Raw genomic sequence first — 70,777 nt, forward strand, 5'->3', positions numbered from 1 at the left:
GCCTCTACATTGCCCCAGGGGTTACATCTTCTCGCCCCCATAAACACTGAGGACTTTTCACTGGTGCCTCTACATTGCCCCAGGGGTTACATCTTCTCGCCCCCAGAAACACTGAGGACTTTTCACTCTTCCTCGCCTGCGCTCGCTCGACGGCGAGGAGGTCTTTATCTTGCCTCAGAACGCGCGAGGGCGTTGAGGTCTTTTAACTGGTGCCTCCGATCGCCGAAAGACGATGAGGACTTTAAACTTTAACTGATGCCTCCGATCGCCGAAAGACGATGAGGACTTAAAACTTTTTTAGAAAGCATGCAATATATCTTTAACTTGCCTTAAGTCACATATAAGTGACAAGGTCTTTCTTCGAAACTTTCTGAAAACAACAGGCACGCAATCTAAAACAACTTGTACTTTGAAAACTTCTCTTTATTGGCTGGCCTCATTAAAAACCCTCCTTAGGGAAAAAAGAGTGCCCCCTTCAAACTGTTTTAACAGAGACATTGTAATGTAACTTCGTGTTTATCTTTACTTACAAAGTTCTCAACTGTAATAGAACTTCAGGTGCGTAGCGTTCCAAGTGCGAGGAATCGCCCCTCCTTCCAATGTCTCTAAGCGGTAGGTGCCGTTACCGAGCGCCTCGGTTATTCTGAACGGTCCAGTCCACTTGGGCGACAGTTTATTCTCCATTTCGTACTGGTGGGCTTTCCTCATCACCAGGTCGCCTTCTCTAAACTGTCTCGGCATCACCCTCGAGTTATATCTTCGTTCAATCCTTCTCTTCACCGCTTCAGCCTTCAATCTCGCCTCTTCCCTGACCTCATCCAGTAGATCCAGGTTCAGCCTTCTCTCTTCATTCGAGTCTTCCTCTACAAAGTTCTGGATCTCTACTGGAATCATTGCATCACACCCATAGACCAAGCTGAACGGGGTCTCATGGGTTCCTGACTGCTCGGTGGTGTGGTACGCCCAGACTATACGGGGTACCTCCTCAGCCCAGCTTCATTTGGCTTTCTCTAGCCTTCTCTTCAAACCCCTCAGCAACACCCGATTAGCTGACTCCACCTGGCCATTTGTCTGAAGGTGCTCGACGGATGCAAACACTTGTTGAATTCCCACCCCTTCGCAATGTTTCTTCAACAGGAGGCTTGCGAACTGAGTCCCATTGTCCGACACCAGGCGCTTGGGCACTCCGAACCGGCACACAATGTTCTTCCACACGAAACCTTCGATCTTGTGTGCGGTGATCTGGGCCACTGGTTCTGCTTCGATCCACTTGGTGAAATACTCAATCGCCACCACCAAGTACTTCATCTGCCTGATCGCCAGCGGGAAGGGTCCCAGGATGTCGATTCCTCAAGTATGAAACGACCAAGGGCTGTAGATCGACTTCAACTCCTTAGGAGGTGCCTTGTGCCAATCGGCGTGCTGTTGGCATTGTTTGCAACATTGGGCATACTTCTTGCAGTCTTCTCTCATCGATGGCCAGTAGTACCCTGCACGGAGAGTCCTTGCGGCCAGAGCTCGACCCCCGACGTGGCTTCCGCATATACCTTCGTTGAGCTCTGCCATGATTCTCGTGCACTTCTCGCCATGTACGCATTCCAGGAGTGGGTGAGTGAACCCAAACCTGTACAGATCGCCATCAATCAATGTGTACTTGCTAAAATTTTTCTTTACCTTCCTAGCCTCTGTCGGATCCAGTGGGAGAAGGCCATCTGCCAGGCACCGCTTGTACTGTGTTATCCAGGTGTCCGGCTCATGGATAGTGATGGAAACCAAGTAGAGGATGCTCTAGGCCATGAAGCCCAAGCCCAACAAGGGGCCCAAGCCCACCAAGGGGTCCAAGCCCAACAAGGGGCCCAAGCCCAACGAATTACTAGGAGCATGGCAAGAGCTTTGGGACAAGAGTATAATAAAATGGCTCTTCTTATTTCTTTTGTAGAATAGGGGTGTGAGTGTAATAAAAAGGTGTAAGTAGTAAGGGAGTCTAGGGGGGAGTGTAGATAGGAGCCTAGGGGGTGCCAAACCGAATTTCATTGCATTTGTGTGCCATTTAGCTTGCATTTTCAGCACCTCTAGGCTATAAATAAAGGTGCTTAGCTTGTACAATTCAGATTGGAATTTTATAGTAGAGAGACTATACTCAATTTGGGAGAGAATTTGTGAGTTTTTTGAGTCTTCCTCTTCTTTGCCTTATCTTGTGAGCTATGGTGAGCTTCAAGTGGTGGCACTCCATCACTTATCTTGGTTCAAGGTTCCAAGTGGCGTGAATGGCTTCTTCCAATCCTCAAAATCCAGCAAGCATTTTCATATAAGTGTCTTCTTTCCTTTCTTCAATTTCCCATTCGGTAGTTTCATTTCCTAATGTGCTTCCTTCATTTTCTACCGTTTACATTCTGTTTTCCAGCTTTGTTCTTTGTTTCTTTTTCGGTTCAGTAGCTAGTTTCTTAATTCTGTTCAGTTTTAATTCTTGTTCTTCTTTCCTTTTGTTTTGATTCAATTTGACAATACATGGACTTCAATATGAGTCTTGGTTGGTGCTTAGTTTTGGTGAGTTCTTGAATTTAGAACATTGATCCAATTCTAAAGTAAAGTGCCTTTCAAATCCAGCTCAAGTTGTTCCTAAGAATGTCAAGAATCATGTGTTCTTGTAGTTACTTTCACATCAGATAGCGCAGACCTGCGTCATGTTCACCTTCTCTCCTCGACATGCTCTAATTCTCGGCGATCTCAAAGTTTCTTGCATCAGGGACTTGTGACTTCTCGCTGCTTTCTCCGTCGACTTGCTTATCTGAAGGACCAGGTGATCTGCTACAAATGCTCTCGGCGTCTTCAGAGTTTCTTGAATCACTGTCCTCTGCCTACCCCCCTTGCCTGAACTGGCGAGCTTAGCTAGCAAGTCAGCTCGGGCATTCTGCTCTCTGGGCACATGCACCACTTCAAAGGAGGCAAAGGAACTCTTCAATTCCTGCACATACTCCAGGTAAGCCGCCATTTGTGGATCTTTAGCCTGGAACTCGCCTGTTACTTGTCCTGTGACTAGCAGCGAGTCACTCTTAGCCATTAACACCATCGCTCCCATCTCTTTGGCCAGCAAAATCCCGGCGATCAGCGCCTCATACTCTGCTTGATTGTTACTGGCTTTGAAGGCAAATCTCAAAGATTGTTCGATCAGCACGCCGTTGGGTCCTTCCAAAATGACTCCAGCACCGCTACCCTGCTGGTTCGACGATCCATCCACCGAGAGTACCCAACGGAAATCGTCCCCTTCAACTCGTGTCGCCTCAGATGAGAGCTCGACCACGAAATCCACAAAGATTTGCCCCTTGATCGGGCCTCGGGGCTCATATTTAATATCAAACTCTGACAACTCTACTGCCCAGTTCACCATCCTTCCCGGAACGTCAGGCTTCTTCAAGACCTTCTGGATGGGCAGGTCAGTCATCACCAGTATGGTGAAGCTATGGAAATAGTGGCGCAACCTCCTCGCCGAAAATACCACAGCCAGCGTAGCCTTTTCCAGGGCCTGATATCTCGTTTCGGGGCCCTGCAACACCTTACTAACAAAATAAATAGGCTTCTGAGCCTGATCTTGATCCTGGGCGAGCACCGCACTCACTGCCCTCTCAGTTACAGCAAAATACAACCTGAGAGGGGTTCCCACCAGCGGTTTGCACAAAACCGGCGGGCTCGCCAGATACTCCTTCAGCTTGACGAAGGCTTCCTCGCACTCCTTCGTCCAAGCAAACTTGTTATTGCGCCTCAAACACTGAAAATAGGGATGGCCCCTTTCTTCGCTAGCTGACACGAAGCGAGACAGGGCTGCCATCCGACCTGTCAGCTGCTGAACTTCCTTCACCGTAGTTGGGCTCCTCATCGCCAAAATGGCGGCACACTTATCAGGGTTGGCCTCTATGCCTCTTTCAGTCAAGAGGAAACCCAAAAACTTTCCAGCCTCCACGCCGAAAATGCATTTCTCTGGATTCAGCTTCAGTCTGAATTTGGCGATCGTCGTGAATAATTCTTCCAAGTCTGCAACGTGCTTGCTCTTTTCCGGCGAGGTCACGACCATGTCATCGACGTACGCTTGCACGTTCCTTCCCAGCATCGGTGCAAGTACTCGATCCATCAGCCTCTGGTACGTGGCCCCTGCGTTCTTCAGCCCAAACGGCATCACCTTGTAGCAGTAGCACGATCTCTCTGTCATGCAGGCTGTCTTCTCTTCATCCATGGAATGCATCTTGATCTGATTATACCCCGAGAAGGCATCCAGGAAGCTCAACAACTTACACCCTGCAGCACTATCTACCAGGGCGTCTATGCTTGGTAAAGGATATGAATCCTTTGGGCAAGCCTTGTTGAGATCAGTGAAATCGACGCACATGCGCCATTTCCCATTGCTCTTCTTCACCAGCACGACATTTGCCAGCCATTCGGGGTACTGGACCTCCCTGATGTGGCCTGCAGCGAGGATTTTCTGTGTTTCGTCCCTGATCGCCTACCTCCTCTCCTCGTTGAACTTCCTTCTTCTTTGTCGCACTGGTCTCACCAAGTTGTCCATCGCCAGATGATGGCACAAGAAGTCGGGATCGATCCCGGGCATGTCCGAAGCGGACCATGCAAACGCGTCCAGATGCCGCTCAATCACCTTGGCGATCTGGTCCTGGAGCTCAACCTCCAGGGATCTCCCCAGCTTGAAGATCTTTCCCCCGATTTCTCTCTCGAGCCACTGCTCGACGGGTTTTGGTCTGGTTTCTCTGGCGATCACCGCCCTGGCGATTCCCAGTTCTCTCGCTTCCTCAGGGCGATTCCTTTCCTCTTCCTCCTCCACACCGACATTCCCCTCCCCTAGCTCAGCATCCACCATTTCCACGTCCCTTCCGGCGGTCTCTTCTGTTACCGTCGATCTGGGCTTCACACCAGGAGGCGGGGTGGTTGTTACGTAACTCACCGATCTCTTGTTTTTCAGGCTATTCTCATAGCACTTCTTCGCTTCCTTCTGATCGGATTTGATGGTGATAACCACCCCCTCCATAGACGACAACTTCACCTTCATGTGCCGGGTCGACGGTATGGCACCTATCCTGTTGAGCGTGGGTCTTCCCAACAGGATGTTGTATGCTGAAGGAGCGTTTACAACAAAATATTTGATTTTTTCCGTTCTTGAACCCGCCACATCTGTAAACGTTGTCCTCAATTCTATGTACCCCCTGACCTCCACCTGGTCACCAGCGAAACCATACAAACACCCTCCATAGGGCCTCAGCTGGTCAAGGGGCAGCTCCAACTGCGTGAAAGTCGGCCAAAACATTACGTCTGCCGAGCTTCCTTGCTCCACCAGCACCCTGTGGACCTTTCTTCCTGCTGTTATCAGCGAAATTACTATGGGATCGTTGTCATGAGGCACAACATCCCGGAGATCTTGCTTGGTGAATGTAATATCCACTTCCGGCGAGTGGTCTTCAAACATATCCACCGTCATCACAGACCTCGCGTACCTCTTCCTCTGTGATGCGGTGCATCCACCTCTTGAGAAACCCCCTGCAATGGTGTGGATTTCTCCGTGCGTAGGCATCTCGTGCTGCAAAGCTTCAGCACCTGCTGGTTGGGAGCTCGACGCGCCCCCCGTCCTTCTGTCCAGCAAATAGTCATTTAGGAACCCGCTCTTTACCAGATCGTCGAGCTGGTATCCTAATGCTAAGCATGAGTCCACTGTATGGCCAAAGCCTTGGTGAAACTCACACCAGGCGTCTGGCTTTGGTCCCAGCACCTTGTCGCCCACCTTTTCTGGCGCCTTCAACCTAGCGGATATATTGGGAATGGCGATCAGATCCGCCAATCCCATGACAAACTTGTGCTTAGGCGGGCGATTGTATTCCCGGCGTGCTGGTTGCTGGCGTCCTTGGCCCCTGCCCTTGTTCTTCCTTGGGTCATAAGGATGGCGAGTCCTCTGATCCCTTCTGGCCGCCGCTGTCTCCAGCACCCTCTGTGGCTGGATCCTGGTCTGGGCGCGTGGCCTAGTGGGGGCCACGCTTCCTCTATTCTCGGCGACTTCGCTCTCGTCGGCGATGTGGGCCACCGCAAGTCGCCTAACCTCAGCAAACGTGGCGGGGTGTGCCCTGATCAACGCCTCGCAGAATGGTCCCGGCAGCACACCTTTCTTAAATGCATAGACCAGCATTTCTTCATCTTTGGCCGGCGATCTGACCATCTGCGCCCCAAAACGATTCAGGTAGTCCTTGAGGGACTCTCCCTGATACTGCCTTATATCAAACAGGTCGTAAGACACCCTGGGCGGTGCCTTATTCACGATGTACTGCTCAACGAAAATCTTCGAGAACTGCTGGAAATTGGTAATGTGACCGTTAGGCAGGCTCACAAACCATTCCAGCGTCGTTCCCTGGAGCGTGCTCACGAACATCTTGCAATACACGACGTCTGATCCCGCTGACAGCATCATCTGCGTATGGAACGTGGTGAGATGAGCTTCAGGATCCTCCACGCCGGTGAAAACAGCCTTAATAGGAACCACACTCGCAGGAAGAGGCGTGTCAGTAATCGCCTGATCGAAAGGCATAGGAAAAACACGAGGTGGCGACGACGGCGCGACCTCTTCAGCAACAGGACGCCCTTGCTGCTCCTGAAGAGCTTGACGCAGCTCCTCAGTCACCTTGCTAAGCTCATCATTCCTGGCCCGAGAGGCGGCCAGGTCCTCGTGCATTCTCGCCTGTTCTATGCGCGAGGCTTCCACAGTTGCCTGCAACGAGCGCATAATCTCTACCATCTGCGCCATGGTCATGGCGGCGGCGCCTTCAGCAGCGACGGGCGCAACTGGACTTGAGCGATTGTTTCTCATTTTTCTCATGAAACTTGGCGAATCACCGAATGCAGCGAACAATACTTACTTCAGCTACGATCGATTCAGCGATCAATCGGGAAAAACTGCGCGAAACTCCGCAAGAAAACTCAAGAACACCGCGAACCTCCAAAGAGACCTGCAACTCCACCAGAAACCACCGCTTCTCCCAAGGATAACCAAACGAGCGAAAGATGGTTGCACCAGCACACAACCACGCAGAAAACTACGAAAACCTCCAAGAACTCACGCTGCGGATGGGAACAGGTTTTACACGGCCCCACGGTGGGCGCCTGATGATCCTGCCTGTTGACCAGAACGTTGGAACCTGCCTCGTCAAAGGATCGACGTGTGCACCGCTTCAAACTTCCGTCCTTCTTCAAGATCCACCTCAAGAACCTGCAAAAGAACAGAGCGGCGCCGCTGCGGCCGATCGCACTCCAACGCCCAAGTCAGTGACCGAACCACAAAATACTAAGAGCAAGAACACTCAAGAACTCTCAAGGAACCGTGCAATGTGTTGAAGATGGTTGCTGCCCCTTCAAAATTGTGTTTGATGAAGACCTATATGTAGTGTTTGATGAAGACTTTTATGTACATTTCATGTATTTTTGCTTTGCTTTAAGTATGTCTTAGTTAGTGCTTAGAGGTTGTCTAAGAGTGGGCTTTTTGCTGAGTAACTCACCTCATAACCACTGGCCATGTGTTAAGAACAAGCATAAGTTTTCCTAAACTGTTTTTCACATGTTTTACACAAAAACACGTTTACTGCATAAAAATAAATTTGTTCTTTTCTAAATAAACAGATTCATTTTCTTCACTGATGCCTTGGCTAAAGTCTTGAAAAAAATTAGATTTTGTGCATCAGGTATTTTGACTAAGTCTTCTTCTTTTCAAAACGACTGAGTTTTAAATAGTTAAACTTTCTTTGTTTTCGTTTTGAAAAATAAATTTGTTCATCTGTAAATGAATAGATTCTTTTTCTCTCTGGTGCCATGACAAGCTTAAACGTTTTCAGTTTTATCTCTGCACCAGAATGGTTGACTAAGTCTCCTCACTTAACAGATTCTCTAACTGCTTTTTGAAAATAAATCTGTTCATTTTATTTTCAATCTGTTCATTTTATAACAGCTTTAACTGTTTTTCAAATATCTATTATAAGTTGGTTCTCTATAAAATGCAAACTTGTTTTCTGAGTTAACTATCAATTCAACAGTTCATACATTTGCAAAAACGAGTTTTACAGCAGAGAATCAAAGGTTTACAGAGGATTAGCATTTGTTCTTCAAAGATTTCGAAAATCACAAAGTGCTTGTTCTTGGTTTGGTTCCAAAAGCTTGGTGTGAGGTGCAGCTACTGTTCTAGCAATCTTGCCTACTGGTTTAAGGCTGATCTTTGTTACCTCAATCAAGTGTAGTCGTTTCACTTCTTATTACTTGTAATAGTTTGGTTGATCCCTCTTCTTGATAGGTGTTCTTGGAGAGTGGGTGTGTGTGAGTGCTGAAATAGGTGTTTTCAGCAAGAGTACCTAAGTTCTTGTAGGTTTCAAGAACAGTGGGAAGTGTACTTGATTGTACTGTGTTTTAGTGATTTCCACCTGTTGTTGGTGAAGACTGGATGTAGCTCAGGTTGAGTGAACCAGTATAACTGCTTGTGTTCATTCTCTCTCACTCTCTGCAATTTCGTTTCTGCATAATTGGTAAAACAGCAAAGAAATAAATTTGTTCAATTGAAAATAAATCTGTTCTTTCTGGGCACTGTGCATACTGTTCTTGATTTCTGAAAAAAGCTGTTCGAATCTGATAAGAACATATAAAATCTGCTAAAAGCCATTGGAACATGATCCGATCGGTCATCGGTAGTCGATGACATCAGCATCAGAGAACCACGTGGACCACTCGCAGGGTGACACGTGGACCAGGTGGCAGAGAGGTAGGGGGACGATCGCCAAGAGAGGTGATCGGTGGTCAGTAACCAAGTTACCACCGACAGATCAGGCGGCAGAGAGGTCGGGGGACAGATCACCCAAAATGGTGATCGGTGGTCAGTAGCCAAGTGACCACCAGCAGACCAGTTCCCAGACTCGCGCCTGGAGGCAGAGCGCGAGTAGCGAATAAACACTGATCAGTCATCGGGTGTATTGTCATCGGGGTCTCGTGTTACACGCAGTTAAACTGGGACTAAGGTTCCCAGCGAGAGCGTTACGCATGGACCTCGCATGGGCACACCTCAAGGAATCATGCACGAGAGTGGCCTGAGGGAACTAGTAAGCCAGTCGCTGATTGGTGATTCCCTCAACCCATTACGTGCGTGTCATCCTGAAGGGTAAGTCGCCTACGCAGAGAGTAACGTTTGGTGAGTGCGCCTAGACCAGCCACACCCGACGTTCTCCTAAGAGTATGCAATTTGCCCAGATAAGAGAAGCATCCTAAGTTACTCCGCAAGGGTGTAGCTTAGGCAGACAAAGAGAGGCGCTAGAGCCCTTCCAGTAAGTGACACGTGTGTGGTTAGATGTGAGTTGCAGGCCTCCACGTGTCACCATCTGAGAGGGGTGCGGTCCAGACAAAAGAGCACTCCGTACCGCTAAAGGTACAGACAGGCGCAGCCAAGCGCAGACATGCGCAGACTCTCACGCTCCCCATTGCTGATTCTGAAGGTACGCTTTCTCTGAAAAGCACGACAGGGTTCTGACACATGCCAGAAAAGCATAACAGAATTCTGTTATGCCCAGAAGCAGGGAAAGAGAGATAAAAGGCAGAATCAGAGTGAGAGTAGAAAAAAAAGGAGAAAAAAAGAGATAGACAGGAAAAAACAGAGCGCAAGTTTGACACACACATTTTTACTAAGTTTCCAGTTTTCTGGTGGTTCTGTTGAACTAACTTGATCGTCGGAGTGCAAACGGCCGCTAGAGGCGCCGTCTGTGTATTTTGCAGGTCACATTTTGAAGACATCTGAGAGAGAGTTCAGAAGGTGATTCTTCAGGAGACACAGTCGCGAAGACAGGGCAGAGAGTGTTACGAAGCGATTCACCCACGTTCAAGTTGCCGGCAGGATCAGAACACATTGACTGTAATAGGCTGCTCAAGAAACTGTTAAAGCTATTAATTGAACCTTAAACAATTGCTGAAAGTTGAAGCTTGCTGTTCTGTGATTCATTGTTCTTAATCTCTGAAAATTGCTTGACATCAAGAAGAACACTCATAGTCTGTTAAAAGCCACTGGAACAGGTTGTTTGCAAAGGTCACTCAATTAATTAGCATGCTATCAATTGAACCTTAATCATTTGCTTGAAATTAAAGTTTGTTGTTTTGTGTTTCACTGTTTTTCATTCTGATATCTATGTGTGTGCATCTGAAAATCTATCTACATAATCTTGTGATTAACCTTGCTGTATTAAAAGCTTTTCAAACAAAAACAGTGCTGAAATAAATCTGTTCATTTTCACATAAATCGATTTATTTTCTGTAAAACTGTGTTAAACACTGTTTCTGCGAGAAAGTTTTAAAAGGTCAATTCAACCCCTCTCTTGAACTTTGGCACTATTAAACCGAACAATTGGTATCAAGAGTTAGGACTTGTAGTTTAATCAAGTTTGTTTGTAAAAATGTCTGAGTTTAATGTGCTTTTTGCTGAGGGTTCTGCTGTAAATAGACCACCTATGTTTAATGGATTGAATTATGCATTTTGGAAAGTTAGAATGAGAATTTTTATGGAATCCATTGATGCATTAATTTGGGAAGCTGTGGTCAATGGACCTTATGTGCCAATGCAGATTGTCAAGGATGAACAAGTTGAAAAGCCAAGATCAGAATGGAATGAGACTGAAAGTTGGAAGGCTCAACATGATCTTGTGGCCAAGAACATCATAACCTCTGCATTGACAATGGACGAATTCTTCAGGATATCTCAATGTAAGTCAGCTAAGGAGATGTGGGAAATCTTAGAAGTGACTCATGAGGGGACTGAGGATGTAAAAAGGTCAAGGAAACATGCACTCATCCAAGAATATGAGCTGTTCAGAATGCAACCCGAAGAGAACATTGCTGATGTGCAAAAAAGATTCACCCACATTGTGAATCACCTCACTGGCTTGGGAAAAGAATTTGATAGAGAGGAGCTCAACATAAAGATATTGAAGTGCCTCGACAGAAGCTGGCAACCAAAGGTGACAGCTATCTCTGAAAGCCGTGATCTGTCAAAATTGGGAACTGCTGCACTGTTTGGAAAGCTGATGGAGCATGAGCTAGAGCTTAAAAGACTTAAAAAGCAGGAAACAACAGAGAGAAAACCCAAAGGTCTTGCACTGAAAGCAACTGAATTGGATGAGATCAAGGAAGAAAAGGAAGATGCTGAAGATGATGATACAATCAACCTTCTTACAAAAAGATTCAGCAAATTCCTGAGGAAGAAAAGCAAGAATAGGAGCCAGCAGAAAAGAAGGTATCCTAAACCCAATGATTCAAATTCCTCTAAATATACTTGCTTTGGATGTGGCAAAACAGGGCATATCAAAACAGATTGTCCTGACAATCAAACTAAGGACAAATCAGCCAGCAAGAAATTTGAAAGGAACAAAGGAAGAAGAGCCTACATCTCATGGGAGGAAAATGAAGTATCCTCAACCAGCAGTTCTTCAACAGAAGATGAGGAGAACAATTTGTGTTTCATGATGAAGGATGAGGAGTCAAGCTCTGAATCAGTAAGTAATTTTTCTGCTGATTCTGATAACTATGATGATTTGCTTGCTGCCTTCAAGGAAACACATGATGAAGCCAATAGGCTAGCTGTAATATGTAATAAGCTGCAAAAGTTCAATAATGTGCTTGCACCTAAAGTAAAAACACTTGAGGAAGAATTGCATAAGGCCAAAACAGATTTGGTAAGCCTTGAACTGACTTGCTTGCATGCCTCTATTAAAAACTGTGAAAACTGCAAAAGATTGGAAAAACAAGTGGAATATTTGCTGAAAACCCTTTCCAATTTCACCAAGGGAAGAGAAAACCTTGAGTCTCTCCTTGGATCACAGAATGCTGTTTTCAATAAGAATGGACTTGGTTATACCCCTGGAAATACAACCAATGTCAAAAAGCTTTCAAGTTTTTTTGTTTCGCCCAAAATCAGTTTTTTCAGCTTTTAACAGTGGCAAAAAGGCATCTCATGTAACCTGTTTTTACTGCATGAAATCTGGTCATACATCTAGGTCTTGCATTGCTAGAAAACATCTTGTGCCTAAGAACTTAGCAAAATGGCTACCAAAGAGAAGGTGTTAATCTGTGCTGGACCATATACTGAAAAGGGTACCATTTGTATATTTTTTATTTTGCTTTACAGATTGGAAGCAAGAAAAACCAGTGGTACTTGGACAGTGGCTGTTCCAAGCATATGACTGGAGATCTTACTAAGTTCACCAGCCTAAAGCTCAAAGCAGAAGGACATGTAACCTATGGTGATAATAACCGAGGGAGGATTTTGGGCAGAGGAACTGTTGGAACAGGGAGCTCAACAACCATTGAGAATGTGCTGTATGTAGAAGGACTTAAGCATAGTCTTCTCAGCATAAGTCAGCTTTGTGACAAAGGATACAAAGTGAATTTTGAGTCAAATGGCTGCACAATCTCAAGTAATTCATCTAGTAAGGTATTGTTTACTGGTAAGAGAGTGAATAACATTTATCTGTTGAATATCATGGAAACTAACCCTTCAAATGAGTGTTTGCTGTCCAGAAGTGATGAGTCTTGGTTGTGGCACAGGAGGTTAGCTCACATACACACAAATCACTTGAATAAATTGAAATCTAAAGATTTAGTTTCTGGTTTGCCTAACATTAAATTTCAGGACAACAGGCTTTGTGATGCTTGTGTGAAAGGTAAACAAATCAAATCCTCTTTCAAGTTAAAGGATATTGTCTCTACCAAAAATCCATTGGATGTGTTACATATGGACTTATTTGGTCCATCTAGAGTTGCTAGCTTGGCTGGAAATTTGTATGCTTTAGTTGTTGTGGATGATTACTCTAGATTTACATGGACTTTATTTCTTGCACATAAACATGATGCTTACACTGCCTTTAAGAGATTAGCAAAAATTCTGGAAAATGAAAATGGTTGCTGCATTAAATCAATTCGAAGTGATCATGGGGGAGAGTTTCAAAATGCTAAGTTTGAGAGGTTCTGTGAGAAGCATGGGATAGCTCATACCTTTTCAGCCCCTAGGACACCCCAACAAAATGGTGTAGTTGAAAGGAAAAATAGATCACTAGAGGAACTTGCTAGAACTATGTTAAATGAATTTAAGCTTCCTAAGTATTTTTGGGCTGATGCTGTTTATACTGCAGGTTATGTCTTAAATAGGACCTTAATAAGACCAATTCTTAAGAAAACCCCATATGGATTGTATAAGGGCAGAAAACCTAGTGTGAGTCACCTTAGAGTATTTGGGTGTAAATGTTTTGTATTGAATAATGGCAAAGAAAATCTTGGTAAGTTTGATGCTAAATCTGATGAAGGTGTGCACATTGGTTATGCTTTGAATGGTCATGCATATAGAGTCTTCAATAAAAGGTTGCTCATAGTAGAAGAGTCAATGCATGTTGTTTTTGATGAAACTGATCATAGTGTATCTAAAACTGCTGCTGATGAACCTGACAGTAATGAATTTAAATCTGTTTTAAATCAAAATGAATCGATTCATTTTGATACTGCTGATACACATGCTATACAAGAATCTACTACAGCTGCAGGTTTGCCAAAAGAGTGGAAAACCCCAAGAGATTTAACACTTGATAATGTCATTGGGAACATTGAGAAAGGAGTGTCAACTAGAAAATCCTTGAACAATTTCTGTGAAGCAATGGCCTTTGTATCTCAAGTTGAACCCAAGAATTTGAAAGAAGCTCTTAAGGACAGCAACTGGATTTTAGCTATGCAAGAGGAACTAAATCAGTTTGCTCTTAATGAGGTCTGGACTCTTGTTCCTAGAATACCTGAGATGAATGTAATTGGAACAAAGTGGGTATTTAGAAACAAGATGGATGAGCATGGAGTGATCACCAGAAACAAGGCTAGGCTTGTAGCTAAAGGGTACAATCAAGAAGAAGGAATAGACTATGATGAGACATATGCACCAGTGGCTCGGTTAGAAGCTGTTAGACTGCTCCTTGCCTTCTCCTGCATCAAAGGGTTCAAGCTATTTCAAATGGACGTGAAGAGTGCCTTTCTAAATGGCTATATAAATGAAGAGGTATTTGTCTCACAACCACCAGGTTTTGAAGACCATCAACATCCAGAATATGTGTTCAAACTCCAAAAGGCTCTCTATGGACTCAAGCAAGCTCCTAGGCAATGGTATGAGAGGCTAAGTGATTTTCTCACCTCACAAGGCTATGACAGAGGCACATCAGATAAGACCTTGTTCATTAAGAAGAAAGGATATGACTCAATTCTAGTCCAAGTATATGTGGATGACATCATTTTTGGATCAAACAATGGAGAATTGTGTGAAGCTTTCGTGAAAGTCATGAAGAGTGAGTTTGAAATGTCAATGATGGGTGAGTTGAACTATTTTCTAGGCTTGTAGGTCAAACAACTCAAGGATGGCATCTTCTTGAGTCAAGCAAAGTATTGCAAGGATTTGTTGAAGAAATTTGAAATGGACAAGTGTAAACCAATCAGCACACCCTTCTCAACAAGCTGTCATTTGGATCATGATGAAGCTGGAATTTCTGTTGATGAAACCAAATACAGAGGACTCATAGGATCACTACTGTATCACACTGCCAGCAGGCCAGATATAATGTTTGCAGTGTGCATGTGTGCAAGGTTTCAATCTGCTCCTAAAGAATCACACTACAATGCTGTCAAAAGGATTTTGAAGTATTTGCAAGGAACTAAAGAAGTTGGCTTGTGGTATCCAGGTAATATTTCATTAAGCTTAACTGGTTATTCTGATTCAGATTTTGCAGGTTGCAAAATTGATAGGAAGAGCACAAGTGGAACCTGTCATTTGCTTGGATCAAGCTTGATCTCATGGCAATGCAAAAAGCAGGCTTGTGTAGCTCTTTCCACTGCTGAAGCAGAATACATTGCAGCAGGGAGTTGCTGTGCTCAAACTATATGGCTAAGACAACAATTGAATTATTTTGGTATCTTACTTAACCATATACCTCTGTTGTGTGATAATACAAGTGCAATCAACTTAACTAAAAATCCTGTCATGCATTCAAGAACCAAACACATTGAAATTAGGCATCATTTTCTAAGGGAACACATATCTAATGGAACATGTGATATTAAGTTCATTGGTACTGATTTACAACTTGCTGATTTGTTCACGAAACCATTAGCCAAAGATAGGTTTAATTTTCTGCTTAATGAATTGGGTATTATAAATGTCAATTGTACCTAGCAGTGAAAAATTAAATCTGTTTATTCGCAATTAAATGTGTTTATTTTCTGCACTGATATGCATTGATGACTAGGAAAGAGAATTTCTGATCTTTGACTGCTTGACTGACTTAGTGGGCATTAACCTCTGTACCTTTGACAGTTTTGGTCATGGTTATGTAACCGATTTGATGGTTTGGGTGCTCAATAAGAATTTGAGTGTATGCATCGTGACCCTAAATATTTGGTGCATATTTTCAAAGATTCTCTGCACAAATTCAGAGCATAATATTTTCATGCATATCCACTCATAACTGCCATATCAATCCATTTATTCTGCTATAAATCTGTGTGAATACTTGCTACCCACATTGGCCATTCTCTTTCTATTCTCACCATTTGAAATCAAGAAAAGAATTTAGGTTCAAACATGGCTTCGTCTTCAACACAAAAACAGAAAAGCAAGGGAAAGCAAACCACTTCTCAAGGTGTGTTAGAAGGATGGTTCGCTGGAAATGAAGAAGGCATCAATGCCTACATTCATGAAACAAGCAGGAAGCAGATCAACATACCCAAGGTGCTAGATTTCAACTGGCTGAAATCTGAAAAATTGGTAGAAACAAGGGCTGTGTTGAAGCACCAGAAACTGAAAAAGCTGCTAGAATTAACAGGTAATGTATATCCTGACTTGGTTAAGGTGTTTTACACTAACCTCACATTGGATGGGAAGAATGTTGTCTCTTATGTGAAAGGAATCAAGATGAAGATCACAAGTGAGGTGTGGAATTTTGTGGCTGGAATAAAATATACTGGACTAAAAGTAGGGAAAGGAAATACCAGTGGAATTTCAGAATTCAACAAGCTGCAATATTATAAGAGTTGCATGAGGAATCCTACAGAGAGTATAAACAGGTTCCATGCAGGGCATTTGAACCTCACTCCACGTCTAATTGCATACATCATAGCATGGCAACTGATTCCAAGAGGGACAAACCATGCTGTCTTACATGAAGAGGATCTCATTCTCCTATATTGCATCATGAACCAGATTAAGGTAAACTGGGTGTTCATTGTCAATGAACACATGCTCAAGTCAAAAAGGTTGGCTGATTACAGATTTCCCTATGCTATTCTTGTTTCGAAATTAATTGATTACTTTGGTGCTGATGTTACAAATGAGAGAAATGACCCTATCAAAGCTGTAAGTGAGATTGATACTTCAACTCTCACCAAAATGGGTTTTCACAAAATTGAAAACAAGTGGGTGGTTCTCAAGGAGAAGGACCCTCAAGCAGAACATGAGGATGAGGATGAAGTTGTTGCTATGGATGATGACTCACCTGCTGCCCAATCTGAACATGAGGAAGTTGCTGCAAATGCCATAGTTGCCTATCAAAGTCCAGAATACCGTGGAGAACCAATGTCTATGTTTGAGAGGCAAGTGCTGTATCGTCTTGATGTCATGTCTGCAGAACAAAGGGCACACTTTGAGACTACTGATGCAAGGTTCCAACACCTTGATGATCAGATTGAAGGGGTTCAGGCACAGCTTGCAGAGCTTTACTACAAGAATCAGTAGTTTTCTGTTTTTAATGCTTTCCTTATCAGTTTTAAAGTTTCTGTAATGTTGAACTATTTGGTCTTTTGTTTCTGAACTATTATGATTGTGGTTTCTGCTTTATATCCCTTTATTCCCTATGCTTATATGCTGTTTGATGAATCCAAAGGGGGAGAAGAATAGCTCACCATGCTAGGTGAAGCTAGCTGAAACAGGGAGTTAATCCTGCATTTTTAAACCGATTCTGCATGTTATGCAATGTTGCTATTTGCTGTTTTTTTTCTGGTTTAAAATCTGGTGCAGGTACTTAAAGCAACAATGCTATGAGGTTAGCTATGGGGATTTGTCTCCATCAAACAGGGGGAGATTGTTGAAGATGGTTGCTGCCCCTTCAAAATTGTGTTTGATGAAGACCTATATGTAGTGTTTGATGAAGACTTTTATGTACATTTCATGTATTTTTGCTTTGCTTTAAGTATGTCTTAGTTAGTGCTTAGAGGTTGTCTAAGAGTGGGCTTTTTGCTGAGTAACTCACCTCATAACCACTGGTCATGTGTTAAGAACAAGCATAAGTTTTCCTAAATTGTTTTTCACATGTTTTACACAAAAACACGTTTACTGCATAAAAATAAATCTGTTCTTTTCTAAATAAACAAATTCATTTTCTTCACTGATGCCTTGGCTAAAGTCTTGAAAAAAATTAGATTTTGTGCATCAGGTATTTTGACTAAGTCTTCTTCTTTTCAAAACGACTGAGTTTTAAATAGTTAAACTTTCTCTGTTTTCGTTTTGAAAAATAAATCTGTTCATCTGTAAATGAATAGATTCTTTTTCTCTCTGGTGCCATGACAAGCTTAAACGTTTTCAGTTTTATCTCTGCACCAGAATGGTTGACTAAGTCTCCTCACTTAACAGATTCTCTAACTGCTTTTTGAAAATAAATCTGTTCATTTTATTTTCAATATGTTCATTTTATAACAGCTTTAACTGTTTTTCAAATATCTGTTATAAGTTGGTTCTCTATAAAATGCAAACTTGTTTTCTGAGTTAACTATCAATTCAACAGTTCATACATTTGCAAAAACGAGTTTTACAGCAGAGAATCAAAGGTTTACAAAGGATTAGCATTTGTTCTTCAAAGATTTCGAAAATCACAAAGTGTTTGTTCTTGGTTTGGTTCCAAAAGCTTGGTGTGAGGTGCAGCTACTGTTCTAGCAATCTTGCCTACTGGTTTAAGGCTGATCTTTGTTACCTCAATCAGGTGTAGTCGTTTCACTTCTTATTACTTGTAATAGTTTGGTTGATCCCTCTTCTTGATAGGTGTTCTTGGAGAGTGGGTGTGTGTGAGTGCTGAAATAGGTGTTTTCAGCAAGAGTACCTAAGTTCTTGTAGGTTTCAAGAACAGTGGGAAGTGTACTTGATTGTACTGTGTTTTAGTGATTTCCACCTGTTGTTGGTGAAGACTGGATGTAGCTCAGGTTGAGTGAACCAGTATAACTGCTTGTGTTCATTCTCTCTCACTCTCTGCAATTTCGTTTCTGCATAATTGGTAAAACAGCAAAGAAATAAATTTGTTCAATTGAAAATAAATCTGTTCTTTCTGGGCACTGTGCATACTGTTCTTGATTTCTGAAAAAAGCTGTTCGAATCTGATAAGAACATATAAAATCTGCTAAAAGCCATTGGAACACATTGACTGTAATAGGCTGCTCAAGAAACTGTTAAAGCTATTAATTGAACCTTAAACAATTGCTGAAAGTTGAAGCTTGCTGTTCTGTGATTCATTGTTCTTAATCTCTGAAAATTGCTTGACATCAAGAAGAACACTCATAGTCTGTTAAAAGCCACTGGAACAGGTTGTTTGCAAAGGTCACTCAATTAATTAGCATGCTATCAATTGAACCTTAATCATTTGCTTGAAATTAAAGTTTGTTGTTTTGTGTTTCACTGTTTTTCATTCTGATATCTATGTGTGTGCATCTGAAAATCTATCTGCATAATCTTGTGATTAACCTTGCTGTATTAAAAGCTTTTCAAACAAAAACAGTGCTGAAATAAATCTGTTCATTTTCACATAAATCGATTTATTTTATGTAAAACTGTGTTAAACACTGTTTCTGCGAGAAAGTTTTAAAAGGTCAATTCACCCCCCCTCTTGAACTTTGGCACTATTAAACCCAACACAATGTTCTCTCTCACAGTAAGCTCTAGAACTCGCAAGCGTAAAGAGTATAATCTGAACGTGCGTACCTCAGAAGTTCGTTGAGAACTCTTATATACCTGGTCACTTTCTCTCTCCTGGCAGTTACAGACCTGGACACGTGGTTCGCATCCAGTCGTACACGTGCCATCATCTGGAGCCTCCTTGAGTTGGGCGCTGCTTCTGACTCTCTTTTTGGCTAAGTCACTTATGCATGGTACTGCCCAGTGCATAGCTAACTTGGGAGCGCGATCTCTACTAGAATTGGCGAGTTAGGGTGCCTCCGTACACCTTCCCTGTGGTCTCGCCGGCCGCTTTCATGATCTGCACCACCTTCATCTTCGGCGATGTGCTTGCTCTGGCGATCTCCAATCACTTGGTCGCCTGAATCTACATCTGGCGACTTCATCTTCAACTGGGCGATCGCCGGTCCTGGTATGCTGGAGGTCGGAACACGCCAACTTAATAACTGGCGACTACACGAACCCCCCGACTTCCTTCCCTTCTGCAAATCTGGCGCCTTGTCAACACGCCTACACTGTAGCTTGATGCCACGTCATCACTTCCGACTACCAGGGCGGTACAATCTCCATCACGACCGGTGAGTTGTTGCACCTCCTTCACTGACGCTGGGCTCCTCATTAACATGATCGCCGCACACTTCTCGGGGTTCACCTCAATCCCTCGCTCTGTTAAGAGGAATCCTAGAAACTTCCCCGCTTCCACGCCAAAAATACATTTCTCCGGGTTGAGCTTCCATCCGTACTTGGCGATTGTTGTGAAAAGTTCCTCCAGGTCAGCGACGTGTTGCTCCTTCCCTCGCGAGGTGACCACCATGTCATCAACATACGCCTGTACGTTCCTTCCCAGCATCGGCGAGAGTATTCTATCCATTGCGAGGCGATGGCAGAGGAAGTCCGGGTCGATGCCCGGCATGTCCGAGGCCGACCACGCAAATGCGCCCATGTTCTTCTCAATTACCCCGGAGATCTGTCGTCGCATGTCCTCGTCGAGCTGTCCTCCCAGCTTGAACCCTCTTCCCCCGATCTCCGCCTCCACCCACCCCTCAGTCGGGTGGGGTCTTCTTTCCCTGGCGATGACCGCCCTTGCTATCCCAGACTCGCGAGGCGCGGTCCCTCTCGCCCCCTCAGCTTCATCCTAGGCACTTCTTGTGCCCCCAAGCATCGCCTCTTCCATCCCCACGTCGTCGTGCGTGCCTCTTACTAACGTCGCAACTTCCGCCCTTTCCTCGCCCAACCTTAGTGGCGGCGTCGTGGTAACATGTCACACGCTTCTCCGCTGCTTGAGACTGTTTTCGTAGTAGCGGCGGGCTTCCTTTTGGTCTGATTTAATGGTAACCACTACCCCCTCCATCGAAGGCATCTTTACCTTCATGTGCCTTGTCGATGGTACTGCTCCTAACCTGTTGAGCGTCGGTCTTCCCAACAGTATTTTGTAAGCAGACGGAGCATTGACCACCAAGTACTTAATTTTCTCAGTGCGGGCTGTGGCACCATCCGTGAATGTGGTCCTCAGCTCCACATAGCCCCGCACCTCTACCTGGTCCCTCGCGAAACCATAAAAACACCCTGGGTATGGCTTCAAATGATCAAGGGACAGCTGCAGTTTGCTGAACGTCGGCCAGAACATCACGTCTGCCGAGCTTCCCTGGTCCACGAGGACCCTGTGCACCTTCCTCCCTGCTGTGACAAGGGAGATAACTACCGGGTCATTGTCGTGAGGCACAACGTCCCGGAGATCAGCTTTGGTGAAGACAATGTCAACGTCGGGGGAGTGATCCTCCTCCGCCGAGTCGACTGCCAACACCGATCGCGCGTACTTCTTTCTCTGAGAGGCTGTACATCCTCCCCTAGAGAATCCTCCCGCGATCGTGTGCACCTCCCCGTGCACTGGTACCTTGTGCTACGGATCCCCTGCTGGGGTCCCCCGATACCTGATCGCCTTGCGGCTCTCGCAAGTAATCACTCAGGAAACCGTTTTTTACCAACTCCGCGAGTTGGTGTCCCAACGCCAAGCACGCGCGGAGTGGGTGGCCATAGGCCTGGTGGAACTCACACCATACGTCTTTCTTTCGCCCCAACACCCTGTCGGTCTTCTCCGGTGCTCGCAGCCTTGCTGCTATGGCTGGAATGGCGATCATCTCCGCCAACTCCACCACAAAGTCAAACCTGGGGGGTGCGTTACTCTCACTTGTGCGCCCCCCATTCTGATCCCTTCGAGGCTTGTAAGGGCGAGGTTTTCCCTGAGCCCTCTTTCCCTCTTTGGCCTCGTGCACCCTCATCGGTTGTTGAGTCCTGCTTGGTCCTGCGCGCGTCTTGTTAGGGATCACGCTTTCCCTTTTCTCAGAAACTGCTATTTCTGCGGTGATGTGCGCCACGACACGACACCTATTCTCCACAAACGTGCTGGGGCGGTGCCTGATCAAAGACTCACTAAAGGGGCCTGCAAGAACCCCTTTCTTGAACGCGTGCACCAGCATATCTTCATCTTTGCTGGGCAGCCTAACTACCTGCGCCCCAAAACGGCTTAGGTAATCCCGGAGGGACTCACCTTGGTTCTAGCGCACATCGAAGAGATCGTATGACACCACTGGGGGTGCCCTGTTCACAATATACTGCTCCCTGAACAGCTTTGAGAATTGTTGAAACGAAGTGATGTGGCCGTCTGGCAGGCTTACGAACCATTCTAGCGCAATCCCGCTCAGGGTGCTCATGAATAGCTTGCAGTATACGGCATCGGAGCCTCCAGAAAGCATCATCTAGGTGTGGAACGCCGTCAGGTGCGTTTCTGTAACCTCTACCCCTGTGAACGAGGCCTTCACCCCCACTAGGCTTGTTGGTACCACTGCACCCATTATTTCAGAGGAGAATGGCATGGGGAAGGTCCTGGGAGGAGGTGGTGGTGGCACCACAACTTCCTCCACCACCCTCTCTTTCTGTGCCTCTAAAGACTGGCGCACCTCTTCGTTAACTCGGTTCAAATCTTCGTTCCTGCCTTGCGATGCAGCCAAGTCCGCCTGCATCTTTTCTTGCGCCATTCTTGACGCCGCCTCATCGTCTTGCAGCGCGCGCATTATCTCCAAGACTTGCGCCATCGTTACAGCTCCTTCTTCGACGGATGGTGCGGGTGTAGTTTGCCTTGTCTTCCTCATTCTTGCAGCAAAGAATTTTAAGAACACACGAAATCTGGCAGCACAGTGGATGGGATCACAATTTCACACGGGCCCCACGGTGGGCGCCAAATGATCTTGTCGGTGACTTGTCTGTTGAAGGCCCCGCTACGTCTAACTCCGCCTTCCGTAAGTCAGTGAACAAAACCACCAAAGAGTCGTTTACTTTGAGTCTCTGTGAGGACCGTGCACTCTGTGAATGCTCTCTCTTCTCTCTGTGCGAAAACTAGATCTTTGCCAGTATCAAAACGTACCCCTGAAATGAGCATGGAAGGCCTATATATACCCTGCCCTGCGCCCAAGTTACTTGCGTACGAAGTAACTTAGCGTGTTTCATGTGTCGGGTGTCTCGGGCAACCTTAGCCTGAGTACCAGGTGCGACTTGGACAAGCGCACATACCAGGTATCCCCTGTCGCGTGAACGATCACCCCCTCCTGCCCGCGTACGTTAAGTGGGAAGGAGCACCGACCGACTGCCAGCGCCCTTAGACCACTCTCATGCATGGTACTGAAAGGTGCATTACCTCTCTGATCTCTGACCCTCTGCCACATAAGGCTCATATGCGACGCCCTTACCAGGAATCCCTCTCGTTCCCAGTTTAACCGCTTGTAACACTGCGACCGATCAGCCTCGCAGCTCATATCGGTAATGATCACCGATCACCCCCCCAAGTGACCTTCTTCAAGACACATCAGCTTCCCTGGCCCACATGGCCCACTAAGAACAGCCCACGTGGCCATCAGTCGCTGACGTCACTTGAAACCGATGACCGACCGGATCACATCCTGTCCATCGCAGATCTCAATAATGATAGGATCTTGAGTTAATGAAGCAGTCTTGAAAGCCTGATTGTGTTCTGGAGGAAGTTACAACATGTCATAAAGGAATGTATTCCATATCTTGGAAATTCAAGAGCCTTTATATGTAGTCAAAGATCACATGTGATGACCATGTAGTTTTCTGCTCTTTTCTAACGTTTTCTGTGCTGGTCTTGGTCTAGTCTTTTCTTCTTGAAGATTGAAATCCACTAATACTAATTGATCAATGTAGGGTTCTGTTCTGCTATAAAATCTGGTGCAGCAGTTCTCATTTACAAAACCAACCAATTGAGCCATCTCTTGCAACATCTCTTTCTCTCTTTGTGTGTGAGCCTTTGCCTCTTTTTTTTTGCTGTCATGGAGTCCACTCCACATACATCAAAGAGGATCAAAACAAGGGTTGTAAGGTCAGGAGGGAGGCTTGAGGGTTAGTTTTCAGGGGATAATGAGCTTATTGAGAGGTATCGCTTTGAGACAAGCACAAAAGTGATCAACAAACCAAAAGTTGTCTTTTTTTATTGGTTGAAAAGCCAAAAGCTGGACAATGTTAGAAAGCTTCTCAAGGATCAGTTGCTAAGAAGATTCTTGGAGATGAAGGGAAACATATATCCAGATTTGATTTGGGTATTCTACACAAACCTAAAGTTTGAAGGAAACAACCTTGTTTCACATGTTAAAGGTGTAGACATGGAGATTACCCATGATGTATGGGTTGTTGTAACTGGATTGAATATGTTGGTCTTAGAGTTGTGGAAGATTTCAACAAAGTCCACTACTACAAAAGATGCTTGAGGAATCAACAAGCACAAGTGAGAACTTGTTCTGTTGGAGGGTTAAAGTTAGATGAAAGAGTGTTAGCTCTCATTGTCACTTGGATCCTAACTCCAAGGGGGAGCAACCATTCTGTTTTAACAGAAGAAGATCTTGTTTATATCTACTGCATCATGAAGAAGATCAAGATCAATTAGATTCATATCATCAAAGAACATATGCAAAAATCCATGAGGTTAAGTGACTACCACTATCCCTTTGCTGTTTTAATCTCTAAATTCTTGCTCTATTTTGAAGTGAATCTTAAAGATGAGACCTGTGAGTTGGTTAAATCAACACAAGAAATGAACAATGGTTGACTAAGCAAGATGGGATTCACTAAGATAAATGGAAGATGGGTGAGCAAAGATGGTGATCATGGTGGTTCATCAAATGTTGCAGCTGCTGATTTTGATGAAGATGATCAAGCTGTTGATATGGATATCCACAATGAAGAACAACCTGCAACTAACTTTGATGCTGGAACAAGTGCAGGACATCAAGGGGATGAGATTGCTTCTATGTCTTCTTTTGAAAGATACATGGTGGATAGGCTTGATGGCTTTGCTGAAAATCAAAGAAATCTCCATGATCTTTGTGTGACCAATTTCCAGAGCATTGACAACAGATTCCAGAGCATGGGCACTCGCTTTCTGACCCTGGATGAATAGATTGAAGTTGTTCAGAACCAGATCTTTGAGCTGCAATATGGCAAGAATGACTGAAGAAAAACAATCGGTTGAATGCTCAAAACAACCGATTGTTTTTGCTCTGTACCAGTTTAAGTGCTATTTCTTTTAAATTTTGTTTTATCTGGAACAATTTCCGTTTTATCTCTTCTTATAGTCTATTTGTGAAGACAAATAGGGGGAGATTTTATGATGTGTTGTCTTAAAATCTGCAAACTCTATCTGTTTAAGTGATAAATGTTTCTACTATTGCTAATGCTTTATGGTGTGCTGGTTTTTCTGTTGTTTTGGTTAAGCAAAACATAAGCTATATGTGCTATTCTAACCTGTTGCCATAGATGTTGTATATTGCTTAAACTTTGTTTTGCAAGAACTACTTCAGATTCAAACAAGTCCAACACAAGCAACCACGCATTTGTCTTCATAAAATACGGGGAGATTGTTGAATCAAGTGTGATCAAAAGCTTTGAAGAATCCAAAACCTAGCATTTGATGGAAGACTGAAGTTGTTGTTGTGTTTTAGAGTAGGATCTGGGCAGTTTATCTTTGTAATCCACTCTTTGTTGAATCTAAAGCTTAAGTGTTTTCAAATCTTTTAAGTTTAAAGTGTTTTTCAAACTAAGTGAAAAACAACCTGTTGTTTTGTCGAAACAACCGATTGTTTTACACTTAGGTGTTTTTGTAAAGGTTGAAAACTGTTTTGGTTGGTTATCTTGCTGTCAAACCAAAACAACCGATTGATTCGCTCTTTCAATCGATTGTTTGTTTGAAAATCCTAACTGATATTGTTTTATTAGTTAAGTGAGCTTTAAATGATTTTATAACCGAATACGCTCCTGCTTTAAATGCTTTGACCATTTTTTGAAAGCTATAAATAGTTTCGTTAAGTTTTATAACAAACAATTAAGATAGAAAAACAGATTTGAGCTTTTCAGAGATTGCTTTCAAGATTTGAGTTTTCATCTTTTAGCTTTGGTTTATCAAGAGATAGTGGAATAGGAATACATTTGTATTGATTTCAGTTCATTCTGTAACAAGTGTAATTCATTATGAATACTTTGTACATTCTGGTGTTGTAAAGCCAAGAAGGGTTGTGTGCTCTTGAGGTTGTAAAGATCAACATTCTTGGTGCGTGATGAGCCAAAGGAAATGTGTTTCTTGAGGGGATCAAGGTCACTTCTTTGGTGGTGTGTATATGTAATCTGGTTTGATTACTTAGTGGATTCCCCAGTGGTTTCTGGGAAACTGGATGTAGCTCTTTGTTTAAGAGTGAACTAGTATAAATTGTTTGTGCATATCTCTCTTCCTTAAACTCTTTAAATTCAGTTACTATTGTTGTTAGAATATATGGCCTTCAACGAGAGGGGGGGTGAATTGTTTAAGAAAGATTTTAGAAAACTTTTAAGCTTAGAATGAAATATACTTCAAGAAAACCTTGATTAAGAATTCAGTTTTTCAAAACATAAAGCAAAAGCACAATACTGGAAAAACAATCGGTTGTTTTGCCGAAACAATCGGTTGTTTATACCAGTTATTAATTGACAAAACTGAATTTAAAGAGATAGGGATAGAGAAATTGTACACAGTTGTTTATACTGGTTCACTCCAAATCCAGAGCTACATCCAGTCTTCTCAGAACCCTGAGGAAATTCACTAAGCAATCACCACTTGATCACTTACAGCACAACCAAGAGAATGACCTTGAACACCTCAAGAAACACACTCTCCTTGAACAACACTAAGATTGCTGATCTTGAACACCTCAAGAACACACAGCCAATCTCAGCAAACACATAAACGAATTGTTCAACAGAGTACAAGGATTACACTTGTTACAGAAGATAATCTGAAATCAATACAAGCAGAATCCTATTCCAACACTTTGATTAATCACAAACTCTTAGCAATCTCAGCACTTTGAAAAACTCTTTGGAAAAACTTTGTCAAAGATTCTTAATTATCAAAACTGTTTTTCTGAATTTATTCAAAGATGTAGTTTGTTATCAAATCTTAACAAACTGTTAAATTGCATTAAAAGATTGGTCAAAGCATTTAATGACTGGAGCGTAAGCAGTTAAAATATTTAAAGCTCAGTCAAAGAGAAAACAGTTTTTCTGTTATGGTCCCAAAACAAACAATCGGTTGTTTCCTCGAATCAATCGGTTGTTTTGGTACTTTAACAGTTCAACCATTCAAAACAGTTTTCAATCTTTTTCTCAAAGCACCTAAGTATAAATAATCGGTTGTTTCGACAAAACAATCGGTTGTTTTAACTTAGTTTGAAAACATTTTACTTTCACTAAGATTGAGAATGCTAATGCTTTAGATTTAATCACAGGGTGGATTACAACATACAAACTACCCCAGAACAAAGCTTAAACCAGCACACCAACATAAAGCATAGCAAGGCTTCAACATCCTTCAAAGGATTTGGATTCTTGAAAACATGAACACCACTTGGTTCAACAATCTCCCCCTATTTGATGAAGACAAATCCCTGGTGCTTGTGTTTGATCTGATTAAATCTGAAGCAGTTCCTGCAGAAAAATCATTTACACTATCTGTACCGACCAGGTCATCGGGCATGATGACATGTCTAGCACGTGACTATGTGGGGCGTGCTCAGCAGAACACGTGGACAAGAGGAAGATGAATAATTCAGAAGTGAGCATAGTCGTCGATTCGTAGAACTGGCGTTCTATAGTGAACATGGTCGGTTGTCGCCGAATTTGTGTGTGATCGACGTACTACGTAATGGAAGATCAGGTGGTCTGACATCGCCACAAGGAGCACATCGCCGAATCTACCAGTAAGCTTAGTTGAAGCTGCTGGAGGCTCAGAAGAGTAAGTTCAAGCGTATAAGTTCAGTAAGATGATTGTTGCGGCGGCATAGGCCGTGAAGTACGTGTGGGTTGAAGGGAACATCATGCCCATCAGTGACAGGATTCTCAGAGTTGACATTCGTTGGTGGCAAGGTTTCCTCAGCTAGAACATACATGGCATAGCAATAAGGAAGGTACCATTTGCGACAAGCGATATCACGGAGATGGTGCACTTGGCTGCATCCGATACTCGCCTTGTCAGGTGGTGTTCCAGAGCATATTACGTGCTAGATTACTCCTTGAGTAGGAGACTTAGCCGCGCGACTGGTCATTACACAGAAATAACGCTCAAGTTACCCCAACCCAGATGACGACACGTGTAGGGTTGGATGCAACATGGAAATGATGCTCGAGTTATCCTAGCTCAGATGATGATACGTGTAGGGTTGGGTGCTACCTGCTACCCCAGCCCAAATGGTGACACGTGCAGGGTTGGATGCGAGCCATGCGTCCAAAGCGTAACTGCCTGGAGAGAGAGAAAACCTAGCTATAAAGGTAAACTTAACAGAATTTGCAGAGGTACGTTTTCATTACGGCTCATTGCTTTGGGGTTGAGTGCACTTTAGTACGGTTCTACAGAGTATATTTTTTCTCTTAGTTTTTGGATGTTCTTGTCACTGACTTGAGCGTCGGAGCGGCACGGGCCGCAGAGGCGCCACCTTGTGTTTTTCAGGTTCTCAGAGAGGCTATCTGTGGTTTGGACTTGAAGGGCACGTGGTGTCAAGCTGGTCAGGGAGAATGTGACGAGGCAACGCTCTTGCGCTAGGTCAACTGGCAGGAACATCTGGCGCCCACCGTGGGACCGTATAAAAGGTGATTCCCAACCACAGTTCGAGTTTGTTGAAGTTTTGGTGTCTTCTGTTCGGCTGCTTGTTGTTGCAATCGGTTTTCGAAGTTTTACTGTTCGTTAAGAGTTTCTTTGAGTTGCTGAGCTTGCTGAGAAAGGATGAGGACAACACGGTCCAGTTCAGTCGCGCCGTCAACAGATGAGGATGTTGTGTCTATGACGCAGGTGATGGATATGATGAGGACGCTGCAGGAGAACATAGCCGCTTCACATTCTGAGCAAAAGAGAATGCACAAGGCACTAGAGGCTTCACAAGCTAGGAATGAAGAGCTCAACAGGATCAACGAAGAGCTGCGTAAAGCTCTTCAAGAACGGGAGGAGCGCGTGGTTGGGGACAGATCTGCACCCCCATCCCCATCGCGTAGCTTCCCCATGCCATTTTCTCAGGAGATCATGGACTCTGTGGTCCCTGCAAATACGGTGGTGGTGAAGGCGTCTTTCACCGGAGTGGATGACCCTGAGGCTCATCTCACGGCATTTCACACTAAGATGATGCTCTCGGGGGGGTCGGACGCGGTCTACTGTAAGGTGTTCATGAGCACACTCAGTGGAACAGCGCTGGACTGGTTCGTCAGTTTGCCTACTGGCCATATTACCACGTTTCAGCAGTTTTCTAAGATGTTCGTTGAGCAGTACATAGTGAACAAGGCACCGCCGTTAGTGTCTTATGATTTGTTCGACGTGAGGCAGTACCAGCGGGTGTCCCTGAAGGATTTCTTGAACAGGTTCGGAGCTCAAATAGTCCGCTTGCCAGGTAAAGATGAAGAGATGTTTGTACATGCCTTCAAAAAGGGCATTTTGCCTGGGCCCTTTAGCGAGTCGCTTATCAGGTGTCACCCTGCCACGTTCGCTAAAATTCGGCGACGTGTCGTGGCTCACATCGCCGCTGAGAGCGAAGTCTCCGAGAAAAGGGGAAATGTGGGCCCAGCTAAGCCCCACGCTCAGACAAGGATCCAACCGCAGAGGGTGATGGAGGCGACGGCAGGGAAGAGGGATCAGAGGATGTGCCATCCTTATGACCCAATTTAAGGTAAGGGGAAGGGGCCGGGGAAGCCCAGAGAGCCTAATCGCCCGCCAAGGTATGAATTCGTGATGGGGTTGGCGGACCTGATCGCCATCCCAAATATCGCTGCCAAGCTCAAAGTGCCTGAGAAAACAACAGACAAGGTGTTGGGACCGAAGACAGACGCATGGTGTGAGTTCCACAAGAGCTTTGGCCACTCTCTCAACTCGTGTTTGGCTTTGGGGTACCAACTCGCCGAGTTGGTCAAATGTGGGTTCTTGAAGGATTACGTGCTGGAGAAGCAAGCGGGCCAACCATCGGGCTCCCAACCGGCGGGTGGCGAGGGACAGCAGCACGAGGTACCCATCCACGGCGAGATCCACACCATTGCTGGTGGGTTCTCGGGTGGCGGGTGCACCGCATCACAACGAAAGAAGTACGCAAGATCTGTGATGTCAGTAGAGGTTTTTGAAGACCACTCGCCCGACGTGGACATCACGTTCACCAAGGACGACCTTAGGGATGTCGTGCCCCACGACAATGACCCTATCGTAATCTCGCTCATCACAGCAGGAAGGACTGTTCATCGAGTGCTAGTCGATCAAGGAAGTTCGACAGATGTGATGTTTTGGCCGACTTTTGAGAAGTTACAATTATCCCCCGACCAGCTCAGGCCATACGGGGGCTGCCTGTACGGTTTCGCCGGGGACCAGGTGGAGGTTAGGGGGTATATTGAGTTAAGGACGACGTTCACAGACAGTCTGGTCTCATGCACAGAGAAGATAAGGTATCTCGTCGTAAATGCTCCGTCGGCATACAACATCCTGTTGGGTAGGCCAACACTCAACAGGAAAGGAGTTGTGCCTTCAACAAGGCACATGAAGGTCAATCTACCATCAATGGAAGGGATGATCATCACCATCCGTTCTGACCAAAATGAGGCGAAGAAATGCTATGAAAATAGCTCAAGAACAAGAGATCTGTATGCCACGTATCTACAATGCCGCCCCCTGGCGTGGAACATGACCGGGAAAGCCGGCGAGATATGGATATGGCGTTGGAGGTGGCCGTCGAGGGCGATGTGCTCGATATGCCAATGGAGGATATTGAGGCGAGGTCCGAGAGCGCTGCCCGGAGATCGCCAGGGAGTCAGGTATCGCGAGGGCGCTGATCGCCAGCGAGAAGAGGCCTCAGCCGGTGGAGGAATGGCTTGAGAAGAAGATCAACGGCAAGACGTTTAAACTGGGGAAAACCTTAGACAGCGAGACACAAGACCAAATCGCCCGGGTTATAAGTAGACATCTAGATGCATTCGCATGGTCTGCTTCTGACATGCCGGGAATTGACCCCGATTTCTTGTGCTATCGTTTAGCTATGGATCCCCAAGTCAGGCCAATCCACCAGAGAAGGAGAAAGTTCAATGAAGAGAAGAGGCAGACGATCAAGGACGAGACGCAGAAACACCTGGCAACAGGCCATATCAGGGAGATCCAATATCCAGAATGGCTCGCTAACGTCGTTCTGGTCAAGAAGAGCAGCGGGAAATGGCGGATGTGTGTTGACTTCACGGATCTGAATAAAGCCTGCCCAAAGGATTCTTATCCTTTGCCAAGTATGGATGCCCCGGTAGACAGTGCGTCAAGGTGTAAGTTGCTCAGTTTCTTGGATGCCTTCTTAGAATACAACCAGATTAAGATGCATCCCATGGATGAGGAAAAGACTGCTTTCATGACAGAAAGGTCATGCTACTGCTACAAAGTGATGCCCTTCGGGCTGAAGAATGCGGGGGCCACGTACCAGAGGCTAATGGACAAGGTACTCGCCCCTATGCTCAGAAGGAATGTGCAAGCGTACGTTGACGACATGGTCGTAACATCCCTGGAAAAGAGCAGGCATGTCACTGACCTAGAAGAGTTGTTCACCACAATAGCCAGGTACAAGCTGAAACTAAATCCTGAGAAGTGTATTTTCTACGTGGAGGCAGGAAAATTTATGGGTTTCCTCTTGTCGGAGAGGGGAATCGAGGCAAACCCCGACAAATGTGCCGCCATTCTGGCGATGAGGAGTCCTGCCACTGTAAAGGAGGTGCAGCAGCTCACGGGTCGGATGGCCGCCCTGTCTCGATTCGTGTCCGCCAGTGGAGAGAAGGGCCACCCGTACTTCCAATGCTTGAAGCGGAATAACAGGTTCGCCTGGACGAAGGAGTGCGAAGAAGCTTTTGTCAAGCTTAAAGAGTACTTGGCAAGCCCGCCGGTTCTGTGTAAACCTCAAGTAGCAACGCCCCTCAGGTTATATTTTGCCATAACTAAGAAGGCGATAAGTGCGGTGCTTATCCAGGATCAAGATCAAGTCCAGAGACCCATCTATTTTGTTAGCAAGGTGTTGCAGGGCCCAGAAGTGAGATACCAGGCTTTAGAGAAAGCAGCGTTGGCGGTTGTGTTCTCAGCGAGGAGGCTGCGCCATTACTTCCAGAGCTTTACAGTGTTGGTGATGACTGACTTACCCATCCAGAAGGTTTTGAAGAAAATGGATGTAGCTGGGAGGATGGTGAAATGGGCGGTGGAGTTGTCGGAATTCGATATCAAGTATGAGCTCCGGGGACCGATCAAGGGCCAAGTCTTCGCTGACTTTGTGGTCGAGCTATCCTCCGAAACAGTACAGAACGCCGGGGATGATTTTCGTTGGGTACTCTCGGTGGATGGGTCGTCTAACCAGCTGGGTAGTGGGGCTGGAGTTATTTTGGAGGGACCCAACGGTGTGTTGATACAGCAATCTTTGAGGTTCACCTTTAAAGCAAGCAACAATCAAGCGGAGTATGAGGCCCTGATCGCCGGAATTCTTTTCGCAAAGGAGATGGGAGCAAAGGTACTAATGGCCAAGAGTGACTCGTTGTTGGTCACTGGGCAGGTAACCGGGGAGTTTCAAGCCAAGGATCCGCAGATGGCAGCCTACTTGGAGTACGTGCAAGAGTTAAGGAGGTCCTTTGTTCTGTTTGAAGTGATACACGTTCCAAGAGAGCAGAATGCTCGAGGTGACTTGCTGGCCAAGCTCGCCAGTTCGGGCAAGGGGAGCAGGCAGAGGACCGTCATACAAGAAACTTTGAAGACACCTCGGGCTTTTGTCGCAGATCACCAGGTCCTTCACATTTGCAGGTCGATGGAAAGGACGACGAGGAGCCATAGGTCTCTAACGCAGGAAACTTTGAGGACGCTGAGGGTCAGAGCGTACCCAGCGGAAGAGGTAAAAACGATGCAAGTTTGCGCTATCCACGAGCCAGACACATGGATAACGCCATACCAGCGCTACATGGTGGATGGCGTGCTCCCAATGGACTCGACGGAGGCCAGAAAGATAAAGAACTCCAGCAAGTTTACCCTCATCGATGGCGAGTTGTACAGGTTCGGGTTTACACACCCTCTTCTTGTATGCGTACACGGAGAGAAGTGCACGAGAATTATGGCTGAGCTCCATGAAGGGATTTGTGGGAGCCACATCGGGGGTCGAGCTCTGACAACAAGGACTGTCTGTGCAGGTTATTACTGGCCCACAACGAGGGAAGATTGCAAGATATATGCCCAGCGTTGCAAGCAATGCCAGCAGCACGCCGATTGGCACAAGGCGCCCCCAGAAGAGTTAAAGTCAATCTACAGCCCCTGGCCGTTGCACACGTGGGGAATCGATATTCTGGGACCCTTCCCGTTGGCGATCAGGCAAATGAAGTATTTGGTTGTGGCGATTGAGTACTTCACGAAGTAGATTGAAGCAGAACCAGTAGCCCAGATCACCGCGCACAAAATCCCGAGTTTCGTGTGGAAGAATATTGTGTGTCGTTTTGGTGTGCCCAAGCGTTTGGTATCAGATAATGGGACTCAGTTCGCAAGTCACCTGTTGAAGAAGCTGTGCGAGGACATCAAAACGCAACAGGTGTTTGCTTCTGTGGAGCACCCGCAAACGAATGGGCAAGTGGAGTCAGCTAATCGGGTTCTGCTGAGAGGCTTGAAGAGGAGGTTGGAAAAGGCCAAGGGGTCTTGAGCTGAAGAAGTTCCCCGCATAGTGTGGGCATATCACACCACTGAGCAATCAGGAACCCATGAAACCCCGTTTAGCTTAGTGTATGGATGCGATGCGATGATTCCAGTCGAAATACAGGAAAGCTCGCCGAGATTCCAGAACTTCGTGGCGGAAGACTCGAACCAAGAATGGAGAATGAACTTGGATTTGCTGGATGAGGTCAAGAAGGAAGCACAGGTGAAGGCTGAAGCAGTAAAGAGAAGAGTTGAACGCAAGTACAACTCTAGAATAAGACCAAGGCAGTTCAGAGATGGCGACCTGGTGATGAGGAAGGCCCACCAGTATGAGATGGAGAACAAATTGTCGCCCAAGTGGACAGGACCGTTATGAATAACCGAAGCACTCGGGAACGGCGCCTACCGCTTGGAGACGCTGGAAGGAGGGGCGATTCCTCGCACTTGGAACGCCACCCATCTCAAGTTTTATTACAGTTAAAGCATTGTAAGTAGCAATTATCTTGAATAGTTAAGGATGTTTCAGTTTAAACAGTTTTTCAAGGGGGCACTCTTTTTTCCCTAAGGAGGATTTTTAATGAGGCCACCCAATAAAAAAGGTTTCGAAGTTTATCAAAGTTTCCAAGGTATTAAGTTTGCATGCTTATCGTTTTTTAAGTTTTCGGAAAGAAACTTTTATTCCCTTGCGTAATTTAAAGCAACGGTGAATTCAGATCGCATGCATTCAGCGCAAAGTTTTAAAGCACATAGTTCTAAAACCCTCAGCGCCAGCCGGCGATCGGAGGTATAAGATAAAGTTTTTTAAGACCTCCTCGCATCGAGCGGGTGTAGGCGATAAGAGATTTAAAGTCCTCCTCACCCTAAGCGAGCACAGGCAAGAGCAGATTGCAAGACCTCTTTGCATAAGCAAATTGAGGCAAGTTGAAAGCCCTCGGTGCATCCGGGGAGGGAGGAGATGTAACCCCTGGGCAAGTTGAGGCACCAGAGAAAGTCCTTCTCACCCTCGAGTGAGTTCAGGCAAGAGGAAACTGAAAAGTCAGGGGTGTTAATGATCTTAAGAATAGGAAAGGAGGGTCGATAGAAGACGCCTTTCCCCTTGAGTGAAACCTCAATATCGACCTAGTAAGACCAGTTAAAAAAAAAAAAAAGAGGTTAAAGGTGGTTGGGGGAGTTCGCAGAGGACACCTCACCACCTAAATCATTGTTCTAAAACTCAGGGAGGTAGAAAAGGATCCGAAAGGCGGCTCTACCCCCAGATGAGGGGACCACGATTTAAGCTATTTCAGGTTAAAGACTCGGGGAAGGTAGAGGGAGATCCAAAAGGCAACTCTCCTTCCAGATGAGCAAAGATGAAGTCACTAGGTGGCCCCACAGGGGACGTTATCAGTTAAAGGAAAACGGCGTCGCCAAAGGCCCACAACTTCGAGATCGAAATAGAAAAGGGATCATACGGCGAGAGCCAGATTAGCGAAGTTTTGGGCGATAACGTAGAAGTACGCTTGTCCTTTGGCAGATCGGGCGGGCAAGATTTCAGATGCTAAGATCGACTTACGCCCTTACTGCCAAGTAAGTGATTTCGCGTTAAACGTTATTGTTACAGACTAACCGCTCGTTTAAATTAAAGTGATTTCCAGAGAATTAAGTACCAATTTGTGCGAAGTGCATTGGGTCGAATAAAAACCAGCCGGTCATACCAAGCGATCGCACAACAGATAAATTAGAAGACCATATATATATATGCACATGCATACCAAACAGTTTGACCAGAATGAAAGTTATTACATACAAGTCAAAATTAAATACAAGAGTTTCAGAGGCGGTAAAGTTGAAGTGGCAGGTGGGAGCAGCAGTTAAGTCGGAGGCATGATCTTGCCATCCACCACTTCGTTGTACACCGAGAACTCGGAGAGGTCTAGGTCGGGATATTTGCAAGCGAACTGCTCCAGAGTCGCTCCAAAGCCGGAGGTAAGAACTTGGGCAGCTTCAAGCTGAAGCTCGTCGATTTTCGTCTTGAACCCACTGTTCTCCTCGCGAACTTGGGCGAGCTCGGCGGCAGTTTCACTCAGTTCTTTGGTGGCCTTGTCCCGGTCTTGTTCAACTTTCCCCAGAAGGGTCTCCCTCTCAGTCGACCTCTTCTCCAGATTGGCTATATTTTCGGCGTCGGCTTTTTGGGCCTCCTCCAGCGTTGCAATTTTCTCCCTCATAGGGACGAGCTTGCTCTCCAACTCGACGACATCCTGAAGCTTGTCGTGCAGTTTCTGGCGTAGTTCCTTTTTGTCCTTACGCAAGCTTCAGAGCTCTTCGTTGAGAGCATGTTCGACCCGCGAGAACTCTAAGCCTTGCATCATCATGTCGCACTTGACTTTTTCAGCTTCGGCTCTCGCGGTGCTCGCCACCTCCTGATGGACGCGGTTGTCAAGCTCGAATTTGTCCAAGGAGTCTTTTAGCCCTTCACCGACGATTTTGGGAAGACACTTGTCGACCATGGCGCTCAGACGCACGGTGAAAGACCTCAAGGCCTCTTGGAGAGGAGCTGGAAGGTTTGGGGCCGATGGAGGAGCCGAGGGTTGGTGCTCACCACCACCCTCGCAAGGTTGGATGGCGAGGGGAGCCACGAGGCGTGGCGGTGAAGTGGGGTGTTCTGTGGGAGCTTGGGAGGAAGCTTGCGTATCAGCGAGCTGCTCAGGCGCAACTTCAGCGGCCGAGGCGTTTGAGGCGAGAACGTCCCCAGCGGATTCAAAGGGCGTGGAGGCGCTGGGGGGATTCTCGACGAAGTCAGGAAGGGCGGCCCTAGCTGGTGGTGGTTCTGTTGTAACTCCCCTTTTCCGTTTGCAGATCAGCCCGTCCTCGGTGCTCTCATCCGCCTCATCGTTCGACACAACCCTGGGGGCTTTCCTCTTAGCCCTTTGGGGTGGTATCTTCTTCCGTTCAGGGGCGAGGAGAGCAGCAGCGTTGGACGGACCAACTGGTGAGGACTAGCCTTAGGCAGCGGCGATCTCTGCGATGGAATTGGGGACGGTTTGAGAGCCCGCCGCAAGATTGTGGAGTTTAGCTATGGAGCACAACTCAGCCATCCTATCTTTCCCCAGCATCATATCTGCATAAAGAGGCCAACAATTACAAACCAGTACAGAGACTCAACAGTCGAGGAGGCATAGGAAAATAAGCAGTGTAAGTCAATGCATGGAATAAGTTAAAACTATGCGCTGACCAGAACAGAAAAACAAGGTTAGGCGAATTCAAGCCAGGGATAGGACTTAAAGACAAACCTATATGGACATCCAGTTGGCCTTCGAAGAACTCATGGGTGATGATGGAGGAGGTGGGCAAGGTCACGTTGGAGGAGGCAACTCCTTTCCAGAAGTTACATCATTCCCTGTCGAGCTCCCCCATCTTTTCTGGCCCCCTAGCCCTCCTGAAGCTAGACTCTTTCTTTCCCTTGTTCACGCAATACAAGGGAAACTCGTCGAGGAGGGTAGCATCTCGGTCGTTGCAGCAGACGCGCACGAACTTCCCTTTCCAGTCCTTATAGGATTGCTAGAAGATGGAGAGTATGGACCTCCCAGCGACCCCATTGAGGCTAACCCATAGACGATCGCCTGGGTTCTTGGCCTCGAACAGGTAGAGGAACACGTCCACCGAAGCTGGATGTCCCAAGTGTGCACAGATGATCTGGTAAGCCCAGACGAATGCCCAGCCGTTGGGATGAAGCTGGGCGGGGGCTATGTCAAGCTCGGTCAGGAGCTCCCTCTAAAAGCGGGTGAAAGGAAATCGGAGCTTGACCTTCTTGAACGTCGTGGCGTAAACGAAGCAAAAGGGGGCACCGTCGCTCCCTTGATTATCAGTGCAAATAAGCTCTCCGGGAGGACAAGGACGCACAGATACCTTGTCATCGTGTTCATTGCTGAAAGAGAGGTGATCTTGGTCACCTTTCCGGAGGCGGAGGATGTCGCGGTCGGTGTTGATGGAGGAAGTCTCACCCAGCAAAGCTGAAGAGGTCCAAGGGTATAGTTGCTTGTAGTCCGGGAGGGACCTCACAACTGTGCTGGTGTGAGTTGGGTTTGGCTGCGATTGGCTCGGTCGAGAAGACGCAGGTCTCACGACCTGGCTCGAAGGGACGTTAGGATCCCTTAGGGGGTCGCGGGAGGAGGAAGGGTTGGCCCTACGAGTTTTCGTCGGAGGGTTGCGGGGAGATGGAGGAGGGTTTGGTGTAACATTGGAGCGAGCCATCAGAAAAGCTGCAAAAAGACGAAAAGGGAAGAGATGAGAGTTTGTAAATAGAGCGACTCAACAGAAAAGAAGGAGACAGAAGAACAAGGGGGGCTCGCAGAGAGAGAGTCAGAAACCCTAAGCGCAGAAAAAAGTGAAGCAAAGAAAAACATCCAACAACGTATGCTCCAGACAGTTAATGGATGATGCAAACCGATTAAAATGCAGCAAATATCAGTGGGAATGAGAAAAAGGTTACCTTTTGATGATCAGAAGAGCGTTCAGTGAAGGATGTTTGAAGGAGTCGAAGCGTTCGCTAAAGCGTTTCGAAAGCGTGGAGTGTGGAAGAAGATAATGAAACAGTGAAGTGGCGCGAAGTGTTTAAGAGTTTCGAAGAGTTTCGAACGTTGTGAGAAGCGCAAACGGCAATGAATAATGGTCGTTGATAAGTCCACGTGTCGAGCGATCGAAGGGGTTGGTGAAGTGTCAAATCAGTGAACATTACGAGCGCTAACGTGCACGGCCAGGTACGTCGCCGAAAAATTCAACCCTTTAGTCTTTTCGCTGAACAAGTCACAGCTCAAGACTGGGGTCTTGTGTACCGACCAGGTCATCGGGCATGATGACGTGTCTAGCACGTGACTATGTGGGGCGTGCTCAGCAAAACACGTGGACAAGAGGAAGATGAATAGTTCAGAAGTGAGCATAGTCGCCGATTCGTGGAACTGGCGTTCTATAGTGAACATGGTCGGTTGTCGCCGAATTTGTGTGTGATCGACGTAGTACGTAATGGAAGATCAAGTGGTCTGACATCGCCACAGGGAGCACATCGCCGAATCTCCCAGTATGCTTAGTTGAAGCTGCGGGAGGCTCAGAAGAGTAAGTTCAAGCGTATAAGTTCAGTAAGATGATTGTTGCGCCACCATAGGGCGTGAAGGACGTGTGGGTTGAAGGGAACAGCATGCCCATCAGCGATAGAATTCCCAGAGTGCACATTCGTTGGTGGCAAGGTTTCCTCAGCTAGAACATGCATGGCGTAGCAATAAGGAAGGTGCCACTTGTGACAAGCGATATCACGGAGATGGTGCACTTTGCTGCATCTGATACTCGCCTTGTCAGGTGGTGTTCCAGAGCATATTACGTGCTAGATTACTCCTTAAGTAGGAGACTTAGCCGCGCGACTGGTCATTACACAGAAATAACGCTCAAGTTACCCCAACCCAGATGACGACACGTGTAGGGTTGGATGCAACATGGAAATGACGCTTGAGTTATCCTAGCTCAGATGATGACACGTGTAGGGTTGGGTGCTACCTGCTACCCCAGCCAAGATGGTGACACGTACAGGGTTGGATGCGAGCCACGCGTCCAAAGCGTAACTTCTTAGAGAGAGAAAAAACCTAGCTATAAAGGTAAACTTAACAGAATTTGCAGAGGTACGTTTTCATTACGGCTCATTGCTTTGGGGTTGAGTGCACTTTAGTACGGTTCTACAGAGTATATTTTTCTCTTAGTTTTTGGGTGTTCTTGTCATTGACTTGAGCGTCGGAGCGCCACGAGCCGCAGAGGCGCCACCTTGTGTTTTTCAGGTTCTCAGAGAGGCTATCTGTGGTGTGGACTTCAAGGGCACGTGGTGTCAAGCTGGTGAGGGAGAACGTGACGAGGCAACGCTCTTGCGCTAGGTCAACCGGCTGGAACACTATCCAAAGCTTCTTACAGCAGCAAGTCAGTTATTGCTCTTTTAAAGCATGAAACATAATAAACAATCGGTTGTTTACACGAAACAATCTGATATGATTCCAATAGCACACTTTCAATGATTCTTGACATTCTTAGGAATCATCTTGAGTTGGTTATGAGATAGGCACTTTAACATAGAATTGGATCAAGGTTCTATGAACAAGAACTCACCAAAACTAGTACCAAAACACAAACTCATATGGAAGTTCCAATTATTGTCAAATTGAACCGATTAAAATGAAAGGAAAAGCAATTGCACCGAACAAAACAACATAGAACTGAAATGTACCGAACATAAAAGCTAGAAAATGCAAAAGAAGCAAGGATGAATCGGTAGAAACACAAAACCGAAGCAAGAACAACAAAAGTACCGAACAGAAAATCAAAGGAAGCAATCTAGGACATGAACAATTAAAGAGAAGGAAGGAAGGAGAAGAGAAAGCTCATGAAGATGGAGGAATGGTTGGATGATCACGCCACTAGGAGGATGGAGACTCCAAGATAAGTGTGCAAGCCGCCACTTGAGGTAACCATTGAACCATCAAGATAAGACTAGTGAAGAAGGCACAAAGCTCTCCAATGCTCTCTCAAAAATTGAGTATAGTTTCTCTAATCAAAATTCAAATATGAAATGTACAAGGGCAACACCTTAATATGTAGCCTAGATGATGAGAATCAAGTAAAGGAGGCTTTTATTGATGAAGGAAGAGGTCATTTGCCTTCACATCTAAAGTTCTTCCTTCTAGTCTTCTCAAAAATTAAAAGAAGACATAACATAAAGATGAGGCCCAAGTCCAAAGCCCAAGCCCAAGAAGGCCAAAGCCCAAAGAGCCCAAGTCCATCCCATGAGGGGCAAGGCCAAGTTTTAAATAATAAAGAATTTTGTTTAGAAAGGTGCTTAAGAGGGAAACATTAGAAACCTCTTTTGTTAAAGCATATTTAGGTCTTTGGTTAGGAGTCTTAGGGGGGGTGCGTTAGTAGATAGGTATAGGAGTAACTAGGGAGGTGCCAAAGTGAGAGAGAAGGTCACACCTTCTTCATGACCATAGTTGGCGCCACTTTCATTAGCTTTTGGGGGGAATTTTGAATTTAATTTGCCTTCCATTTCAGAACTGATCCTGCCGGCAACTCGAACATGGACGAATCGCTTCGTAGCACTCTCTGCCCTGTCTACACGACTGCGTCTCCTGCAGAATCACCCTCCGAACTTTCTCTCGGATGTCTTCAAATGTGACCTGCAAAACACACAGACGGCGCCTCTAGCGGCCGTTTGCACTCCGACGATCAAGTTAGTCCAATAGAACCACCAGAAACTGGAAACTAGTAATGTGTGTGAGAAAAACTTGCACTCTGTTTTTCGTCTCTCTTTTTTTCTTCCTTCACCCTCACTCTGATTCTCTCTTTTATCTCTCTTTCCCTACTTCTGGGCATAACAGAATTCTGTTATGCTTTTCTGGCATGTGTCAGAACCCTGTTATGCTTTTCAGAGAAAGCGTACCTTCAGAATCAGCAATGGGGAGCGTGAGAGTCTGCGCATGTCTGCGCCTGTGTGTACCTTTAGTGGTACGGAGTGCTCTTTTGTCTGGACCGCACCCCTCTCAGATGATGACACGTGGAGGCCTGCAACTCACATCTAACCACACAGGTGTCACTTACTGGAAGGGCTCTAGCACCTCTCTTTGTGTGCCTAAGTTACGCCCTTGCGGAGTAACTTAGGATGCTTCTCTTATTTGGGTAAATCGCATACTCTTAGGAGAACGTCGGGTGTGGCTGGTCTAGGCACACTCACCGAACGTTACTCTCTGCGTAGGCGACTTACCCTTCACGATGCCACGCACGTAATGGGTTGAGGGAATCACCAATCACCGACTGGCTTACTAGTTCCCTCAGGCCACTCTCGTGCATGATTCCTTGAGGTGTGCTCATGCGAGGTCCATGCGTAACGCTCTCGCTGGGAACCTTAGTCCCAGTTTAACTGCGTGTAACACGAGACCCCGATGACAATACACCCGATGACTGATCAGTGTTTATTCGCTTATCGCGCTCTGCCTCCAGGCGCGAGTCTGGGAACTGGTCTGCTGGTGGTCACTTGGCTACTGACCACCGATCACCATTCTGGGTGATCTATCCCCCGATCTCTCTCCCGCCTGATCTGTCGGTGGTAACTTGGTTACTGACCACCGATCACCTCTCTTGGCGATCGTCCCCCCGACCTCTCTGCCACCTGGTCCACGTGTCACCCTTCGAGTGGTCCACGTGGTTCTCTGCTGCTGACGTCATCGACTACCGATGACCGATCGGATCACAAGCCCCCCAGTCTCGAGTCGAGAACTCGTTCTCAGCGAAGAGACTAAGTGGTCGTGCTCCCAGTCCACGTGGCAAGTGGGGCCGCCTCACGTGCCACCTCACGTGCTGCTTCTTCAACGTTTGGGCTTCTTCTCTTAATCTCGTGACACGTGGACCCATCAACGGCCAGCGCTGCGCGTCGCTAGCGCTTCTCTTATTCAAATTGGCGCGCCCTTCCACTGTTCCTTCATCTTCTTCATTCAACTCCCAGACTCTCTGCGAACTTCTCTTCTGCGCACCCATCTTTCTTCAAATTCTCTGCTTCCCAATCTCTTGCGATCATTCAAAGGTACGATTTTTCTTTTCCCTGGCCCCTTTTTGGTCATCTTTACCGATTGCATTTATCATTCTAGTTATCATGCATTCATCTTCTCCATTTCCCTCTCTCGAACCCGCGCTAGGGTTTTTTCAGGCTCTTACTCTGGCTTCTGCTTCTTCTTCTTCTTCTTTTCATCTGGGCATCTCCTTTTCCTTTCTCTTTTCTGTTTTCACCGAAACATTCATCATTCCTTCTTCTCCCATTTATTCTGACCTTTTCGTTTTTCCTCCATTTGCAGCTATCTCACGATGGCTCGCTTGAAATAAACTGAGCGCATCATTGCTTCTTCTTCTGGTGCACAGCCTTCCGCGAGTGCGCCAGCTCCACCACCGCCTGTGGCTACTTCCTACCACGACAATGCCAGGGTCTACCAATGGGCTCCCCTGGCATTGCTCGCTGAAACCTCCACTCTACTGCCTGAGGGCCATCTCCAGTCCCTGCTATGTCACAACCCCGATGAGCCTTCCTGCTCCATCGACAGGGAGAACGACTTCAACATTCAAATCCGCATCCCTCCTCGAGGGATGCCCATCTGCGTAGATGACAGGGCCACCAATGGGGTGCCCTTTGTCTTCATCTACTCCGCCATTTTCAAAAGACTAAAGCTGCGCCTCCCTTTCACTTTCTTCGAGAAGGAGCTGCTGATGGAGTTAAACGTCGCGCCCTGCCAACTCCATCCAAATGCCTGGGCCTTCATCCGGGCGTTTCAAATCCTCTGCAGTCATTTCGGGCACAACGCCTCCGTGGACGTGTTCCTTTACTTCTTCGAAGCGAAGAACCCTGGGGACAGGTCCTGGGTGAGCCTGAACGGGGTTGCTGGACGGGTGCTCCTGGGCCTGTACCAGCAATCCTTCAAAGATTGGAAGGGCAGATTCTACATGATATCTGCTACCCCTCAAAGTCCAAGCCTGCTCGAGGGGTACCCCCTCTACTGGGTTCCTGGAGTCGAGTTCAAGAAATCCAGGGACCTCGAAGCTATGGCCCCCTACGAGCGCGAGCTATGTGGGCTGCTCCTGGGGGCCAAGTACAACTCCGCCCGCCTCATCAAAGATGAATTTGATGTGGTGGCTCTGAAAAAATATATAGGTAGCCTTCCTTGCACTTCTTCGGATACCTGCACTTTTTCATGCATACTTTTACGTGTTCTTTAACTTACTTGCATATCTTGGTCATCTAACCTTTCCCTTTTCCATGTATGCAGACTCGATGACGGGGAAAGACAGGAAGCTGGCCCTGCTGGAGCTTGCCAAACGTAGGGGAGCCAAGGGCACTGGTTCCTCTTCCTCAACAACTGAGCCCATTGCGGCCCCTCCACTCTCGGTCGCGCCAGCTGAAGGCCCCGAGCCAGGGAAAAAAAGGAAAAGGCTGGTGAAAGCTTCCGCCTCTTCTGCTGCTGCTGCTGCTTCAACTGAAGAGGAGAGCTCAGGCTCTCCTCTTGTTCACCGCCAAAGGAAAAGAGCAGCGGTTGAGGGGGCCTCATCCCTCCAGCCTGGCGAGGTTGAGGTAGTGGAAGTAGAGGAAGGGTCTTCCCCTCCTCCCTGCGCTCAAACTGCCACAGAGCCCATCAACCTTCCTTCTCCAGGCCACCAGCTGCCTCCAACTACCCAACAGCTATCTTCCCCCCCAGCAGGCCAATCACCTGGTCCATCCGCTCATCCGGCTGGGGGCGCTTCTGCCCAGGCTGGGGGTGCACCACCACCACTGCTGCCAATCCCTAACACCGCTGCTGAATGTGGTGGGTCTAGCTCGCGCCCAAGCGCTTCTGGGGCCACCCACGAGAACTTCAGCAGGGTCATCACCCTGGTTCGACAGCTCATAAGCAACCGGGAGCTTGTCGAGTGGAGTGGTGATGAGGTGGATATGCACCTGGCCAAGCAGGTGGTGCTCTCTCTGGAGTTTTCCACCCAGCACCGCAAGCAACTAGCCCTGGAGAAGAGGGTGAAGGATCTTGAGCATGACAAGGAGTCACTGCGAAGTGACTTTGAAGCTGCCCAAGGATCTGTGGAGTTGATGCGGGGCATGGTGGAGAAAGCTAGGAGGGAGTACCTAGCGCAGGTCCAAGAGACCATCAAGACAGAGATCTTGATGGGGGAAGCTGTTAGCTCCTTGGACTGCACGGTGGTGGAGCTTAAGGCCGAGACTTCCTCCCTGCGCCAACAGAACACTCAGCTATTGGGGGAGCTCGAGTCTGCCAAAGAAACAGTTGCAGTTGGAGAGAAGAGACTCGAGGAGGTGGTGGGCAAATTGTCCGAAACTGCCTCCTCCCTTGCTGCCATTACCACCGAGAGGGATGCTGCGGAGGCCTTAAAGCAGAAACTGGAGGCGGATAATGCTGATTTGATGAATGTGGGTGCTGATGCCCTTACCGATGGATTCGAGCTAGCACTCGAGCAAATCAGATGCGTTCTCCCGAACCTGGACCTCTCGCAGTTCAGCATCTATCATGAAGTGGTAGATGGGAAGCTCATCCCTCCTGCCCCTTAATCTTTTTTCTTCTCTGTAAATTTAGCTTCTGTACAGTTTTTCTTTCTTCGCACTTTGGAATTGTATAAGACTTGGCTATGAATGTAAACTCTCAATTTGTATGAGCTTCTTTTGTTGCATAAGTTTCTTCCCTTGTATTTTCTTTGAATCTTCACTTATCTTTATGTGCGCGACTAACTGTTAGCTAGCTTAGGTTCAGCGCGATCTTGGGCTTTACCTTTCCTTTCGCACACGACTAAGTGTTAACCAGCTTAGGCTTAGCGCGATCTGCTTCTCTTACTCTTTGCGCACGACTAAGTGTTAGCCAGCTTAGGCTTAGCGCGATCTTGAGCTTCGTCTTTCACCTTGCGCACGACTAAGTGTTAACCAGCTTAGGCTTAGCGCGATCTGCTCCTCTTACTCTTTTGCTTCTACTTGATCACGACTGGCTATTCCCTCAGCTTGGTGTTTAACAGTCCTCGTGCGCTGCTTTGCACCACTAGCCAATTACTGACGACTCATCAGTGATCGCTCTTTAGTCTTTACTTAGCTTTCTCTGTCGCTCTAGCGCTAAGTGCATAAAGGACTTTGACATCGATCGCTCAAGGTGATGCCTCGTCTTTGGGAAGGAAAAGTGTTTCTAGCTAACCCCTTTTACTTTCCCCAAGGTCATCACCCTTTGGCGGGTTGAGTCGCTCATTCCCTGTCTCACTCCTGGGGTGAGAAGGGTTTCTGACTAAGAGTCTTACTGGGCCAATATTGGTGTATGCCAAGTGGGTAAGGACGTTTTGTCAAAACCTTTCCTTTCCCCCCCTTGGTCTTACTAGCACCCCTGGCTTTTCAAACCTTTAACTGCTTGCGCTCACACCTGGGGTGAGGAAGACTTAGATCGGTGCCAGTACTTGCGCCTAGGGCAAGTAGGGCCTAACCAATCACCTGCACTTGCACCTGGGGCAAGGAGGATTTTAACTTTAATACTTGAGCACGCTTTATATGCTGGAATTTTTCCTTTAATTGAGTGGCCTCGTTAAAAACCCTCCTTAGGGAAAAGAGTGCCCCCTTGTCTGTTCAACTGTTTCCACCATATACAAACATGCATCTTTTAGCGCGAGAACGCCTATTACTGTACAATTTTAATTGAAATAAAAATTTAAATGGGTGGCGTTCCATGTTCTGGGGATTGCTCCTCCTTCCAAAGTCTCTAGGCGATAGGCTCCGTTCTCTAATGTCTCCACCACTCTGTATGGGCCTGTCCACTTTGGGGATAACTTGTTCTGCATGTCATTCTGATGCGCCTTTCTCATCACCAGATCACCTTCCTGGAAACGCCTGGGCCTCACTTTAGAGTTGTGCCTCCGCTCTACTCTTCTCTTCACAGCTTCGGCACTGACTCTGGCCTCTTCCCGCACTTCGTCTAGCAGATCCAGATTCACCTTACGCTCTTCATTGGACTCTTCAGCAACGAAGTTCAAGAATCTGGGGGAGCTCTCCTGTATTTCCACAGGAATCATGGCGTTTGTCCCATAGACAAGGCTGAAGGGTGTCTCATGGGTGCTGGACTGTGGGGTGGTGTGATAAGACCATACAATTCTGGGGACCTCCTCTGCCCAACCTCCTTTGGCCTTGTCTAGTCTTCGCTTCAGCCCCCTGAGCAGCACTCGATTTGCTGACTCCACCTGCCCATTTGTTTGTGGGTGCTCCACTGAAGCGAAAACCTGTTGTATCTTTAACTCTTCACACATCTTCCTCAGCTGATGACTTGTGAACTGGGTGCCATTGTCGGAAACCAGCCTCTTGGGTATTCCGAAGCGGCAGACAATGTTCTTCCAGACGAAGTGTTCGACTTTCTGTGCGGTGATGTGTGCAACTGGCTCTTCCTCTACCCACTTGGTGAAATATTCGATGGCCACAAAGAGGAACTTCATCTGCCTTGTCGCCAGGGGAAAAGGTCCTAGGATGTCAATCCCCCATGTATGGAATGGCCACGGGCTATGGATGGACCTCAACTCCTCAAGGGGTGCCTTGTGCCAATCTGCATGCAGCTGACATTGTTTGCATCGCTGAGCAAACCTTATGCAATCTTTCTTCAGCTTTGGCCAGTAGTACCCCGCGCGGAGTACTCTACTTGCCAAAGCGCGACCACCTATATGGCTTCCGCACACCCCCTCGTGCAGCTCAGACATGAGTCTGGTGCATTGCTCGCCGTGTACACAGATCTGCACAGGGTGAGAAAATCCAAATCTAAATAGGCTTCCATCTATGAGAGTAAACTTACTTGAACCCCTCTTTATTCTTTTTGCCTCTGCCAGATCGAGCGGGAGTACACCATCTTCTAAGTATAGCTGGTATGGCGTCATCCAGGTGTCGGGTTCCTTCTCCGCATGAACCTCCATCGACTCATCGGTCTTTGAGGGTGGCGATCTCACCCTCGGTGCTCTTAGCGTTTCTTGGGTCAACGACCGATGACCGATCGTTAGACGCTCCATTGTCTTGCATACGTGAAGCACCTGGTTGTCTGATACGAACGCGCGCGGCACCTTCAGGGTCTCCTGAATGACGGTCCTCTGCTTCCCCCCCTTGCCTGAGCTGGCCAGCTTGGCAAGCAGGTCTGCTCGGGCATTCTGCTCTCTTGGCACGTGCACTAACTCAAACTCGGCGAAGGACGTCTTCAGGAGCTGCACATACTCCAGGTAGGCTGCCATCTGGGGGTCCTTTGCTTGGAACTCCCCGGTAACCTGCCCGGTGACCAGTAACGAATCGCTCTTGGCCAGCAGATTTCTTGCTCCCATTTCTCTTGCTAACAACATTCCTGCGATCAGGGCCTCATACTCCGCCTGATTGTTGCTAGCTTTGAAGGCAAAGCGGAGGGACTGCTCGATCAGTACCCCATTTGGTCCTTCCAGGATGACTCCCGCGCCGCTTCCCTGCTGATTAGAGGAGCCATCCACCGATAACACCCATCGGAAATTTAGCCCTTTTGTAGGTGTCGCGATGGATGATAGCTCGACTACGAAGTCCGCGAACACCTGCCCCTTGATCGGTCCTCGGGGCTCGTACTGAATATCAAATTCTGACAATTCTACTGCCCATTTGACCATCCTGCCTGCTACATCAGGTTTCTTCAATACGTTCTGGATAGGCAGATCAGTCATCACGACCACTGTGAAGCTGTGGAAGTAATGCCTGAGCCTTCTGGCTGAAAACACCACCGCCAGAGCAGCCTTCTCGAGGGCCTGGTACCTTGTTTCAGGGCCTTGCAGCACCTTACTCACGAAGTAAACAGGCCTCTGGGCCTGGTCCTGCTCTTGCACCAGGACTGAACTGACTGCCCTCTCCGTAACAGCAAAGTACAGACGAAGAGCGATGCCTACCTGGGGCTTTCGCAGGACTGGTGGGCTCGCCAGGTACCCCTTTAGCTTGACGAAAGCCTCCTCGCACTCCTGTGTCCAGAGAAATCTGCTGTTGCGTTTGAGACACTGGAAGTATGGGTGACCTTTCTCCCCACCAGCGGACATAAATCGGGACAGTGCTGCCAAGCGACCGGTGAGCTGCTGCACCTCCTTCACCGTCGTTGGGCTCCTCATTGCCACGATCGCCGCGCACTTCTCCGGGTTAGCTTCGATTCCTCGCTCTGTCAAGAGGAAACCCAAGAACTTCCCAGCCTCCACACCGAATATGCATTTCTCAGGGTTGAGCTTCAGCCTATACTTGGCAATGGTAGTGAATAGCTCTTCCAGATCAGCTGCATGATGCTTCTTCTCTTGGGACGTAACCACCATGTCATCTACATAGGCGTGTACGTTCCTTCCCAGCATGGGCGAGAGCACCCTATCCATGAGCCGCTGGTAGGTAGCCCCCGCATTCCTCAACCCAAATGGCATGACCTTGTAGCAATAGCAAGACCGTTCCGTCATAAACGCGGTCTTGCATTCGTCCATTGGGTGCATCCTGATCTGGTTATACCCTGAGAAAGCGTCCAAGAAGCTGAGTAGCTTTCCCCCCGAGGCGCTATCAACTAGAGCATCTATACTGGGTAGGGGGTAAGAATCCTTGGGGCACGCCTTGTTGAGGTCAGTGAAGTCCACGCACATTCTCCACTTGCCGCTTGCCTTCTGCACCAGTACCACATTCGCTAGCCACTCGGGGTACTGGATTTCTCTGACATGCCCTGCGACAAGGAGCTTCTGCGCTTCGTCGTGGATCACCTTCCTCTTCTCCTCGTTGAATTTCCTTCTCCTCTGTCGCACCGGTCGAACCATGGGGTCCATCGATAGACGATGGCAGAGGAAATCGGGGTCGATTCCTGGCATGTCGGATGCTGACCATGCAAAGGCATTCATGTGCTTCTCAATCACACCCATGATCAGCCTTCGCTCTTCTTCAATGAGGGATCCCCCCAACTTGAATTTTCTTCCCCTGATGTCCACTTCGACCCATCCTTCAGCTGGGTGGGGCCTTCTCTCGCTGGCAATGACCGCTCTCGCGATCCCTGACTCGCGAGGAGTGATCGTGCCTTCCTCTTCTTCTTCAACTTGGGCTACCTGGGAGCCCCCCACCGCAGCGTTTTCCATCCTCTGAGCGCCTTGTGTCTCCCTGACCGCCAATCGCTCTTCGCGCACGCCTGGTGGTGGTTTTGTGGTGACATGGCACACGCTTCTTTTTTGCTTCAAGCTGTTCTCATAACAGCGTCTTGCCTCAGCTTGATCCGACTTGATGGTTATCACGGTCCCTTCCATTGACGGCAGCTTCAACTTCATATGCCTTGTCGATGGTATTGCGCCCAGTCTATTGAGCGTTGGCCTCCCCAACAGGACATTGTACGCAGAAGGGGCGTTCACCACCAGGTACTTTATCTTTTCAGTGCGGGCTGTCGTTCCGTCAGAGAACGTTGTCCTCAGCTCGATGTATCCCCGCACTTCTACCTGATCCCCTGCAAAACCGTAGAGACAACCAGTATACGGTCTTAACTGATCAGGGGACAACTGTAGCTTGTTGAATGTTGGCCAGAACATGACATCCGCCGAGCTTCCTTGATCTACGAGTACTCTATGCACCCGTCTTCCTGCCGTGATGAGAGAAATGACCACAGGGTCGTTGTCGTGCGGGACAACGTCCCGTAGGTCAGCTTTCCTGAAGATAATGTCCACCTCAGGGTAATGACTCTCATTCACTGCATCTACCGCCATCACCGATCGAGTGTATCTCCTTCTTTGTGAAGCTGTGCATCCCCCACCAGAGAAGCCTCCAGCAATCGTCTGCACTTCCCCATGCACAGGGACTTCATGCTGTTGCTCTCCAGTTTGGGATCCTGACGCGCGATCACCCTGCGACTCACGCAGGTAATCTGCTAGAAAACCAGACTTCACCAACTCTGCCAGTTGGTGTCCCAGCGCCAAACAGGAATGAAGTGTATGGCCAAAGGCCTGATGAAACTCACACCATTCATTCTTCTTCCTTCCAAGTACCTTATCTGTCTTCTCTGGTACTCGTAGTCTTGCCGCTACGGCGGGAAGGGCGATGAGATCCGCCAATCCCACCATGAAGTTGTATCTCGGGGGTGCGTTATTCTCCCTTGCACGCCCTTTGCTCTGGTCTTTGCCTGGTGCATAGGGACGAGGTTTTTCCCGCACCTTCTTCCCCTCCTTGGCCTCATCCATCCTGGCTTGCTGTGGCTTTCCTTGCCCTCCACGCGGCCTGGGTGGTGCAGCACTTCCCCTCTTCTCAGAAACCTCTGTTTCTGCCACTATGTGCGCCACCGCACGTCGTCGAATCTCTGTAAAGGTGCTGGGATGGCTCCTGATGAGAGACTCGCTGAAAGGGCCAGGCAGCACACCCTTCTTAAACGCGTGCACCAGCATATCTTCATCTTTGCTGGGCAGTCTAACCACTTGTGCTCCAAAGCGGTTGAGGTAGTCTTTCAGCGACTCACCTTGGTACTGGCGCACGTCGAACAGATCGTAGGACACCACTGCAGGTGCCTTGTTGACGATGTATTGCTCAGTGAAGAGCTTCGAGAACTGAGAGAAAGACATGATGTGTCCTTCTGGTAGGCTTACGAACCACTCCATGGTGATTCCGCTGAGCGTACTCATAAACATTTTGCAGTAGACAGCGTCTGAACCCCCAGACAGCATCATCTGGGTGTGGAACGCCGTCAGATGCGCTTCCGGGTCTTCTACCCCCTTGAACGATGCTTTGACCCCCACCAGGTTGGGAGGCACCATGGTTCCCATGATCTCAGGGGAGAATGGCATGGGAAATGCCCTTGGAGGTGAGGGCTGCCTAGACATCCTTTCGTCAACAACGTGCTCCCTCTGCGCCTGCAGCGTCCTTCTCAACTCTTCGTTGACACGATTCAGCTCATCGTTCCTGCTTTGCGACGCAGCCAACTCCGTCTGCAACCTTTCTTGTTCAACTTTCGACGCTGCAGCGTTATCCTGCAGCGTGCGCACCATTTCCAGGACCTGCGCCATTGTCACAGCTCCTTCGTCAGCGGATGGCGCAGGTGATGGTTGTCTGTTTCTAGGCATCCTTCTCTATCAAAGAAACTGATTAAACTCTGGTAAGCTTTAAAACTGTGGTATATATGGGACAACGATTCACTCGTGCCCCAAGGTGGGCGCCAAATGATCCTGCCGGCAACTCGAACGTGGACGAATCGCTTCGTAGCACTCTCTGCCCTGTCTACACGACTGCGTCTCCTGCAGAATCACCCTCCGAACTTTCTCTCGGATGTCTTCAAATGTGACCTGCAAAACACACAGACGACGCCTCTAGCGGCTGTTTGCACTCCGACGATCAAGTTAGTCCAACAGAACCACCAGAAACTGGAAACTAGTAATGTGTGTGAGAAAAACTTGCACTCTGTTTTTCGTCTCTCTTTTTTTCTTCCTTCACCCTCACTCTGATTCTCTCTTTTATCTCTCTTTCCCTACTTCTGGGCATAACAGAATTCTGTTATGCTTTTCTGGCATGTGTCAGAACCCTGTTATGCTTTTCAGAGAAAGCGTACCTTCAGAATCAGCAATGGGGAGCGTGAGAGTCTGCGCATGTCTGCGCCTGTGTGTACCTTTAGTGGTACGGAGTGCTCTTTTGTCTGGACCGCACCCCTCTCAGATGATGACACGTGGAGGCCTGCAACTCACATCTAACCACACACGTGTCACTTACTGGAAGGGCTCTAGCGCCTCTCTTTGTGTGCCTAAGTTACGCCCTTGCGGAGTAACTTAGGATGCTTCTCTTATCTGGGTAAATCGCATACTCTTAGGAGAACGTCGGGTGTGGCTGGTCTAGGCACACTCACCGAACGTTACTCTCTGCGTAGGTGACTTACCCTTCACGATGCCACGCACGTAATGGGTTGAGGGTATCACCAATCACCGACTGGCTTACTAGTTCCCTCAGGCCACTCTCGTGCATGATTCCTTGAGGTGTGCTCATGCGAGGTCCATGCGTAACGCTCTCGCTGGGAACCTTAGTCCCAGTTTAACTGCGTGTAACACGAGACCCCGATGACAATACACCCGATGACTGATCAGTGTTTATTTGCTTATCGCGCTCTGCCTCCAGGCGCGAGTCTGGGAACTGGTCTGCTGGTGGTCACTTGGCTACTGACCACCGATCACCATTCTGGGTGATCTATCCCCCGACCTCTCTGCCGCATGATCTGTCGGTGGTAACTTGGTTACTGACCACCGATCACCTCTCTTGGCGATCGTCCCCCCGACCTCTCTGCCACCTGGTCCACGTGTCACCCTTCGAGTGGTCCACGTGGTTCTCTGCTGCTGACGTCATCGACTACCGATGACCGATCGGATCAAGAACCTCTAGGCTATAAATTAAAGTGCTGCCCTTGTACATTTCATATGTGAATTTTAATTCTTTTGCCTATCACATGTTTGAGTATTTTCCTTTTTGAATCCATACAAGTTTTGTCTTAGTCTTTTTTTTCCATAATTGTCATCACTTCTTGTAGTACTTTTATTGCTTTTGTTGTTTCTTGCTTTAGTGTCATATAATTTTCTGAGTTTGATATTGATCCTTTGTACATTTTCTGTTTTAGAATTGAGTTCATATTTGTATTCTACACCTATACAAGTTCATACACATCATTTTCCATTATGTGCTTGGTAGTTCATATTTCTGTTTTTCATTCCTATTAGGATTCCTCTGTTTTTCTGAAAAGTGCTTACTGATTTTCCTTATTGCAATTGATTTACTCACTGGAAAATTCTGAAATTCTGGATTTGTGTTATTCAAAGTGTTTTAAAAGCATAGAAAAAAGATGTACTAAAAAATTCAAAGTACAAAAAAAATGATAAATAAAATACAAAAAGTGTACAATTCTGCCGAAAAAAATACGGTAATCTGGCAGCCATTTTGAAAAATTTATCTCAATTAATTGGCTTACTGTTTTTGCATAATTCCAGTGCCATTTTTGATTTAAGATCTTGAAGTTTGTGTGGTTAAAATTTCATAATCCGGTTCGCTCTATATCATTCCAGTTAAATCAGTGAACATCAAGCACAGTTTGCATAAAAAATATTTTCCAGTAGCTAATTTTTGTTTTCTTCATCTACTCTAGTGCTTTTCTTTAAGTATTCTTTTGGGTGCCTACTTTCTCATTGAGTTCTGATCCTGCCTGCTGACCGGAACGCTGGAGAATGCCTCGTCAAAGGATCGACGTGCGCACCGCTTCTCACCTCCGTTCCTCTTCGGGATCTATCTCAAGAACCTGCAAAGAAACGATACGGCGCCGCTGCGGCCGATCGCACTCCGACGCTCAAGTCAGTGACGGTATCACCAAATACTAAGAACGAGAACCGTGCAAATCCTCTCTCACAATCAGCTCTATCACTCGCAAGCGTAAAGTGTATGAACTGAACGTGCGTACCTCAGAAAGTCTGTTAAGAACTCTTATATACCTGGTGGTTTTCTCTCTCCTGGCAGTTACAGACTTGGACACGTGGCTCGCATCCAACTGTACACGTGCCATCATCTGGAGGCTCCCTGACTTGGCGCTGCTTCTGCTCTCATTTTGGCTAAGTTACTTATGCATGGTACTGCCCAGCGCATAGCTAACTTAGGAGTGCGATCTCTACTGGAACTGGCGAGTTAGGGCCTTCATACACCTTCCCTGTGGTCTCGCCGGCCGCCTTCATAATCTGCTTCCCCTTCATCTTCGGCGATGTGCTCGCTCTGGCGATCTCCGACTGCTTGGTCGCCTGGGTCTACATCTGGCGACTTGATCTTTAACCTGGCGATCGCCGATTCTGGTAAACTGGAAGTCGGAACACGCCAGCTTAACAACTGGCGACTACACGTGCCCCCCGACTTCCTTCCCTTCTGCCAACCTGGCGTCTTGTCAACACGCCTACACTGCAGCAGGATGCCACGCCATCACACCCGACCACCAGGGCGGTACACAAGCCCCCCAGTCTTAAGCGAAGACTTGTCTAGCGAAAAGACTGAAAGAGCCTTCGCCAACACCGATCTACGTGGCACTGACGCAGAATTCCAAGCAATTGTACTTTCTGCTGTTCTGACGCTCCACCAAACCCTTCACTCATCGTTCGACATGTGGCTTCATCAACGGCTCTCTTCATCTGCCGTTAGCGCTTCCTAAAATCATTTCGAAAACCCTTAAAGCCATTACGCTCCACTGTTCCATCACTTTCTTCGTGCTTGCAAACGCTCTCACTTCCTTCTGCGAAAGCTCTCGACGTTCTTCAACGCTCTAGATCACCATCTCCCTTCACCGTCTTCCTGATCATCGAAAGGTAATTACTTTCCTTCATCTGCTGGGTTTCCTTGCATTTTCACCGATTTGCATCATCCTGTAACTGCCTGGTGCATACGCTGTGGGTCGTTTTTCCATTTCTCCTTCTGCGTAACTTAGGGCTTTGTCGATCGTCGCAACGAACTCACATTCGTTCGTCTTTCACCTTCCTTCTATGATCGAGTCAGCCTTTGTAACCCTCCTGATTATTTTTCCTTTCTTCTTCCTTTGCAGCTGCCATCATGACTCGCACCAAGATTACCCCGAACCCCCCTCCATCAACACGAAACCTTCCTTCACAAGCACACGACTCAACACAAGTTCGTGGCGCTTCCTCTTCGCAGGCTGAGAGGCCTGCATCTTCCCAATCTGCCCTGGCCCAGGCGACTCCACCTAATGCTGGAGGAGCCCCCGTCCCTCTGCCAGACTTCAAAACATTATATCCCTGGGCCACCCGACCCTTCTAAAAGAGACGTCCTCTGTGAACACCGCGGGAGCAGTCTTGCGGCTGACTAAGGGGGACGAGATCTACCAATCGTTTCACAAGGAGCACGACGAAAAAATGATGGTGCTACCTTGCCCCGCCGACCTGCCCGTGTGTGCTGATGACAAAGTAAGCGCCGACGGGCCCTTCTGCTTTGTCTACACGACTCTGTTCAAGAAGTTCAGGCTCAGGTTCCCTTTCACTCGATTCGAGAGGGAACTTCTGACTGAGCTCAACATTGTTGCCGCCCAGCTTCATCCCAACAGCAGGGCGTTTGTTCGAGCCTTCCAAGTGACATGCGCCCACCTGGGGTTGCCCGCGTCGGTGGACGTGTTTTTGTTCCTGTTCGAAGCCAAGCACCCAGGAGACCGCCTGTGGGTCAGCTTGAATGCGATTGCTGGGAGATCCATTTTTACCATCTTCCAGCAATCGTACAAAGACTGGAAGGGGAAATTTGTCCAAGTACGTGCAAGCGACAAGGACACCTTCCTTCTTGATGGTTTCCCCTTGTACTGGGTGGACAAGGGGAAAAAGGAATCCAAGAGCTGCTTCAGGAGGCCCAGAAGTCCTGATAGCATGGGAGCTTTGGACAGAGACCTTTGTCTCTTTTGGAAGAAGGTGGCGGACGCCAATGTATCATTCCTCACTGCCACCTTGATATGCTTCGAATTCTACGAAGATCAGCTAGATATCCGAATAGGTTAGGACATTACACTTTTGTCTTGACATTGCTTCTGTTTTAGCTGTTTCTGGGCGTCTTGTGCGTTGTGCGCAAGACTTTGGTTTTATTTTTCCTGCATATACTACCTGCTTTGCTGCTTTATTACCTTATGCACTTATTCATTTCCCTTGAGTTAACTCGAGCATTTTCATTCCATGCAGACGACATGTTGCCCAGGAACATGCTCTCCGAGTTGAAGACGCTCGCCCGAAGCCACGGGTTGGCGAGCGGTTCTCAAACAGTACCAAACTCAGTGGTGGAGGCCGCCATTGTCCATGGGCGATCACCACCGAAGGAACCTGCCCAGCGCAAAAAATTGGTACTTAAGAGGCCCAAAAGGAAAGCCCCCCAAGTCATCCAAGAGGAGGAGGAAGAGGACGACGAGGTCACTGAGGATGGCCTCGTTACGAAGAGGAAAAGGGTGGCACCATCTTCACCACCTGCCCCACCCCCTCTTCCAGCCTCAACACCACCATCAACGCCTGCTCCTCCTCCCTCATCGCCAACACCACAAGCTCCTTCATCACCAGTCCAAGCGGTTCCGCTGGCCACCGCGCCACCTGCAGCTGAGGCCCAAGAGCCAAATTTCCTGGAGGACCCCCTAAGTGCCTCCACGCCACACATCTCAGCTGGAGGGGGCCCCCCTTCAAACACCTCAGCTGCAGGAGATGTTCCAATCGGGGATGAGGTTGCTCATACCTCTCCGATTCTAATCACCGAATCCCCGATCCCGTCGCCACGCCAGGAAGCAAACACTGAAGATCCTACTAAGGAAGGTGGCGGCGAGAACCCTCAACAAGCCCCCCTGGCGCCTCTCCAAGCAGCAAACCTTTCCCTTGAAGTCACAAGGATGTGGGAACCTCTGACTGCCAAACTGAAGACCATTGCAGAGGATATCCCCGCAATCATAACGAGGGCTGTGGAGAGCTCCACCAGGAGGCTTCAAGATGATCTCTTCAACCTCAAGACCGAAAACAGCACTATGAAGGTCGAGGTGGAGAAGTTATCCTTCAACCTGACGCTCACAGAAATCGAACACTCCCGAGTGGAGGATGCAATGAGTACCGAGCTCAGGTTGGCGCGCAAGGAAGCTGCTGACCTTCGCCGCAAAGTTCACGATCTTGCCCAAGAGAAGGTCGAGCTAGAAAGCAAAATCGTGCCCCTTCGTGCCAAGGCGAGCGACCTGGAAGCTCACATTCAAGCTGACGCCGCCAGGGTGCAAAAACTGGAGCAGAGGTCGATCGACCGCGAGAAGCTACTTGGGCAAGTAGAAAAAGCGAGGGACGACGCCATGGCTGATCTCGCCGAGGCAAACAAGGAGAAAGGAAAGATGGCTGCTGAGTTGGCCCAAGCTCAAACAGAATCCAAGAAGGTTACTGACGACCTTCTCCATGCACAAGAGACCAACGAACATCTCCGAAAACAGGTTGAAGAGCAGGAGCAGCAGAACAAAGAGCTCAAGAAACAGGTTGAAGAACTTCAAGGGCAAATTGAAGTACTTAAGCTAAATTCTGCTCAGATTCTGCCTGCTGGATTCGAAGCCGCTCGGGAACAATTCGCATGCCTATTCCCCGATCTCGACCTCAGCATGGTGTCGTTGAACAACGAAGTAGTAGATGGAAAGGTCGTTCCTGCTGAAGACTAATCCACTCCACCTCATCTGCTACTTTATAATTTCCCTTGTATATACCTTGTAATAAAAACTCGTGCATATGTGTTCTCAACAGATACTCATTTCAATCACAAGGCTTGGATATTCTCTCCCCTGACTCCTTTTAAGCGCTTTAACCTTCTTTGCATGTTTAACTTTGTCGGATTTAACTTAGTGATTTTTTTCAAACACAACCCTCTGACTTAATCGCTTCGAACCACTTCAAATTTAAGCAATAATCACTTTAAACAACTTGTACTCTTAAGGCAACTAACCTTATTGTAAGAATACCCTTCAAGCAACGAACTGTAACTCAATCATTGGCTCAAACAACGTCCCGCTCGACCTGCTTTATCAAACAAGTCTTTCAACCTTCTCGCCGTCGTTTAAACTTTCCCCGATCGCCAAGAACTCTTGGTACCATCAGCCTTTCCTAGCTTCATGCTTTGGCAATCGTTTCTTTATCTGGGGTAGAAGCGCCCTTTGGAATCTTCCTTTGCCCTCCTGAACTTCAGAGCAAAAGACTGGCTGGCTAGGCGTTCTCTTCGAACCTACCTTAGCCACCTTTCAAGCTTCTTCCACCCTCTTCGCCATACCTGAACTCGTTCGAGACGAGAAGGATTTTATCTTGCCTATGCTCGCACGTAAGCGAGAAGGCCTTTTAACTCGCCTGAACTCGCTCAACGGCGAGAAGGACTTTATCTGGTGCCTCAACTTGCCCAGGGTGTACATCTCCTCCCCCCTGGATTCACTGAGGACCTTTTCTTTCTCTCGCCTGCACTCGCTCGTCGGCGAGGAGGTCTTTAACTGGCCTTAGCTCGCACAACGGCGAGAAGGACTTTATCTGGTGCCTCAACTTGCCCAGGGTGTACATCTCCTCCCCCCTGGATGCACTGAGGACCTTTCTCTTTCTCGCCTACACTCGCTCGACGGCGAGGAGGTCTTTAACTTGCCTCTACATTGCCCCAGGAGTTACATCTTCTCGCTCCCAGAAACACGGAGGACTTTTTCTCTTTCTCGCCTGCACTCGCTCGACGGCGAGGAGGTCTTTTACTTGCCTCAGTACGCGCGAGGGCGTTGAGGTCTTTCATCTGGTGCCTCCGATCGCCGAAAGACGATGAGGACTTTAAAACTTAACTGGTGCCTCCAATCGCCGAAAAACGATGAGGACTTAAAACTTAACTGGTGCCTCCAATCGCCGAAAAACGATGAGGACTTAAAACTTAACTGGTGCCTCCAATCGCCGAAAAACGATGAGGACTTAAAACTTTTTAGAAAGCACGCGATATATCTTTTCTTGCCTTAAATCATGTACAAATGACAAGGTCTTTCTTCAAAACTTTTGAAAATAGCACACGCAATCTGAAAACACCTTATACTTCGAAAACTCTTCTTTTATTGGGTGGCCTCATTAAAAACCCTCCTTAGGGAAAAAAGAGTGCCCCCTTCAAACTGTTTTAACAGAGACATTGCAATATAACATTTGTGTTTGTCTTTACTTACAAAGCTCTTAACTATAGTACAACTTCAGGTGTGTGGCGTTCCAGGTGCGAGGGATCGCCCCTCCTTCCAGCGTTTCTAAGCGGTAGGCTCCGTTCCCGAGCGCCTCGGTTATTCTGAACGGTCCGGTCCACTTGGGTGATAGTTTATTCTCCATCTCGTACTGGTGGGCCTTCCTCATCACCAGATCGCCTTCTCTGAACTGCCTTGGCATCACCTTTGAGTTGTATCTTCGCTCGATCCTCCTCTTCACCGCCTCAGCCTTCAGCCTCGCCTCTTCCCTGACCTCATCCAGCAGATCCAGGTTCAGCCTTCTCTCTTCATTCGAGTCTTCCTCCACGAAGTTCTGGAATCTCGGCGAGCTCTCCTGGATCTCCACTGGAATCATGGCGTCACACCCATAGACCAAGCTAAACGGGGTCTCATGGGTTCCTGACTGCTCGGTGGTGTGGTACGCCCAGACTATACGGGGCACCTCCTCAGCCCAACTTCCCTTGGCTTTCTCAAGCCTTCTCTTCAAACCTCTCAACAACACCCGATTAGCTGATTCCACCTGGCCATTCGTTTGAGGGTGCTCGACGGATGCAAACACTTGTTGAATTCCAACCCCTTCGCAAAGCTTCTTCAACAGGTGGCTTGCAAACTGCGTCCCATTATCTAACACTAGGCGCTTAGGCACTCCAAACCGGCACACAATGTTCTTCCATACAAAACCTTCGATCTTGTGTGCGGTGATCTGGGCCACTGGTTCTGCTTCAATCCACCTGGTGAAATACTCAATCGCCACCACCAAGTACTTCATTTGCCTGATCGCCAGCGGGAAAGGTCCCAGGATGTCGATTCCCCAGGTATGAAACGGCCAAGGGCTATAGATCGACTTCAACTCCTCGGGAGGTGCCTTATGCCAATCGGCGTGCTGCTGGCATTGTTTACAACATTGGGCATATTTCTTGCAATCTTCTCTCATGGATGGCCAGTAGTAGCCTGCACGGAGAGTCCTCGCGGCCAGAGCTCGACCCCCGACGTGGCTTCCGCATATACCTTCGTGGAGCTCTGCCATAATTCTCGTGCACTTCTCGCCGTGTATACACTCCAGGAGCGGGTGAGTGAACCCAAACCTGTACAGATCGCCATCAATCAATGTATACTTGCTGGAATTTTTCTTTACCTTCCTAGCTTCTGTTGGATCCAACGGGAGGAGGCCATCTGCCAAACACCGCTTGTACTGTGTTATCCAAGTGTCTGGCTCATGGGCGGCGCAGACCTGCATCACGTCCACCTTCTCTCCTCGACATGCTCTAATTCTCGGCGATCTCAGAGTTTCTTGCGTCAAAGACTTATGGCTTCTCGCTGCTCTCTCCGTCGACTTGCTTATCTGAAGGACCAGGTGATCTGCTACAAATGCCCTCGGCGTCTTCAGAGTTTCTTGAATCACCGTCCTCTGCCTACCCCCCTTGCCTGAGCTGGCGAGCTTAGCAAGCAAGTCAGCTCGGGCATTCTGCTCCCTGGGCACATGTACTACTTCAAAGGAGGCAAAGGAACTTTTCAATTCCTGCACATACGCCAAGTAAGCCGCCATTTGTGGATCTTTAGCCTGGAACTCGCCTGTTACTTGCCCTGTGACTAGTAGCGAGTCACTCTTAGCCATCAGCACCCTAGCTCCCATCTCCTTGGCCAGCAGAATCCCGGCGATCAGCGCCTCATACTCTGCTTGATTGTTGCTGGCTTTGAAGGCAAACCTCAAAGATTGCTCAATCAGCACGCCGTTGGGTCCTTCCAATATGACTCCAGCACCGCTGCCCTGCTGGTTCGACGATCCATCCACCGAAAGCACCCAACGAAAATTGTCTCCTTCAACCCGCGTCGCCTCCGATGAGAGCTCAACCACAAAATCTGCAAAGATTTGCCCCTTGATCGGGCCTCGAGGCTCATATTTAATGTCAAACTCTGACAACTCCACTGCCCACTTCACCATTCTTCCCGCAACGTCAGGTTTCTTCAAGACCTTCTGGATGGGCAGGTCAGTCATCACCAGTATTGTGAAGCTATGGAAGTAGTGGCGCAACCTCCTCGCCGAAAACACCACAGCCAGCGCAGCCTTCTCCAGGGCCTGGTATCTCGTTTCTGGGCCCTGCAACACCTTGCTCACAAAATAAATAGGCTTCTGAGCCTGATCTTGATCCTGGGCGAGCACCGCACTCACCGCCCTCTCAGTTACAGCAAAATACAACCTGAGAGGGGTTCCCGCCAGCGGTTTGCACAGAACCGGCGGGCTCGCCAGATACTCCTTCAGCTTGACGAAAGCTTCCTCGCACTCTTTCGTCCAAGCAAACTTATTATTGCGCCGCAGACATTGAAAATAGGGATGCCCCTTTTCTCCGCTAGCTGACACGAAGCGAGATAGGGCTGCCATCCGACCTGTTAGCTGCTGGACTTCTTTCACCGTAGCCGGGCTCCTCATCGCCAAGATGGCGGCACACTTGTCCGGGTTAGCTTCTATTCCTCTTTCAGTCAAGAGAAAACCCAAAAACTTTCCAGCCTCCACGCCGAAAATGCATTTCTCCGGGTTGAGCTTTAACTTGAACTTGGCGATCGTCGTGAACAATTCTTCCAAGTCTGCAACGTGCTTTCCTTTCTCCTGCGAGGTCACGACCATGTCATCGACGTAGGCTTGCACGTTCCTTCCCAGCATTGGTGCAAGTACTCGATCCATCAACCTCTGGTACGTGGCCCCCGCGTTCTTCAGCCCAAACGGCATCACCTTATAGCAGTAGCACGACCTCTCCGTCATGAAGGCTGTTTTTTCTTCGTCCATGGGATGCATCTTGATCTGATTATAGCCCGAGAAGGCATCCAGGAAACTCAGCAGCTTGCACCCTGCAGCACTATCAACCAGGGCATCAATGCTTGGTAAAGGATACGAATCCTTTGGGCAAGCTTTATTCAGATCGGTGAAATCGACGCACATGCGCCATTTCCCGTTACTCTTCTTCACCAGTACGACATTTGCCAACCATTCAGGGTACTGGACTTCCCTGATGTGGCCTGCAGCGAGGAGTTTCTGTGTTTCGTCCCTGATCGCCTGCCTCCTCTCCTCATTGAATTTTCTTCTCCTTTGTCGCACCGGTCTCACCATGTTGTCCATCGCCAGATGATGGCACAAGAAGTCGGGATCGATCCCGGGCATGTCCGAAGCGGACCAATCAAACGCGTCCAGATGCCGCTCAATCACCTTGGCGATCTGGTCCTGGAGATCGACCTCCAGAGATCTTCCGAGCTTGAAGATTTTCCCTCCGATCTCCTTCTCGAGCCACTGCTCAACAGGTTTGGGCCTGGATTCTCTGGCGATCACCGCCCTGGCGATTCCCTGTTCCCTTGCTTCCTCGGGGCGATTCCGCGCCTCTTCCTCCTCCAGGCCAGCATTCCTCTCCCTTAGCTCAGCGTCTACCATCTCTACATCCCTTCCGGCGGCCTCCTCTGTTACCGGCGGTCTGGGCTTCACACCGGGAGGTGGGGTGGTTGTTACATAACTCACTGATCTTTTGTTTTTCAGGCTATTCTCATAGCACCTTTTCGCTTCTTTCTGATCAGACTTGATCGTGATCACCACCCCTTCCATGGACGGCAACTTCACCTTCATGTGTCGAGTCGACGGAATGGCACCTATCCTGTTAAGAGTGGGCCTTCCCAACAGGATGTTATACGCTGAGGGGGCGTTTACGATGAGGTACTTGATTTTCTCCGTCCTCGACCCAGCCTCATCTGTAAACGTGGTTCTCAGCTCGATGTACCCCCTGACCTCCACCTGGTCGCCGGCGAACCCATATAAGCACCCTCCATAGGGCCTTAGCTGGTCAAGGGGCAATTCCAGCTGCGTGAAAGTCGGCCAGAACATCACGTCTGCCGAGCTTCCTTGGTCCACCAGAACTCTGTGGACCTTCCTTCCCGCCGTAATCAACGAAATAACTATGGGATCGTTGTCATGAGGCACAACGTCCCGAAGATCCTGCTTTGTGAACGTGATGTCCACTTCCGGCGAGTGATCTTCAAACATGTCCACTGCCATCACCGATCACGCATACTTTTTCCTCTGCGATGCGGTGCACCCACCACCTGAGAAACCCCCTGCAATGGTGTGGATCTCCCCATGGATAGGCATCTCGTGTTGCTGGGCTTCCCCACCTGCTGGCTGGGAACTCGACGCTCCCCCCGTCCTTCTATCCAGCAGATAGTCATTTAGGAACCCGCTCTTAACTAGATCGTCGAGTTGGTATCCTAAAGACAAACACGAGTCCAGGTTGTGGCCAAAACACTGGTGGAACTCGCACCAGGCGTCCGGCTTTGACCCCAGCACCTTGTCGCCCACCTTCTCGGGCGCCTTCAACCTAGCAGATATGTTAGGGATAGCGATCAGGTCCGCTAGTCCCATGACGAATTTGTGCTTAGGCGGGCGATTGTATTCCCGGCGTGCTGGTTGTTGGCGCGCTTGGCTTCTTCCCTTGTTTCTCCTGTCGTAAGGATGGCGAGTCCTCTGGTCTTTTCTGGCCGCCGCCGCCGTTTCCAGCACCCTCTGCGGCTGGATCCTGGTCTGGGCGCGTGGCCTGGCGGGAGCCACGCTGCCTCTCTTCTCGGCGACTTCACTCTCGTCGGCGATGTGGGCCACCGCAAGTCGCCTGACTTCAGCAAACGTCGCTGGATGAGCCCTGATCAAGGCCTCGCAGAATGGCCCTGGCTGCACGCCCTTCTTGAAGGCATAGACCAGCATTTCTTCATCCTTGGCCGGCGATCTGACCATCTGCGCTCCGAAGCGATTGAGGTAGTCTCTGAGGGACTCCCCATGGTACTGCCTTATATCAAACAGATCATAGGACACCCTGGGCGGTGCCTTATTCACAATGTACTGCTCGACAAAGATTTTCGAGAAGTGTTGAAAATTGGTTATGTGGCCGTTAGGCAGGCTCACAAACCACTCCATCGCCGTTCCCTGGAGCGTGCTCACGAACATCTTGCAGTAGACGGCGTCTAACCCTCCCGACAGCATCATCTGCGTGTGGAACGTGGTCAGATGAGCCTCTGGATCCTCCACGCCGGTAAAAACAGCCTTAACCGGAACCACGCTCGTGGGAATAGGCGTGTCGGTAATCGCCTGAACAAAAGGCATTGGGAAAACACGAGGTGGCGTCGACGGCGCCACCTCTTCAGCAGAAGAACGTCCCTGCTGCTCCTGAAGAGCTCGACGCAGCTCCTCAGTTACCTTGCTGAGCTCCTCGTTCCTGGCGCGAGAGAGGACCAGGTCCGCATGTATCCTCGCCTGCTCTACGCGCGAGGCTTCCACAGTTGCCTGCAACAAGCGCATCATCTCTGCCATCTGCGCCATGGTCATGGCGGCGTCGCCTTCAGCAGCGACAGGCGCCACGGGACTGGAACGATTGCTTCTCATTTTTCTCATTAACTTTAGCGAACCACAGGAATGCAGCGAACAACACTTCAACCACGATCGAATCAGCGATCAATCGGAAAAAACTCAAGAACGGCGTAAGAACTCAAGAACACCGCAAACCTTCGAAGAAAACCACAACTTCACCAAAAACCACCGTTTCCCCGCGGACAGCCAAACAAGCGAAAGAACTCGAACTTCCACCAAACAGATTGCGCGCAAGCAACAAAAGACCTCACTCCACCGATCGAAAACCAAACAAACGATACAAACGCAAACTCACCGAACGAAACTCAAAGAAACTGCGAACGACGGTTGCACCAGCACACAACCACGCAGAAAACTTCGCAAACCTCCAAGAACCCACGCTGTGGATGGGAGCAAGCTTTACACGGCCCCACGGTGGGCGCCTGATGATCCTGCCTGCTGACCGGAACGCTGGAGAATGCCTCGTCAAAGGATCGACGTGCGCACCGCTTCTCACCTCCGTTCCTCTTCGGGATCTATCTCAAGAACCTGCAAAGAAACGATACGGCACCGCTGCGGCCGATCACACTCCGACGCTCAAGTCAGTGACGGTATCACCAAATACTAAGAACGAGAACCGTGCAAATCCTCTCTCACAATCAGCTCTATCACTCGCAAGCGTAAAATGTATGAACTGAACGTGCGTACCTCAGAAAGTCTGTTAAGAACTCTTATATACCTGGTGGTTTTCTCTCTCCTGGCAGTTACAGACTTGGACACGTGGATCGCATCCAACTGTACACGTGCCATCATCTGGAGGCTCCCTGACTTGGCGCTGCTTCTGCTCTCATTTTGGCTAAGTTACTTATGCATGGTACTGCCCAGCGCATAGCTAACTTAGGAGTGCGATCTCTACTGGAACTGGCGAGTTAGGGCCTTCATACACCTTCCCTGTGGTCTCGCCGGCCGCCTTCATAATCTGCTTCTCCTTCATCTTCGGCGATGTGCTTGCTCTGGCGATCTCCGACTGCTTGGTCGCCTGGGTTTACATCTGGCGACTTGATCTTTAACCTGGCGATCGCCGATTCTGGTAAACTGGAAGTCGGAACACGCCAGCTTAACAACTGGCGACTACACGTTCCCCCCGACTTCCTTCCCTTCTGCCAACCTGGCGTCTTGTCAACACGCCTACACTGCAGCAGGATGCCACGTCATCACACCCGACCACCAGGGCGGTACAAGTTCTTTAATTTTCTTGCTCGTCTTTTGTTCATTAATCTTTGAGTTTGTCAAACATTTAGTATTCCTTTTGTTCTAGCCTTTCTTTGCTTATACTTTTTCTTGTTTGTCTTTATTGCTTCTTTGGTTTTGTTGTGGTTGGCTTTGAGATTGGTGTGCTTTGCTTTGACATCTTTCATTTGAGGATTCCAAGACCTCAAGATCAGATTGGTGCAAGGACATTATTTCTTTGAGAGTGACCTATTTTTTCTGGCCAATTTCACTTCGGCAATTGCATTGCCAAACTCACTGTTTTTGCTAATTTTGTTTCTTGACTTGTTTGCTGTTTTTATTTGCAAATGGCTGGATTTTCAAGTGATGCATCCTACAAGCAGCATTCTCCTTCCAATGCTTCTATCCTTGGTGAATTACATGAAGCACAACGAACCATTAGGCGTTTGGAAGAGAAATTGCCGAGAAATTGCCCTGGTAGTCGGAAGTGATGACGTGGCATCAAGCTACAGTGTAGGCGTGTTGACAAGGCGCCAGATTTGCAGAAGGGAAGGAAGTCGAGGGGTTCGTGTAGTCGCCAGTTATTAAGTTGGCGTGTTCCAACCTCCAGCATACCAGGACCGGCGATCGCCCAGTTGAAGATGAAGTCGCCAGATGTAGATTCAGGCGACCAAGTGATTGGAGATCGCCAGAGCAAGCACATCGCCGAAGATGAAGGTGGTGCAGATCATGAAGGCGGCCGGCGAGACCACAGGGAAGGTGTACGGAGGCACCCTAACTCGCCAATTCTAGTAGAGATTGCGCTCCCAAGTTAGCTATGCACTGGGCAGTACCATACATAAGTGACTTAGCCAAAAAGAGAGTCAGAAGCAGCGCCCAAGTCAAGGAGGCTCCAGATGATGGCACGTGTACGACTGGATGCGAACCACGTGTCCAGGTCTGTAACTGCCAGGAGAGAGAAAGTGACCAGGTATATAAGAGTTCTCAACGAACTTCTGAGGTACGCACGTTCAGATTATACTCTTTACGCTTGCGAGTTCTAGAGCTTACTGTGAGAGAGAACATTTCACGGTTCCTTGAGAGTTCTTGAGTGTTCTTGCTCTTAGTATTTGGTGGTTCGGTCACTGACTTGGGCGTTGGAGTGCGATCGGCCGCAGCGGCGCCGCTCTGTTCTTTTGCAGGTTCTTGAGGTGGATCTTTAAGAAGGACGGAAGTTTGAAGCGGTGCACACGTCGATCCTTTGACGAGGCAGGTTCCAACGTTCTGGTCAACAGGCAGGATCATCAGGCGCCCACCGTGGTTTCTAGTGGAGTTGCAGGTCTCTTTGGAGGTTCGCGGTGTTCTTGAGTTTTCTTGCGGAGTTTCGCGCAGTTTTTCCCGATTGATTGCTGAATCGATCGTAGCTTAAGTAAGTATTGTTCACTGCATTCGGTGATTCGCCAAGTTTCATGAGAAAAATGAGAAGCAATCGTTCAAGTCCAATTGCGCCCGTCGCTGCTGAAGGCGCCGCCGCCATGACCATGGCGTAGATGGTAGAGATTATGCGCTCGTTGCAGGCAACTGTGGAAGCCTCGCGCATAGAACAGTCGAGAATGCACGAGGACCTGGCCGCCTCTCGGGCCAGGAATGATGAGCTTAGCAAGGTGAATGAGGAGCTGCGTCAAGCTCTTCAGGAGCAGCAAGGGCGTTCTGTTGCTGAAGAGGTCGCGCCGTTGTCGCCCCCTCGTGTTTTTCCTATGCCTTTCGATCAGGCGATTACTGACACGCCTATTCCTGCGAGTGTGGTTCCTGTTAAGGCTGTTTTCACCGGCGTGGAGGATCCTGAAGCTCATCTCACCACGTTCCATACGCAGATGATGCTGTCAGGGGGATCAGAAGCCATGTATTGCAAGATGTTCGTGAGCACGCTCCAGGGAACGGCGCTGGAATGGTTTGTGAGCCTGCCTAACGGTCACATTACCAATTTCCAGCAGTTCTCGAAGATTTTCGTCGAGCAGTACATCGTGAATAAGGCACTGCCCAGGGTGTCTTACGACCTGTTTGATATAAGCCAGTATCAGGGAGAGTCCCTCAGGGACTACCTGAATCGTTTTGGGGCGCAGATGGTCAGATCGCCGGCCAAAGATGAAGAAATGCTGGCCTATGCATTTAAGAAAGGTGTGCTGCCGGGACCATTCTGCGAGGCGTTGATCAGGGCACACCCCGCCACGTTTGCTGAGGTTAGGCGACTTGCGGTGGCCCACATCACCGACGAGAGCGAAGTCGCCGAGAAGAGAGGAAGCGTGGCCCCCACTAGGCCACGCGCCCAGACCAGGATGCAGCCACAGAGGGTGCTGGAGACAGCGGCGGCCAGAAGGGATCAGAGGACTCGCCATCCTTATGACCCAAGGAAGAACAAGGGCAGGGGCCAAGGACACCAGCACGCCGGGAATACAATCGCCCGCCTAAGAACAAGTTTGTCATGGGATTGGCGGATCTGATCGCCATTCCCAATATATCCGCTAGGTTGAAGGCGCCAGAAAAGGTGGGCGACAAGGTGCTGGGACCAAAGCCAGACGCCTGGTGTGAATTTCACCAGGGCTTTGGCCATACAGTGGACTCGTGCTTAGCATTAGGATACCAGCTCGACGATCTGGTAAAGAGCGGGTTCCTAAATGACTATTTCTTGGACAGAAGGACGAGGGGCGCGTCGAGCTCCCAACCAGCAGGTGCTGAAGCTCAGCAGCACGAGATGCCTACGCACGGAGAAATCCACACCATTGCAGGGGGTTTCTCAGGAGGTGGATGCACCGCATCACAGAGGAAGAGGTATGCGAGGTCTGTGATGACGGTGGATATGTTTGAAGACCACTCGCCGGAAGTGGAGATTACATTCACCAAGCAAGATCTCCGGGATGTTGTGCCTCATGACAACGATCCCATAGTAATTTCGCTGATAACAGCAGGAAGAAAGGTCCACAGGGTGCTGGTGGACCAAGGAAGCTCGGCAGACGTAATGTTTTGGCCGACTTTCACGCAGTTGGAGCTGCCCCTTGACCAGCTGAGGCCCTATGGAGGGTGTTTGTATGGTTTTGCTGGTGACCAGGTGGAGGTCAGGGGGTACATAGAATTGAGGACAACGTTTACAGATGTGGCGGGTTCAAGAACGGAAAAAATCAAATATCTTGTTGTAAACGCTCCTTCAGCATACAACATCCTGTTGGGAAGACCCACGCTCAACAGGATAGGTGCCATACCGTCGACCCGGCACATGAAGGTGAAGTTGCCGTCTATGGAGGGGGTGGTTATCACCATCAAATCCGATCAGAAGGAAGCGAAGAAGTGCTATGAGAATAGCCTGAAAAACAAGAGATCAGTGAGTTACGTAACAACCACCCCGCCTCCTGGTGTGAAGCCCAGATCGACGGTAACAGAAGAGACCGCCGGAAGGGACGTGGAGATGGTGGATGCTGAGCTAGGGGAGGGGAATGCCGGTCTGGAGGAGGAAGAGGCAAGGAATCGCCCTGAGGAAGCGAGAGAACTGGGAATCGCCAGGGCGGTGATCGCCAGAGAAACCAGACCAAAACCCGTCGAGCTGTGGCTCGAGAGAGAAATCGGGGGAAAGATCTTCAAGCTGGGGACATCCCTGGAGGTTGAGCTCCAGGACCAGATCGCCAAGGTGATTGAGCGGCATTTGGACGCGTTTGCATGGTCCGCTTCGGACATGCCCGGGATCGATCCCGACTTCTTGTGCCATCATCTGGTGATGGACAACTTGGTGAGACCAGTGCGACAAAGAAGAAGGAAGTTCAACGAGGAGAGGAGGCAGGCGATCAGGGACGAAACACAGAAACTCCTCGCTGCAGGCCACATCAGGGAGGTCCAGTACCCCGAATGGCTGGCAAATGTCGTGCTGGTGAAGAAGAGCAATGGGAAATGGCGCATGTGCGTCGATTTCACTGATCTGAACAAGGCTTGCCCAAAGGATTCATATCCTTTACCAAGCATAGACGCCCTGGTAGATAGTGCTGCAGGGTGTAAGTTGTTGAGCTTCCTGGATGCCTTCTCAGGGTATAATCAGATCAAGATGCATCCCATGGATGAAGAGAAGACAGCCTTCGTGACGGAGAGATCATGCTACTACTACAAGGTGATGCTGTTTGGGCTGAAGAACGCGGGGGCCACGTACTAGAGGCTGATGGATCGAGTATTTGCACCGATGCTGGGAAGGAACGTGCAAGCGTACGTCGATGACATGGTCGTGACCTCGCCGGAAAAGAGCAAGCACGTTGCAGACTTGGAAGAATTATTCACGACGATCGCCAAATTCAGACTGAAGCTGAATCCAGAGAAATGCATTTTCGGCGTGGAGGCTGGAAAGTTTTTGGGTTTCCTCTTGACGAAAGAGGCATAGAGGCCAACCCTGATAAGTGTGCCGCCATTTTGGCGATGAGGAGCCCAGCTACGGTGAAGGAAGTTCAGCAGCTGACAGGTCGGATGGCAGCCCTGTCTCGCTTCGTGTCAGCTAGCGGAGAAAAGGGCCATCCCTATTTTCAGTGTTTGAGGCGCAATAACAAGTTTGCTTGGACGAAGGAGTGCGAGGAAGCCTTCGTCAAGCTAAAGGAGTATCTGGCGAGCCCGCCGGTTTTGTGCAAACCGCTGGTGGGAACCCCTCTCAGGTTGTATTTTGCTGTTACTGAGAGGGCGGTGAGTGCGGTGCTCGCCCAGGATCAAGATCAGGCTCAGAAGCCTATTTTTTTTGTTAGTAAGGTGTTGCAGGGCCCCGAAACGAGATATCAGGCCCTGGAAAAGGCTGCGCTGGCTGTGGTATTTTCGGCGAGGAGGTTGCGCCACTATTTCCATAGCTTCACCATACTGGTGATGACTGACCTGCCCATCCAGAAGGTCTTGAAGAAGCCTGACGTTGCGAGAAGGATGGTGTACCGTCCCGTATCAGGGCGTTGATTAAGTCAAGGTCAAAGTCAACGACTGGAGAGTCAAAGTCAACGACTGGAGAGTCAAAGTCAACGACTGGAAAGTCAAAGTCAACTCAAGGTGTCGCCCAGGTGTAGAGACGCCAAGAGGAAGCGTCGACAAGGCAGGACAAGGCGTCGCCGAGGCAAGGCGTCGCCTGGGTGGAGGCGTCGCCCAACCAGGGCGTCGCCAGATCAAACAGTGTAAAAGCAAGGCAATCACGGTGTGGTTCCCCGATACCCATGGGTAGGAAAGACCATGGAGGGAGCGACGTCGTGGGAAAGCCTCAGGTCCCGATATCTCGGGAAAGTGATAAAGAGAAGGAAAAGGTGGCTTCAAGGCCATAGTGATAGTACCAGTGAAGGGCAGCCTGACTCGCGAAGTACCCCTGTTGCCCCAGAGACGCCTTCGGGACAGATACGACCCAAGAGGAAGGTCACTCCCAGGATAACCGGGTGCAGGGTGTGAGAGGAAGGCAGATACGCTCTCAGAGTAAGTGGCTAGATACTTGGGGGCATGAGTTGGCACCCAAAAAGCCACCCCTAGCGCAGTAGCACTCCCAAAGAAGAGGACCCACACGTAGAAACGTCCCCAGATGGGCGGAAACGCCCCCAGATGGGGTCATGGCGTCGTGAGGCCCTCCACGTGTACGACAGCCATGCCGGAATAGAAACACCCTCTAGTCAGGTGCCAGGTAATTAAAGATATTCAATACAGTTTCC

At 48.3% G+C, this 70,777-nt stretch overlaps 3 protein-coding genes across 3 annotated transcripts; 2 read left to right on the forward strand and 1 right to left on the reverse strand.

Annotated features, from left to right (window-relative positions):
- Positions 1 to 20,276: 20,276 nt before the first annotated feature.
- On the reverse strand, positions 20,277 to 22,107 carry LOC137824687 (uncharacterized). Its single transcript, XM_068630358.1, has 3 exons — positions 21,808 to 22,107; positions 20,910 to 21,522; positions 20,277 to 20,809 (listed from the first exon to the last, which is right to left on the reverse strand). The coding sequence occupies exons 1-3, from the start codon at positions 22,105 to 22,107 to the stop codon at positions 20,277 to 20,279; spliced, it is 1,446 nt and encodes a 481-aa protein (XP_068486459.1).
- Positions 22,108 to 29,321: 7,214 nt separating this feature from the next.
- LOC137824688 (uncharacterized) lies at positions 29,322 to 31,730 on the forward strand. The gene is made up of 3 exons (XM_068630359.1): positions 29,322 to 30,214; positions 30,495 to 31,503; positions 31,608 to 31,730. The coding sequence occupies exons 1-3, from the start codon at positions 29,322 to 29,324 to the stop codon at positions 31,728 to 31,730; spliced, it is 2,025 nt and encodes a 674-aa protein (XP_068486460.1).
- A 46-nt stretch (positions 31,731 to 31,776) lies between these two features.
- Positions 31,777 to 33,264, forward strand: LOC137824689 (uncharacterized). The gene is made up of 2 exons (XM_068630360.1): positions 31,777 to 32,263; positions 33,092 to 33,264. The coding sequence occupies exons 1-2, from the start codon at positions 31,777 to 31,779 to the stop codon at positions 33,262 to 33,264; spliced, it is 660 nt and encodes a 219-aa protein (XP_068486461.1).
- The last annotated feature ends 37,513 nt before the right edge of the window (positions 33,265 to 70,777 follow it).

The sequence above is a fragment of the Phaseolus vulgaris genome, chromosome 8 (assembly GCF_000499845.2).
Source record: "Phaseolus vulgaris cultivar G19833 chromosome 8, P. vulgaris v2.0, whole genome shotgun sequence".
Classification (NCBI taxonomy): Eukaryota; Viridiplantae; Streptophyta; class Magnoliopsida; order Fabales; family Fabaceae; genus Phaseolus; species Phaseolus vulgaris.

What these genes read in the sequence shown, in the direction of transcription:
- LOC137824687 (XM_068630358.1), bottom strand. Translation starts at nt 22,107, where the DNA reads ATGGCGCAAGTCTTGGAGATAATGCGCGCGCTGCAAGACGATGAGGCG. An exon ending in CCTCGTTCACAGGGGTAGAG is followed by an intron (nt 21,523 to 21,807) that starts GTTACAGAAACG and finishes TTTGGGGCGCAG; the next exon opens with GTAGTTAGGCTGCCCAGCAA. An exon ending in CAGGGGATCCGTAGCACAAG is followed by an intron (nt 20,810 to 20,909) that starts GTACCAGTGCAC and finishes CGGTGTTGGCAG; the next exon opens with TCGACTCGGCGGAGGAGGAT.
- LOC137824688 (XM_068630359.1), top strand. Translation starts at nt 29,322, where the DNA reads ATGGGGTTGGCGGACCTGATCGCCATCCCAAATATCGCTGCCAAGCTC. An exon ending in AGCTCAAGAACAAGAGATCT is followed by an intron (nt 30,215 to 30,494) that starts GTATGCCACGTA and finishes AACCTTAGACAG; the next exon opens with CGAGACACAAGACCAAATCG. An exon ending in CGGTTCTGTGTAAACCTCAA is followed by an intron (nt 31,504 to 31,607) that starts GTAGCAACGCCC and finishes CTATTTTGTTAG; the next exon opens with CAAGGTGTTGCAGGGCCCAG.
- LOC137824689 (XM_068630360.1), top strand. Translation starts at nt 31,777, where the DNA reads ATGGTGAAATGGGCGGTGGAGTTGTCGGAATTCGATATCAAGTATGAG. An exon ending in AAGAGAGCAGAATGCTCGAG is followed by an intron (nt 32,264 to 33,091) that starts GTGACTTGCTGG and finishes GTTTGGTATCAG; the next exon opens with ATAATGGGACTCAGTTCGCA.